The 72,089-nt window shown below is 41.5% G+C and overlaps 1 protein-coding gene, 1 long non-coding RNA gene and 1 pseudogene across 3 annotated transcripts in view; all 3 read right to left on the reverse strand.

Moving 5' to 3' along the window:
• The window catches only part of hdac4 (histone deacetylase 4), a 144,781-nt gene extending 127,296 nt beyond the window's left edge, over nt 1-17,485 (reverse strand). For both annotated transcript variants that reach the window (XM_048238391.1, XM_048238390.1), the window contains exons 1-2: nt 17,388-17,485; nt 5,232-5,575 (exon numbers count right to left, since the gene is read on the reverse strand). In XM_048238391.1, coding sequence (XP_048094348.1) covers nt 5,232-5,253 — 22 coding nt within the window. In that variant the 5' untranslated portion in view covers nt 5,254-5,575; nt 17,388-17,485. The remainder of the gene's footprint in view (nt 1-5,231; nt 5,576-17,387) is intronic.
• A 25,387-nt stretch (nt 17,486-42,872) lies between these two features.
• Nucleotides 42,873-52,301, reverse strand: LOC125292363. The gene is made up of 4 exons (XR_007193165.1): nt 52,266-52,301; nt 45,355-45,384; nt 45,177-45,264; nt 42,873-43,009 (listed from the first exon to the last, which is right to left on the reverse strand). It is a non-coding gene; the product is annotated as an uncharacterized LOC125292363 (long non-coding RNA).
• A 6,194-nt stretch (nt 52,302-58,495) lies between these two features.
• LOC125291636 overlaps nt 58,496-72,089 on the reverse strand; it is an 18,972-nt pseudogene continuing 5,378 nt past the window's right edge.

The raw sequence follows: 72,089 nt of genomic DNA on the forward strand, positions 1-72,089 counted from the left end.
GGCCAGCACACAAATTTGATAAATTCCAGGTATTTTGCAAGTTTCCTGTAAATAAATATATGTGTGGACAGTGTGTTATGACCAAACAAATCAATCAAGATAAATCAAAATAACAAAATAATTTAACCCAGTACTACCCCCTCCCCTGGCTGCATCTTGGAAAGTATTGATCTTACATAAAAGTAATTTTACAGTGCGTCTCCTGGGTGACATAGGTAAACCTGGTAATTTTTTCAGAATTTTTTGAAACCTAAGTGTGTGGGCCCTAGTTAAATTGACATTGAATGACCCAGATACCACATCCCACATCTGCACTGTGTGTGGCTCTGCATAACAAGTGTGTGTGCGTAGTTGTGTGTAACTACAGGAGGCATATCAAGAAGGGGCCTGTGACATTGTGGTGGCACTAGTACATCCCTCCAGCATCTGCAGCTGGGTTTAGTTGTGTTAACACCAACTGCCAACCAGGCTCCTAAACTGACCTCTACCCTCAGGCCACAGCATAATCAATACCAACCATGTGGGCAAGTACAACCTTTAAATTCTTGGTCCTTACAGTCAGGGCACCTCCCATGCTCTGTCCAGAGGCTACGCACCCAAGACACTGGCCCCGGTCACTCACCAGGCAAGCACCATCTGGGGGCCAGGCCACAGGCCAGAGAGACTGGGGCTAGAGGAGGAGCCTTAGGGTTGTAAAGCTGTACCTTGATGCTTTTAGCCAGGTTGCAGTCTTCTTAACTAAAGTTTAAAGAATTGGTTACATGCTAACAAAAGAAAAATGTCATGCCCAATACAACTGCCGATCTTGAGTCAAGACAAGGACTCAACCAATTGACCAAGGACTCTAGCACAAACAAGATTACAGTTACGTGCAAGTCAAGTGTAAATGTCTATGTACTTGTGATGTGCACTGGACCCTACATTCTAGTTAAGCATTAGTTTTGGTGAACATTTACGAGCCACATAGTGCCAGGAGGCTGTACTGATATTATGATGGATTCTAGGTTGGGTTATGGAAATGGAAAACTTGCTAGGGGCCTAGCAACTCAAACGCATGCATGAGGGAAAGCCAATAGCTGCCTATCAAACTCAGGTGAATTAGCAGGCTTAAATTAGCACAGAGGCTGTAAAATCCTTCACACTGGACTCAAAGTCTGTGAGAATCAGCGGGTCTGTGTGAAACAAAGACGCCCAGGGTGACCTGCTGCGGCCTCACCGGATAAGAGTGTTTGGCCAACACATAAATAAGGTCATACAAACGTGTGTCAACAGGAACTGACACCAACTGGACAGTACGGTGTGAAAAAGGCACAGAAATGATGGAAAGGACTGGAGGACAGTGGAGAAGAGGGAAAATGCAGGTCACAGGGTGAATTAGAAAACTTGCATTCCTTTAACAGACAGGATCATTGACTCTTGTACAAACACATGACTTGTTGCTTATCTTGGTTGTGCCTACCAAGAGCGGTAACTGAAGGCTGATGATATCCGGAATTCTAGGAAAGCCGTAAACGAGTAGCAAGTGCTAATCTTACTTCAGAGATTAATGGGGTTTAATCTTTAATCTGAATGAGCCTCTATTCAGAAAAAAAAGAACAGCTTCTTAAGAAAGGGAGGAAAGGTTGCATAGCATATGCTAAACAAGAGTAACACCAGCTTCAAAATTCTTTCAGGAAATTGCTTAGCTTGTCGAAACCATTTGAATACTAAATGGTCAGACAACTCTGCAAACTATCGAGAACCTGATTAACAATGGCACGGTTGCCGTCTAATGCTTGAGGTGCAACAAGAAACACAAACACATACAGGCACACAAGCACAGAGGAGAGGCCCCTCAGTCAGAGGAGCACAGAGGTGCTGCCATCTTTTACGGTCCCTGTGGGAGGCGTGGCGTGTGGAGGAATTTCCTGGAGTTTAATGGCACAGTAGGTGGAGGGGGAGTGGAGGGCAGAGAGAGTTGGGGCATTATGAGCTGCAGGTACTGGGGGTTGGTAAAGTCTGACGGCAGGGTCAGGTCAGATGCCTCCGACTCACCGCACATAGCTCAACGACCCAGCCTTGGAGCCAGTGGTGCTGTTGTGGTTGCTGTTATGTCAGCCATGTTTACTTGACATAGCTGACATGCTTGACATGGGGAGGGGGGTTTCAAATATCTCAGCATAGTAGAGGAGGACATCACGTCCCTCAGATTTGCATACCTCTAGTCCCCTCCCCAAAACCACTAATAACTCATTGACAAAAAAAGCAATCACTCAGACTGTGCTAGAAAATATAAACATTGACCATATTACTGTGCAAAACACAGCATGGCACGGAACACTTTTATATCTACCTCTAACTGAGCATGTAGAATTTAGATATTCAGTACTGTTGAATACTTCTTCCAACGTTTTACTACCCAGCTATTTACACACACTAAAATCAGTAATCGCAAGGCCTGGGTGTTTTTTTTTTACTTCTTTATAAATGGGTTTATTATAAATGGGTTCTGATGGGTAAAAGCAGTTATGGTCTTACAATGGCTACTTTTACTGTATGGACTGTATAACAGTATGACCCTGACATTGTACAGATGTATCTTAAGTAGCTAACTCCATTTACTGCTATTTATAGGGGGAATTAGCATAATTTGCTTCTGCATTCAAAAACAACTTCCTGCATCATGTCAGAGTGCATGTTTACACGGCAACATTCATACCCTGGTACCTAGTTACCGACTGATATGACAGTACAGTATAGTCAAAATTCATCCCTTAGGGAAAATTAATATGACGTATACCATACCTTTACAACTTTCTATCCATAGCAAACGCTATGTCTTTTAAGTTTAAAAACAGAAGTGTAGAGCAGACATGTTCAAAGCAACACCAAAGAACTTTTCCTCTGTCGCACGGACTATTTGTTTATCCAGCACTGGCTTTGGAAATAACAATGTCCACAGACAAGGTAGAATATGTTGCATGATTTTATGAAAGTACGATGTAATGCGACATCAGATGCAAGTCACATTTGTAGTTTCTTATGTGTCATTCCATTGAACTACAGATCCGCTACCCGATCTGGCAAACTTACATAGGGCGGTTATAGCCGATAGAGGGGCGCGAAGCGAATGCAGAAGTGCTGTTCAACCTGTTATGAGTTGATGAACCACTGAAACAATTTTGGAAACATTATTTTAAGGTAGAAAAAACTCTTTGGTGTTGCTTTAAATGGGGGCTCCCTACCTGTAACTCTGTCGTGAAGAAAGTAATCCTCATGGTGGTAAAAATGCAATACCAGCTGCTGAACTTAGTACACCATAGACATAACATGAAAGAGGAGTGTTACAGCACTGCCAGTTTCTGCTCGTTTGTCTGCCTCTCTCTGCCTTGTAGGGCTGAGCTAAAACAGGTGCTGTAAGTCACCTGATCACTGTACCTGGGGCTATAGAGGGGTCTACCTGCCTGGGTTTCAGATTTGCATTACATTTGTATATCTTACCATCACACTGAGTGCACATCTTTCAGTATACTAATTAACTTTAATAAATATATTTTGTTAAAACCACGTGTGGGCTCCTGGCGTGAGACTGGCGTGCCTGGGATGTCTGACAAGAGCTTACAGGCCAAGGCCGAGGTGTGATCCTTCATACAATATGGCTAAGCTTGGGTCTGACCTCTGCTGAGGAGACACTCCTAGGCCAGACTGTTGCCTGGGATCTCTCTTAGGAAAACTGCTCTTCAGGATCACCTTCTAAGAAGATTAGTGGGGAGGGAGAGAGCGCACACTGGAGGTCACTGACACCACTGGCCAGGTTTGGCACACGGCTCACACTGAGAAAAACCCATCATGTCATTAGATCAAGCCTGGGATTAGCAGGCATCAAAACGCTACCGGTTCGTGCCACCTGGCTCATGACTAGTGTGACTGGCTAATAGGGCTACCTACAAACATCTCCAGAGACCCAGTGACCGACATACCCGTCTCTGTGAAGAACAGGTCAGGTGTTCTGAGGTCAGTCACTTGAAAAGGAGAAAACATTAAGCATGCGTGTTCAGTTTGTCAACAGAGTAGCAAAGCATTGGTTAAGGATTGAAGAGGGAAAGGTGTCTGTGTGACTGGCCCTTCAGATAAACACATATCCAAAACAACAGCAGTTTCAACATTCACAGGGCCTTCACTGCAGAAGATATTCAGTTTCAATTAATCACTGTGGAGCAGTGAATATTTGAAATTAAAACTTCTCATGTTTCCAATCCACTGTGTTACTATTTTCATCCTCTTCCTCCTCATGTTGGCAGTGAGCATGGAGAGTGAAAGTACTGCTTGCATAGAGAATAAACTCAACTGCAACTCAGACTAAACCTGAGGCCTTTACTGTAAACCAAAACACTTCAAATGGAATCTGGAGAGCCTGTGAAATTTCACCTCGAGCACACATAAATAGAATGAGGAGAGCAATGGCTGTGGTTGAAGAGACTGGGGAGATCAAAGGGCCAAACAAACTTTAAAAACAAAATCCTTAAAGTGACAGCCACAGGATAACCAGTGAAAACAGTCTACTGAAGAATAAGCCATCCAAAATAATGGCCTTCATACGCTCTGCAGAATTCTCGCCAATGAGGAATGACTTGCTTCAGTTCAAGATAATGGACAAAAGGTGAATGTGGTCAGAGGGATCCCAGCTGTTCCAGTAAACAGTAAATCCCACTTTCAATTTCAGAACAGCCTAAAGGGCCTGCAACTACAAAGACAATGTCAAAGGAATCACTGCGGGACAAAGTCTGGTGTGGCCCTTTCTATTTCCTCAACTTGATGCATTTACTTGCTCTGCTTGTTTTGGTTCTGTGGCGAGGCCTCTTTGCGCGGCAGCAGTGTTGGGGATGGCTCACCAAATGAGAATCAAATAGCTGGCTGGCATCTCAAGGCTGCTCTTAACCCCTGAGTACCCATCAAATGCGTCTCCTGATCATACAGCCAGCTGCCAAGAGACGGCTGGCTGGTAAAGACAGAATCTTTGAGAGCCAGACAATAGGCTCAAGCATAGGCCTGTTCCCTGTGTACACCTCAGGATGATGTGAACGCCATGTAGAGTATGACCAAAGACTCTTGATTACTAGCTGTAACTCCGCTTTAACCCTCTCTGGTATGACCCAACAGAAACAAAGAAGGACACAGATATGGCCAGTTGAGGAGCAGAAGGAAAGGAGCAGGGGTGGTTGCACACTAGTCACTGTGGAAGACACACTTACCTGGGTGACTCTGGGAACTCATTGTTGTCGTCTCTTTCACAGATGAAGAGGAGGATGCTGTAGATGGTGGAGGGGAAGAGAGAAGAGAGGAGAGGAGGGGTGCTGAGCGGGCCTCAGTGCTCCTCGGAGGCACACCGAAGGAGCACCATCCACACGGCACTGGTGAGTCGTGAGTCTAGCACTTATTAAGAGGAGGAGGACAAGGAGGAGGAGGCAGAGGAAGAGGAGGATGAAGTCAGGAGAGGCTGCTTTCAGGTGTCAGTAGCACCCAGGCGGGGCTCGGAGCGAGAGTGAGCCAGCTCTGTCGGCTGGGGAATGGGTCCGGCAGTCAGATTAAAATCAACCTGTTGAACACAAAAAAACAAAACAGGTTAATGTCACATTATAGGCAACGATACCCAAAAATAACAAAGGTTCCAAATAGGATAGAAAAAGGAATTTTGGTTCGGTGGCTCATTTGTTTTAATAGGCCTCCACTTCTAGTCATCTGTTCACCTCTGTAAACACGCTAATCTAACTTTGACGACAAAGACCGTTGTACTCAGGGTTACATTTCAAATGACAGATGCAATAAAATGTCAATAATCTGTAACAATATACGGCAAGAGATAAAAAGAAGATCAAGCATCTAATCTTTTCTGTCTGCCCTGGCGACATGCTGTCAATCAAATACGATCACCACCCCACAGGCTTCCCACACAGGTGACACAGCCGGCAAACAGAAGGGGCCCGTGACGCATCCTGATGAGCCAGGTGAGTGCAGGGCCGTGTGACTACCACACCAATCTGCCACTCATGGCAAACTCATGTCGACGCCTACCATGTCATCTGATGCGCAGCAGCTAACAGCAGAACACCCACTTGGGGAAAAAATGGGGTTCGGATTCGGATGAATCCAGTCAAAAACACCTCAGAGGAGACCATGCATCCATGTCCCCTCTCTGACTCATGTACAGCCCCAGTCTGGGCCTGGTTTGGGCTGCAAGGAGCTGGGCGCCTGCCGGCGTGGAGGCTGTCTGTTTCTGACACAACAGCTGGCGCTCAGATGGAGATGCATCTCCACCCCCCACCCCACTCGACTGAGCTGGACACACACACACACACACACACACACACAGAGCCAGCCGTCTCCCAGGGCTTAAAGCCATTACGTAACTGCAAACATCAACTGTTGGTTGGTAGTGGTGGTGTAGGTGTAGGAGGAGGAGGAGGAGGAGGAGGGGGAAGTTTGCATCGCCTCTGAGATATTCCCCCATGCTTAAGAGCTTACCCTGATTTTTTTTTTTTTTTTCCAATAAACAATCTGCCAAGAGAGAGTGCGATAGAAACACAAGGGGCAGGGCAGTAGTAGAGCGCCGAAAGGGAGAGCAGATCGCACGGCTGATGAAACATGCCCTCTACTCCACCCTTTACAGACACAACGTACCCTAGTAACGGCTGCACGCCCCACTGACCGCAAAAAGCAGGTATGCAGCCACAGGGTGCTGCTGTCTGTCAGAGACACACACAACCTGACACACACTGCTGGATGGGTTCACTTATGTCCCGTCCTGTCACCCCCCCTCCCCCCCTTACACACACACGAGGCGTCAGACAACATCGCCGTTTTCGCTGACATCTGCCGCTGTTTGTTTTGATAGCGCTCATCATGTTGCTGGGGCCATGGATGGGGCAATGCTGTGCAGCGCAACCTGAGCCTCGCACTGAGCTCCGACTCTTCCCTGCCTGGGAGAGCATGGCTGCCTCAGCAATGAGCCATACAGGGGGAGCGGGGGACCCATGCCTAGCCCTTCCACAGAGCAGCTGAATAGGTGAGGTGGGGTGAGATAAGGTAGGGTGGGGTGGAGTGGGGTTAGGGTCAGGCCTGCAGGCAGAGCCACAGAACCAGTGTCCTTTTCTACAATCGTGAGGGAGGAGGAGAGACAACAGAGAGGCGCAGTGTGGCCTTTCTGCTTAACACAGGAACGATGGTCCCCCTGACTGAGCTGTATGGTAAATATTTCCAGGAACATCAAAAGAGCCGTTCTTCCACCATGACAGTCTTTTTGTTTTTGATTGTTTTTACAGCACCATGTCCCCCGATGCCCTGCAGCAGTCCTTTAGAATATGGCAACTTGTTAGCAGCACACACTCAGTCACCCCCACCACCCTTGTCGATCAATCCCACAGCTTTGGTGGAAGCTAGAGATGCACCGCCACTAATATAAGAAGAGATCAGCCTTGTTGACTGATATGGTCTATGGGCAAATTTATAAGACATTTACCGTTGGCAGGGGCTGTTTATCTGTCATGTTGCAAGTCTGTACTACCTAACTGTTGTGTCATGCATGGACTGGGGCATTCAGAGATGGTGCTATGAAGGCCTGAAAGACTTGAAAGTGGTTCAGATCATTTTTAATTAATATGTTAGTTTCCACAAAAATTAAGTAAATATGCACATATTGGTGACAAGAAAGGGTCACCAACGCACACTGGTAAATTTGCATGCTTTATTGAACAAATATTGGTTATTGTTGACCAAAATGCCATTTTAAATATTGATATATTAATAGACTTTCACAATTGGTGCCTAGTAACTGAGCTGCAAAAAAATGTGTAGGCTAATGTTTCCATGTTCCATGGAGTTTAATCAAGAACTTAGGTGGGTGGTGTGCCTAGTAATCTCAATCTCCGTTCCATTAATGTTACGAACAAATCTTATTTGGTTAGAACATTGAGAAGCATGGGGTTACGTGTTCTTCATGTTGTTAATCTGGTGGCACTCTAGAACTTCATTAACTTCTGATACCCGATAACAAAAATCACCAGCTGCTTCAGAGCCAAGCTGGCCTTTCGATCACTGATCACAGGAGATTGTACAATCTCATACATCTGACAGCATGTGTGTGTGCATCTATGTGTGTTGTTTCTTCTAAGTAAAGGCCTACTTGTCCACTCCAATAAGTACAAGTTTACTACCAGCAAGTCATGTGTAGACTGCTAAAGCATGCATAGACAAAGTGTAAGGAGGAGAGCAAAAGCAGATCTGAGCTCAGCTTTATTACACCACAAAGGAAATAACAAATGTCTCATTTCATTGCGGATGCCACGAGTGGGTGCGCTTGTGTCCTTCACAGAGAAGGCACTCGGCAGCAGAGACAGCACTCAGATCAGTCGTCTCTCTCATGAAACCATCATCAAACCATCTTCAACAAGTCACAAGGAAAAAGCAGGTCTGCTTTGGCAGACTGGCAAAGATCATATGATCCTTTTTGCTTACCATGTATACTAAAAGCTCATCGAGCACAAACCTGACCAACTAAAGAGGGGTGCAAGTTCTAACTACAAAAACAAAATCAAGTTGAATAGCCTGTATGAATGTCTATGAGCATATTCACTTGCCATTCATGCTACAGCTTTTGGTTCGCTAGCTAAGGTGAAATAGTAAGCTTTACATTTAAAAATTGAACTCACTGTCCGATCAGGTCAAAGTTTTGGAACATTGTTTCACCAAGCATGCTTCGGCACCCACTAGCAGCTGCGGATCACAAGCAATAGTGTGTGTCCAGGTGTTTTACAACAATGATGCATTAGGGCTGAAACGATTACTCGAGTAATTCGAATGATTCGAGTACAAAAGATGATCGAGGAAAATTCTCTGCCTCGAGGCTTCGTTTAATTTCTATCACTTGCGTCACATGGCCTGCTCAGCTCAGGGATTATTGTTTCACACAGACTGTTATTACTGACGCACAACCCCAGAATTAAAGCGATGGTTCGGAGTAATTTCACCCTAGGGTCCTTTGCACCATGACCCCGAGCCAAACACCCTCCCAGAACCTGTTTTCCCTTGGTCGAACCCTGGTCAAGTAGCGCTGTCAGAAGCGAATGAGTTTCTGCAGGCGAATGGAACCAACTTTATCTCGTAGAATTACCCCACTAATAATGCCCTGAATGGTACGAAACTTCTACAGTATGTTCTTTACTCATAAAAGGAGGCATTGAAAAGTTTGTAGGTACACCAGGAGTTTATTTAAATAACACTTGCCTGATGGATGCTACTATCTGCTACTATACCGCTGCGTCGACGTTACTTTCGTGATTTGGGAAAAGCCTGTATTTGCCTTATTACATAATGGCTTTCTATGGGGGAGGTATAAACAGCATGTTTTGCTGATGAATCAGATCTCACCCTCAAGAAAATCAAGGAGCAGAGGGGTTTGTGGAAAGTTTCACTGTGTGTGTGTGTGTGTGTGTGTGTGTGTGTCATCAAGAGCAGGTGGCGCAGATTGCACCGGCTGGCCACAGCTCTCGGCCTCTGTGGCTCCCACAAGCCTTTGCACTCACTGTCACCATAACAGGCCGCTGTGACTACATCGTGACCGCCCACAGGCAAGCAACAAGCCAACAAAGAGCAACAGGAGTGTAAATGTGCCTGAATGCACACGTGCACAGAAACTATTATTTAAAAGGGAGAAAAACTGAGGCATGGGATCAGAGTTCCAAAGTCAAAATGGAATCTGTCCTGGGGTAGCACTGTAGTCTTGACGTTCACACAGCTGTCAACAGGGCTACAGCTTTTCTCAGCACAGGGACAAAGCAGCTAGCTTTACCCAACTTCTAGTATGTCCTCCATGAAAGACTGATTTCCCGCGATCAAGAATAATAAATAGTTTAAAATACCCCGTTACGGCTGCTGTAAGAAAATCCCTGATTAAGCGTAATCAAAGCTTCTCTGTATTTATGTGCAGCCTACAGAAAACTACTACAAACAAGAAGCTGGTATAGTCTAAATACGTAACGCATAGCAATACCACTGCCTTTTTGTCATCTAAGTGTAGAAACAATGTGCTTGCTTTACCCAAGTGCACAATTCTTAAACATCACTAATATGTTCTGTTTTATGTATTGTATTATATCTAACTAAAGTCATCATTTAGTTAGAACAGGCTCAAAAGGGTTAGTGACCTTTATTAACCTTGATGTACATACTACATCAATTGTGACTAGGGCATTCTGCACATTTTCTGTGTGCATCCTGTTTGCATTTGTTTGGCTGTACAAACTGCTTATTCAAACTGTTGTTTTGTATTTTACCCATCAACCCCAGTGAAAAAGAGTATACATCAACCAACTATTTTTTGTATTGGTGTAATCAGATGAGAAGTACCTGTCTTTATTCTGCTAAGTCAATTGAAACAGGAGCAACAATTTCCCCTGCTAACAGAGATATACTAGCCTTAGTTCCAGGTAGAGCAGAATTCTAAAAGTGCATCTGAAATTAGATACTTGCGTCAGGCACCAATATTTATCTGACCTGGTGGCATCACACTTGCCTGGCCCCGCCCACCTAGAGCTTCTTTCAGGGAGATCTAGTCTGGAACACCATAGTTCATAAACGTTTCCCTCAGACAAGAAAAATGGCAATCAGTGACGAGAGGTGAAGACAAAAACAAAAATTATAGTGCTAAAGAGAGGCAGCAACACTTTGCAAACGTCAAAAAAAAATGCAGTTGGAAAAATTAGTTTACAGCAAAGGTAGACCCACATACATTGTTTCCTGACTGCTGATGCTGTTTATTGTCAGTTTGTAACGTTTAGGCGAAGTAAAAAGTAACATTAGGAATCTCTGACCAATGTGATTGATAAGGCTGGACCAATGATTTCAAAGCGTAGCAAGTGTTGCAAACGTTTTCCCATCGAGAGTCACCAGACTCTATTCACTTCGTGAATGAGTTTGGATTTTTCTAGGCTAGCATCACACCGCTCGCCGACATTCTGAACTCCTATTTTGTTTGGAAGGCTACTATGTATTGCAATAAGCTAACAGTGATTCAATTTGTGGCGGTAGCTGACTTGGACAACGTGGGGGTTGGGGTGCAATTCATAACGTTTTCTACATAGTTAAAATAAAGGTTCACGTACTTCTCCTTGGGACAAGCACTTTTGAATTTTAAAAAACGCTTTTCCATTTACATCGGGATTTTGCACACATTCAGTGTCAGAGTCAATAAAATGAGCCCTTCAACGAAATTGACAAGCAGCTGTAAGTAGGCTAAGCATGCTAAATTTGACAACCAAACAGTATTCTAACGTTAGCTTTGAGATACTGATTTCATAACCTAACTTAGTTTAGTCTCTTCAATGTAGCCTACTATGTTGTGATAAGACCTTAGCAGAGTTGACCAAGGCAGCAGTTTAACAAATTTGCACAGCATGGTCACGATGCTAAGCAGATTTAATAGCAATTTAGCCAGACGTCTTCTACAGTATGCAATGCTTCTATGTGGCAACAACAATCCTTTAACAATCGTGAATATTTTGTTAAATGCACATGCAGAGGAGTGGCAGCAGGCTACGAGAGAGAGCGGGGCGGGGCAAGGAAAGGCTGTGTGCGTAAAAAGTGCAGCTCAAAGGCAATGCAAGGATTTGACCTTATATTTAATCTAAATTAAATTAAATTAAATTAAATTAAACATAGAATATTAATTTGTGGCGACCGATTTTTATTTTGTGGCGCCCCGCCACAGATTAGTTAATGTATGGGAAACACTGAGCTACTATAGGCGCATGGCTCCAATCTCACTCTTCAGACCGTGCTGAAATAAAGGTAAATGTGAGCACCACCATGATTTATGTAGTGAGACTATTACAGCTTCTCATTGTGATTGTTTTTTACTAGAGGCGTTCTCTCGGTCATCACTGCATTAAGATCTAATAACTAGCTGACAGTTCAGACATTAAACTTGATTGGCTGAAAAGCCTCGTCAGCATGCTGTTAAATCTAAAGTTCTGCAATCAACAGTTACATTACAAGACTATGGCAATAGGTAGGCCTACACTAATTTATCAATGGAAACATTTGGTGGATGGATGGATGGATGGATGGATGGATGGATAGATAGAGAGATAGAGAGATGGATACTTTATTGATCCCTAGGGGAAATTCAAGAGTATCAAAACTCTGAAATTGTTCCCACCCTAGGTCAGAAGGCTGTCAGTCCCCAGTTCACTCTTCAGCTGAAACCACAACCAGCCTAGACTGCAATAACAGTGACAGAGATAAGGCATGAGGAAACCTAGAACAACAGAAGTCAACGTGACAATCTGACTGAGAAAGGAGACAAGGGTGGGGTGTGCAACTGTGTGTGTGTGTGTGTGTGTGTGTGTGTGTGTTGGGGGCTGTGGACACCATGTTTGATCATGAGGCATGATCCTCCCCCCACACCCCATTTCTCGACCTAGACCTATTTTTGTCAAGCAGTCCATTGGTCACAAATTTAGACTGCACATTATGAGCATGTCAAAACATGTTAACTGTAATGCTTCCTGTGAGGTCAACTGTAGTTTCCGTGAGAGAGCACATGAGACTGTACATGAGTGTGTGTGGATATGCATGCCGAGGTTGTGTGTGTGAAATCTGTGTGAAATTCAGGCACACTGTACAGATTTATGTGGCTGAGAGGAGTTTGAATATTGGTCTGACAGGTGTCGGAAGACTAAAGATTTCAACAGTGTGGGTGTGGAAGCCGTGAGTGCGTCGAACTTGCTCTGTGTGTGTCTGTCTCTACTGGGGGAAGTTAATTGTGTACTGCAGTAGCCTACCTGCAAATCCACCTGAAAATTCTTTAAACCACATGTTCTTTCAATAACATGAAAATCTAATAATTTACTGAACACCTGAGCTTTTTAGAATGCAAAGAAAAAGTCCTTAAACCAGTGTTTCTGGTGACTCTATGGTGCTTACATTCCTGTCAGAAAGTCAGAGGTTATCTTCTCTGAACTGGTATGAACTGTGAACATGTACAAGCCACAGGAGTAATTCCTTGGGCTGTAGAGAGTCCCTTTCCAGAATCCTGAGGAGTGTCAGAATAGAGCATAGTAGCAGACGGAGGTGTAGGTGAGGAGGTGAGGAGTAAACAACAATTAAGCTGCACACAACCCACTGGATTAATCTCTAAAATGGATTTCTCTTGTTAGACAGAAGTCGTCATTCACACCTAATTGCCTATAAATAATTCACTTTGATGCATACATGATTCATTGATTCAAGCAGTAGACGTGGAGAGAGAGAGAGAGAAAAATTCAAAATTATTTTTTTTAAAAACCGAGTAGGGAAATATACTAATTGAAAAGGATGTCGCATAGGCCTAAGATGGAGGTCTGAGATGACAAAGTATGAAGCTACAGGCCACAAAAAATCCCCCAAAAAAGTCGGTCAGGCATCGTCTGGCTTTAATTGTTCCTGCTGGAGAGAGGGCCTGAGTGAGAGGAGGGGAGAGAGGAGGGGTGAGGGCAGGACAAGAGCCGGGAGGGAGGGAAGGAGGGAGTGGAGTCGAGAGGGTGGGGGGGGTTAGGAGGTTCGGGGGGGGCTGGGGTGGGGGTAGGGGTGGCTTCACAAAGCCTAGCTACCATCTTGGTCTTTCATTAGGCGGTCTAAGAGCACGGCTGTCTGAACCCATTGTTACCCAAGGCCAAGACGAGAAATGGCCCGGGAGCGAGAGACTAGGAGCGACAGAAGGGAGCTGGGGGTGGAGGAGAGACAGCCGCGGTGCCAAGGCCAGTGGATGTGCTGATGAGAACTGAGGGGATATGTGGAGAGTGGGCTGAAGGGGAGGTTCCTCTTATTTAGTTTAGCTTCTTTTTTACCCTTATTGTTTCTTTTTGGAACCGCTCATTCATTTAAGGAGACTTTAAGGAATCATCTTAACTGGAAACATGAGAAAACAACCGATAGAATGGCAAGAAATATACTGCATGATGGAAATAATGACACAGAATGTTTAGCATGTTCTGTCTGGACTGCTTCCATCTACCCACATGTCTATGTGAGCTCTGAGGTTTGTCTATGTTCTCAAGCGCTCAGTGTGGGTTGATGCACACGAGTGGCCCTCTGTCACTGACAGACTCCCTGACCTCAACTTCCTACTTAACTTGTAACAATTTCTTACTTCTTGTTCATCTTTTACAGAAAAGTCGAGTGGAGTTAGCAGCGGATGTGACTACGTTCCCACCAAAAAAAGAGAAGAAACCATTAACAGAGCATTTGAGGGCACAACAAAATACTGAGATTCTCACTTACAAGAGTCAAAGATGAAATAACTTCACTTTTCTCCTGAAAAACAACATGGTGTGAGTGTTACTGCCTTTGTACGTATCTGGCGTAAGAAATATTTCCACTGCTTGTCTCAGTTCCAAACACTATTGTGCTTTTGCCAAAATATTCAAGTTCTTGGCCAAATATTTCATTAAGAGTGAAGTAGCGGTTCATTATTCCGAGATTCTGTGGCCTCCCAAACGTCCCAGCTGAAATCTCATGGGCTGCCTTCTGGTAAACCCAGCGAGGAAACAGAGCAGACTGCACTCAACGTTGCGCTGGGTTTAAATTCACCATGTGTCTGTGTTTTTGCACAGTCTAAGTTAAGGCCCTCCTGAACGACAGCCTCGTAAACAATCCTTCAAACACATGTGTCAACACCACCACCAAAGCCACTGCCACACTCCGGCACAAGGCCGCCCGCCATCGGCCACCTCCTGAGAGCGAGTCCCACCGCAGACACGGCCTACACGTCTCTCACACCCAGTTATTTTCAGACCAGCACACAGGCAGAGGGGAAAAAAGGAGCATTTAAAAAAGGGCGCAGGAAATTAGTTCTGTGCCCGCTCTCTTTTATTGCAGCTGCCGCGGCTACTGAGAGCAGTGGACTCGGGAGCGCATCATCCCCACACTCCAGCCATCCTCTAACTCTCTCTCTCGGGCAGCGTCTCGGCCACTCCTGCTCGTATGTGACTACACTCCAATTCTTTGTCCTTCCCATCACTAGAGATCTTGCCCCCACTCTCTCTTCCCATCGCTCATCCCCTGTTGCTTTCGGACAGGACAGGACAGGACTAGGCTGGGGGCTCTGTAATGTTGAGCTATAGAAAGGCACGTGTCCAGGCTGAGGCTGAGACCAGTGAGCTGTGTTTGCCCTGACACACTGTTTTTGTTCACAACCCCAGAGTCGCATCACCTTGACCTCAGGCAAATAAGAAGTCATGGAGATGGGGGATTAGGGAGACAGCACAAACAAACAAGCATCATAATTGCAATCCTGGGGGACATTTTGGTTGCAACTAGCTGCCAAATGAAGGCAGGAAAAGCCAAGTTCTGCTTTGCCAGCACATAATGAAAGGTCCAGTAATTGAAGTGCTACAAAGATGCTGCAATTGTGCAAGGATGGTGCTCCTGTCCAAATGTATTTTGTTCATAAGCGCTATTGAAGCAAGATATCAGGTGCTAGCTTGCAACCCCTCACCCCAGCCTCCAAAACATTAGGAACATCATAATTCTTCACATTGCACTTCTGTAAAGTGTAAACACAGGCCTCACACATGCACTGCACTTAAAGTAAGGAACAAATGCATAAACAGCAACATTATAATGAGCTACCTTGAAATCCAAGGTGGATGTAGCCAGCCTCATCCACAGGACCCCCTACTCACCCACCCCTGCATCCCATTAACAGGCTGCTCCAACGTCAGGTTGGCTCTAACCCAGCCCTCCCCGTCTATGACACATACACACTGGCTCTCTCTCCCCACAGATACAACACAGTGCATAATCTGGCAAGCACAGTGAATCAGTCAGCACTGTTAATTATGCACCCTGAGCAGTAGAACTGATTAGGGAGGGCTTCAAACTGATTTAACTTGGTATTCTCAACTACATTACTGCAGCCCACATATACCACCATTCCATTACATACCCTCGACCACAGTCGTTATTATAGGTTGGTTCACTGTCATGCCTCTGTCAATTTCTACGAAGGCTGGTTGTGACCTTCTCTGTGTGAGGCATGGCCTGGAATTTACAAGGCCCGACTGCTAGTCCTTGGTAACTGGAATGTGCCATGGGCAAGCTTCCAAAGACAGTTTTTTTTTTTTTATGCGGCCGTCCGATCATTCGATGAGTGACCGGGTGGGCCCTACCTCCACCTGTAACTTTACTAAGGCCACTGGGCTCAACATCAGTTCATTGTACATCACACAACCTACAAAGACAGTGAAAGGACATAACTAATGTTATAATATATCCCAACACATATAGGCTAGTCATCAGCCTTTTGCACACCTGGCCACCTTCAACACTGGTTGTAAGTAGATAACGTTACTTCTAGATACTTTTTGGATCCCTTTAGTTATAGATAAACAATAAGGTGGAAATGCTGATAATGATTAACGTTTGAGTTGGGTAAATATCCCAAAGAAAAGTTCGTCACAGAGAAATACGTTTTATACTATATACCATGCTAGATAGCTCAAACAACAATGGTTATCTAGGTTGCATAACGTTAACGTTAACGTTAACTTTAAAAACATTAGCTTCCTATCCTAGCTTATTTTCATTAGCTTCCAAAATCCAACGCCTTGAGTTAAACTTCTAACTTCCGAATTTACAGCGGCGAGAAATCAGCAGATATGGCTGAACACTACGTCCTAACATCACCATTTGAACACAACTTGCCAAACGATTTAAGTTTACAAAAACCTTGGCCAACGCAGCTGCGCTAGGTAGGCTATCATTATTTCGGGGGTGGAGACACCAGATACATAAAAAAAAGCTTCTCTCATTCACAAAAAAACGCGCCAGAGCACCTAGACCCTCTGTAAAAGATAGATCGGTGCACTTAACTAATTGCCTTTGAAGAGACACACATATGACTGACCAAAGCAGTAGCCTCTAACTGTATGATACTGAAAGCTAATGAGAAACGCCCTGCTACGCATCTATCGGGAACAGAAATGTCTTTAAATTGACCAGAGAGGCCAGTCAGTCGTCCACATTGCTCCATTGCCCGAGATGTTGAAGCAAACGTGGGTTATCATACCATTTAAAATATGATGCCGGATTGAGAGATGTGAATATTGAATACATCCACATATATCGTGATAACTAGTCTACTTAGTAAACGAGCTCTAAAGCTAAGTTATCATGCATCTGAAATATTTGGGAAACGAAAGGCGACAGACAACTTAAACCGACTAAACGCTGTTAGCGTTGCAATACAGCATTAACTACCTACAGACACATTGTTTTGATTGTCTCATTTCGAGGCAATTCTTCCCGAGTTTGCCCTACAAATATGGTCGTACAACTGATGGACGAAAACATTCAAATCATATTTTTAGGCTTACCTAAGTGCATCCAGTGGCGGCGATTCCACTCGGAACACCACAACGTACTTAATTCCCGTTTAAGAGTACGCCAGTGAGAGAATCACCCACCGACAGATTCCGCCATACTGGATTTTGGCAAATAGATCACGTGTCGCCGCCCCGCATTTCCTTCAGAGGCGGGGTTAGAGAAACTGATTGTGCATTCCTGGGTAAGATGACTCGTGAATTGGAAAACTTGTCAATATGCATTATTAGTTTTAGTGATATGATATGCATGAATGTGAATATTTTAGGGCAGTAGTTTATGGAGTTACATTTTCTGTTTGACCAGTGGTAGGCATATGGACCATCTAATTGCTGAAAACTCCTGTTATATTCTCATTAGGCCTAGCCTACATAGCCAATGTGTCAGGATTCTGTAGACTGTTTAACATAATTAATGAGGAAATAAACAAGTGGATATTGGTGGGAGCTCAGAATTCATGCAGTGAAGGTGAAGGAGTAGGCCTAGGCTGCTGTTTAGATGAAAGATGACCTAGTACACTGATGGCCTATAATCCACACTTTCAAACAGAGAAAAAGGTTTTGTATGATCATGCCTGTTTTAAGCCCCCTGTGTCTAGTTGTTTACTCATCAATCCTGGCCATTGTTTTCAGTAGGCCTAAGTAGAGCAATTTTGTCTGTCTGTCTCAACACTTGTGAGCACGCCATCACTGAATGTAAAGGCTTTGCTGTTGTGACCTGGATGCATCCAACCTCTCAGCAGGTCAACAAATCATGACCAGATGGACTGCAACAAAAGATGATGTCATCCAATCTCTCCCAGCCTCCCTTCTGTTTTTATGGGATCAGTGACGTAAATCAGAGGGCATTCTTGGGACGAAAGCATCAGCATCTCATATCCACTCATCAAATAACAGAGGAGCAAGGATTAACAGAAAGCACACAAGTTTAAAGCAGATTTGTAATGCGCCCAGAGGATGTCATGATGGCCTTAACTCCACCCCGCCTTTTCATGCACTAGTGGCTTCTGTGGCTTACTGCTGGTTGCGCAGCAAATAGCTGTGGTCAAGCAAAAGTTTGTGCAGTTTCCAGTAATTTAAGGGTGATCATATCTCAACCCAATCACAGTGAAGATATTTCTGCACATTTTTCCCCTTTCCTGTGACATTTGTGAAACTAGTTAAGAGGGAAAAAAGGGTCGTCAAAGGCAAACATGCATTAGGACTAATAGTATTAATGAGTCATAACAGGTTGGTCAATTCGCTTTAATACTCTCCTAGTACTAACCTATAATAAATTGTATATTGTGCATGGCCCTGAAAATGACTCTTATTTGCATGATTATACATAAATGGCCCATAATGTGTTGCACATCTACATTTTGAATAAATCACACTATTACATAATAAGCTTTTTTTCAGGGAAGCTGTGCATATGGAAGGCAATAATTAGCATCACAGTGCTCTCCCACCCATGACTGTATGGGGCTAAAAGCATACAGCAAATCTACTGTGGGAGTCAGTCACGACAGAACTGCCAGAAGCATGGCAGCAGGACGGGGCTGTGTAACCACCTAGGAAAATGGTCCTGCATTATGTTATGTTTTCAGAACAAAATCCTTTGTGCAGTGTTTTTTTTGGTTATTCACTTTTTGATCCATGCTTTTGATTCATCCATTCAGAAAGATCAGGTTTCATAGCATTTACTCCGGTAAGATTTTGGTCCTGAATTCTGCATGAAGTTGTTTTGATGAAGAATTCTATTGTGTGGATGTTATTGTGTTGCTGTTGTCTATGATGAGAGAAATATGATATTTGTTCATTGGTAATTGGTGGTGCTGCAGGGCATACCATAGATAGTGGAGATCTGAAAGGTAGAAAGGTCAGTGATAACATATCATCTGACTCATTTCACCAACTAACTCAACATTTGCTATGTCTGTTTTAACAGCTTTATCCAGAACTTTCAACCAGAAAACAATGACATCTTCATTTGATGTATGATATTGTAGCTGTTGCACACTTATTCAGCATGTTGTGCTCTGAGAGCTTGTGTATACCCTGTAGGCTGATTGAATTACTGTGATGACCTGCTTGATTCTTAGAGTTTCTTTAAATGAATGCAAGCTGAGTTGTCTGCCAGTGATTGATAATTTTTACAATGTATTTTAAAATAATGCATAGGCTAAGACATTTGTAGCCTACTGTTATAAATATGGAGTTCCAGCTGCATTTCATATTAGGCACTGAAGGTATACTGTTTAGCAACAGAGTGCCTAGCGTTAATGGCTTAAGGACATGAGAGATCATATCCCAGCAAAATAAATGACGTTAATTACAGTTAGGGAATTAACCATGTACCACATCAGTGAAAACTGTCCAAGATAATACCATTGGAAGTAAACATCAAAAACATATGATCAAGAAAATGAAAACAAATTCTGAGAAAAGCGGTGTAATTAAAAGTGTAGGAACAAAACAAGTCAAAAAAGAGAGAGGTTCAGTCTTGTTTTCATGCAATGCATTTTTTTTTCTTTTGCCCTGTGAGTTGTTTTTCGTCAGGAGAATTCCATTTGCACTTATCCTCCAAACAAAACATTCTGCAGAGAGCTGATAAAAATGCTAGAGAGAACGAGAGAGAATTCTCCCGTTGATAAAGCCAGACCCTTTCATGATCAAAGAGGGCCAGCAGCAGGCCCACTGAGCCACTGGTGAAGGAGAGGACGGGAGGGAACGGGGAACGTAGCTGTGTGGCCCTCTAATGTACACAACATGACACACATCTCTGATAGATCGCAGTGGTCCACTGCAACTCCTCTTCTCTGTCTGTTCCTGTCCGTGTCTCCGCACATACACCGAAATGGCCCCTCCCTGTACGTTTAAAATAAGATGGTCCAGACGTGATGTCTTTTGCCAATAATTGCACAGTTTTTTTCTTGGATGTCTTTTGTCTATAGCCGCACCATCCAGGTCATTTTTTGCTGATATAGAGCATCAGCTTATCTGCTCAGAACTACACATATACCTGATGGAAGATAAATATTTGTTTTTAAAGATCCACTAGACAACAGTGTGAAGCCTGATTTCCAAACAACTTCATTGGCCTGATTTCCAAACAGTACTTTGAGAAAAGGCATATGCCCAGAAACATTTCAGAACAACAGGCGGCATAATCAGAAAGATATATGTCTTAATATAACAATTGAGCTCAGTTAATGGACAATGAATAAAATGTCAGTATGTCATGGTTGCACCCAGCACAGAAGCAATAAAGAGTTCTGATACTCACAATAAGACTTGTGTCCTTACAATGAACACCCAGAGAAAATACAATGTGGGATATCTTAGATGGGTTGTACATAAATAAAGAGAGAGTAACTGCACACTCCTTTCCCTTTTTTCACTATTTATTCGCAAGCGATGCTTCAAGCAACAGCCTACATGAGGATGGCACAGGCCATGCCCACTGGAAAGAGTGCTGCTCTAAGTGCAGAATCTTTCCGTCAGCATGGAGAGGAAGGCTTCTGTGCAGAATAGCAGGTTGTAATTATATTGCACCCTCAGTAGAATTTGTTTATTTTCCCAAAATAAGGCAGTCATCTTTTTTTTCTCCAGCAGTACAGAATGCTTTTAGGGCCTTGGCGGCAATTTGTCATCATAATTAAGCAGAGTGAGTTTCCTTGCCACACTCCAAGCGCACTGTGGACGCTGTGCTGGTGCAGTGTGTCAGTAGGCAGCGATGCATCTCAAATAATAAGGAATACGTTCTGAACACAAGTGAAGCTGCCTGGTGAGCCAGTGCCCCATTAACTGTCAGCATTAGACCAGGGTGCCTGCAAAGACCTTTCATCAACAGCAATGAAGTCCAATAAGAAACCCTAAGTGTGAGCGCACACACACACACACTGCAGAGTATCCAAATGTTTATCTTAGTGAGCAGAGCTCCCATCACATCTCAGCACCATGACTGAGCCAAAAGTCCTTTTGTGACTGGGAAGGCAATGATACTTTACACACATCTCAAATTCATAGCATAAGAGAAAACTGTCACCAACTTGAGGCTGCATGGACATTAGCTGAGGTGAAAAGATTACATTCCACTGGCAGATGGTGATAATGTTGGTGGCGGGTCTAACTCAACAGCTCTGGACATTTAAAATATTTGGGCAACAGAATAGAAAATAGCACCAATGGGAACGTCATACATGTTACGAGCAAAGCTGACATGACACACGGGGCTCTTAATCTGCCATAACTGGGCATCTGTCTCGGCTCCTAAATGGGCCTTTTCGTCTCTCTAGCTGTGGATTATTTTCCCTTTGAAGAGCCACAGAGACACTGGAGAAGCTGGTCTGGTGTTGCTTTTTTGTCCTCCCAGGTGCCACTCAAAACAGCAGGGGTGCGAGCAGCATTCCACTGCACCTCAGCTCCTGAGAGAGTTTTTTGGGAGCAGCAGCCATCTCCTTCCCTTAACCCCCATGGTGCCAGGGAATTGCTCAAAAGTTTCGGTGGCATATCCCGGAATCAAACTCCGTAGCAGTCTACAGGGTGCCCTCAGCAGCTTCCATGTTTTTGAAGTAAAACACTGGGTCTCTTGCTGACTTTCATGTGGATGCTGTTGTCCCACTGCCATTTGCAGCTGGAGCAAGAGATGGCTCCTTAGGGAGCTTCCCCTGCCAGCTATTTCTGTGCATCGCCGCCGGCAATCTTCACTGTTTGTGTTTTTCCACACATCTGACAGTTTCAGCCTCCATCTCCCACAGGTCGCATTTATATAAGAGAGCCAATTAGCAGAGATGGCCCTATCAGGATGTAAACAGGCCGACCCTAACAACCTGGCAACCAAGCAATAGTCAACCGAGGTCTGACAGAAGATGCAAGGACATCTCTAGTAATGAACGTAGTTACAATTTCCCCTCACAAGACAAGGCATTTGCAGGTGAAAGTGTCAGAGTTGCACAGGCTATTAGGGACATATAATATAATTGCAATTGAGCCACATTTAAGGTTGTGAAAGTTTGTGTGTTATGTCATACACTTTCCAGCAATGGTCCCCTTTAGTAGTGTACATTTTGGTCCAAAGGTGAGTATGAGAGTATAGATTTAAATAGACTTCCAGAAAATGACACAGAAATTTGAGGCTCCAATGCATAATGGGCTATGTTAAGTCAACCACTGACAGTTTCATTCATGATGATATATACCTTAGTTAAAGATGAGGATTTAATTCATTATAATCTGGAAAGTATGATATTGGTTGTTATTTTGCCTTTCATCTAAGTTGATAGAAACTAAATTGAATTGAATCCAAAAGAAGCTGTAACAAATTGTTTGAAGGGTTTAAATCATTAACATAATATTGATAACTGAGCTTAATTTTTATGCATGTCTCCAGGCTCTTTAAATACTGCCATGGTTTGACAACAGCAGGCATGTTTCCTGCCCACTGTGACATTAAAATTACTATGGATATGTGAACACAGATAACACAGTTCCAGTCTCCCAAGAGACCGTGGAGCTACCTTTAACAAGTCAACATTGGCACATTTGTTCACAAAGCAATTCAAACAGGGGAAATGGAAGATGCCACAACGGGCATTGTGTACTCTATTAACAAGTAAAAGCACTGCTCTAGCACTCACACACGAGTGCTTGTGCATACGCGCACGCGCACACACACACACACACACACACACACACACACACACACACACACACACACACACACACACACACACACACCAGCCCTACCATGAAAGAACGCTTATTTTCTTGTAGACATAATCTAATAATCCCCTTTTCCATTATCTTATTTAATTTCAGATTTCAGCCACCCACAGGGAGGGAAGAAAGAAAAGGCACAGGTTCCTGTGCATCTGGCTAACCTGATTATTGCCTTGATTTTTGTTCTGCCATGGAAGTGGGCCCTAATTGGGCCCTGTGACAGTGTGTGGACCGAGCCATTCTGTAATCCTCTGGATGGCATCATTAAAATGAAGCGTCGGGTAGGCAAGGCAGAGAAACACAGACATCTCAGGTTCCTTTTGAATCCACTCGTTTTCGGTTTCTGAGCTCAGAGTTAGCTGTGAGCCGCCTATGGCAGTGGGTTTCCCTTGACTCCACATAAGGAAGGGTTATTCTTCTCAGCAAATGGCCAAACCTAAAGGGGAAGCTTCAGTTAGTAACACGTTAGGGTAGCTCTTCTGTTGTCTCTCTGAACTATATTCTCTCTTGTACAACATAACTCCGGAGCTCTATATTAATGCATCGGCCAGGGCCATTATCCCTTTTCTGTATAACTCCATGAAACCCAGAGGCAACACTGAGCACTACTGGACAATAAGACCACTTCACACATTGTATTCTCCAGAGTTCTGCCTTTTTGGAAAGGTCGGGTGTTACACACTGGAACCGCCTATGTGTGGCTCTGCATTCACTTTTTCCTGGTTCATTTACATATGTGTTTATGTGTGTGTGTGTGTATGTTTTCATGTGTGTGTGTGTGTGTGTGTGTGTGTGTGCGCAAGTGAGTAAGAGAGAGTGTGTGTTAGTGTATAGGTATGTCATTCACACTCTTTTTCGCAGACTAAGAGACACAAGCTCTTAGAGAGATTTTGGCAACGCTTCCTCACTCGGCTCCTCAAGGTGCTTTAACTTGATAAGGAGGGAGCGGGAGATTAATGGAATCTGTCCCCGGACCAGCAGCCAATCCCGTTAAACATGGCGAGGCTCTGCGTGGTGGAGCGCAAGTGATCCTTCAGCCTCTCCAAGTAAGCCATGCGGCCACAAACCCTCCCGGCAGCCTTTCCATGTGGTGTATCGGTCCTCCAGGCATGGGCGGATTATGAACTTACGGGCCCCTGGGCCCAGATGTATTAAGGGCCCCCCACTAATTGTCGCATATGTGAAAAATAAATAAATTTGTTGCATATGTGTCAACTTTCCCCGAAATTTTTTAATTAGTTTGATGTGATTTCCTGTATTCTGGTGCATTTTGGGGATGGCCAATACTTTAATTCAATCAGATTCATAGCCTACATCCTGATGTGATGATATTGAGGCAATGATTCCATGCAATGGCTTGGGCTTCAGGGCCCCCTGACCCCTTGGGCCCCTGGGCCCGGGCCCAGTAGGCCCGTGCAGTAATCCATCCCTGCCTCCAGGGCACGGGCGGCAGAGATGCACGCTCTCTCTCTTCCTCTCCTCTTGCATTCTGCCTACCCGCCCCCCTTCCTCTCATGCTCCTCTTCCCAACTCCACGGATTAGATTTCCACACTGTGTGGTGCTGTAGGAGTGTCAGTTGGACGAAGGTGGACTCACTGACCAGTAGCAGATAAGGAGGTGGTAGAGAGGGGAAACACTTGTCAGAACAAGACTGCCATGTGTTTCAGAGTAAACACAGGTATTGCCTTTTAAAATTCAGGGAATTTGGCCAAAGGTCAAAAGCAAAAACTGAAAGTTATAAAAGATAAAAAAAATTGGTTGTAGAGGAAACATCAACATGCTGAGACTATAAAAGTTGAATCATTTGCCACCAGAACCTTGTTTGTCCATATATACATTTCAAATATTAGGGAGAAGACATCACATGACTTCAACACTTTTTTTTCAATTTCAGAGTGCTGAATCTCAAATGCAACATGCATAGCTGTCCTCAGTCTACATGAGTCAGTTACCCACTGTCTCCCTCAGGCCAGGAACATCGTATGACATCGTATGACATGACTGCCTACTTTAACCCCTTTCTGTCCTCCCCCAAAGGGCCTATTCAAGACAGCCATGGTGCATGAAAACACATGCTATAGCCCATTTCGAGACCCGTGAGGTGTTTCTGGCTGTTTGTTCCATTCATTCCCACGTATTTCCACTGTTCCGACATCCTCTGCACACAATGTTTGTTGTTTTTCCGATGATGCAATATTGCATCTTCCAGTGCTCAAGCTCACTCACCCACTCACACAAAAACACAAATACAGATATTCACACAGCAGCAGCAACAACAATGATGCGCAGTGAGCTGCCTGCAAAAACAGCGGCGCTCGGGGAGCAGTGAAGGGTTGGGTGCCTTACTCAAAGGCACTTCAGCCGTGCCTACTGGTCAGGGTTCGAACCACCAACCCTCTGGTTACAGGTCCGAAGTGCTAACCAGTAGGCCACGGCTGCCCCTACTGTCTTAAACGTTTGGTGCATACATCCCCTCCTTTGAGTTGTGTGACATGCTACTTGAACACCCACTTCCTAATGGCATGGTATTTCTAGTGTTCAGAGTTGCCAATGGTGATTTACTCTGAAATGCAAATGTGTGTACTTCAAACTGGCCAAGTGGTGGAGTGTGATGCGTTGTTTTGTGCCACAGAGCAGCATGTATGGTAAATAGAAACTACTTGTGTCCTGAGGTTAAAAGGAACAATTAGTGTGCACAGAAAATATTTTTTTTCTTGGAAGAGCATCTCTAATGGAATGCTATGTTTGAGTAAATTGCATGATCTGGAATCACTGGTCGCTGTGGCATTCAATGCAATTTCACTGTTCCATATTATTGCCGTCAGTTTGCATTTATGTGTTTGGAGCTAATTAGTATTACACTATTAAGATTAGTCCACGGTGTCTACCTTTTTACTGCTTAGCAGGCAATGAGGATAGACAGTTCTGTCTTCGCAGTATGGTCCTGCCACTCACAGAAATGTGTGCTCAGGGTTTAGATAAGGCTTTCTGCCTCCCTGCTCTGATGAAAAGGTATCGTTATCTGTCAATGTGTTTGTCAAATATGTGGAGGCTTTTCATTAAGATTGGCTTAGCAGCTCATTGCCAGCTGAAGGCAAATATGTGATTTGACAAAGATGTAACACTGTGTGGATTGGCTTCTGCAAACAAAGGGTTTAAGCCCTTGAGAAAATCCCACGATGTGGTTCCATACACCTACGGTGAATCATGCAACCGCAGAGCGACAGGCCAGATCCCCTGCTCTGTTCCATTCGTGTGTCCGTCGCATTGCCACACGATTCGACAGCATCCACAAGCACACTGCCTCTCTCTTCATGCCTATTCCCTCACATTGTTTCAAAGGGAAAGAAGAGCAGCGAGGAGAGCAGGCCGCCATCGCTCCCATGATACTGAGAGAACGCCAGACACACAATAACCCCCGCCACTAATCCACCAACAACACCAACGTACCATGGCTCTGGAGGGATGAGCTTTTGTGAGAGTAACGGCTTAAATTCGTACCTTTCTTGCAGCACAACTGAAGCCAGTTGGGGCCATGGTATCCATAGTAACAGAGGATTATAATGTCTTATGTAACCATGCCTGTGCATTTAAACCCCCTGGATGAACTGTGGTGCATCGATTTTATAACAAGGATGTGTTTTGAAGAAATGATTTTGTCTCAGAAACTGAATGCCTGTAAATATGTATTGTATCTTGACTGACATGTTAAGCTTGTTTAAAGGCCAGTGTCCTTTGTGTTGCAAACCTGAGAACCTGAGAATGAGTTTTTGCTTAAAACAAGACCTTTAAAATAACCATATTTTATCCCTGGAGTAATCCCCAGTCGTCTGTGCTGGCTGGATCCCTACAGAAAACTTGTTTTAATCTTACATTAATCTGCACTCCAACCTGGCATAGGTGCAGACTCTTTTCATGGCCAAGACAGTGTTCCTTTTTCACTGTGTCCCTTGGAGGAACAATTAATTCTGATTAGAGTTGTAAAATGTGTTATGAACTACAGCTATGCTGCAGCTTCTCTCTGCAGGAATAAAACCATCAGTTTAGCTGTGGAGTGAAGTGGCTGAACCTGAAGAATACGGTCACATTTACCACCGAGAATCATTGCAGGCCATTCAGTTACCAACCCGTGCACAACTGAAGGAGTTGGAGCTCTGGTCTGTGGCTTGTGTTCCAAACGACAGAGAACAAAGTACTATTAGTGTAATTGCTGGCCCGAACCGCTCCTCTCGGTGTCCTTATGTAGTGTGATTCTGGGCTCCTTCCAGACTTGCCATCTGTTGGTCTTTGTTAATGACACAGTTCTGCACTGCGTGCATCGTATTGCTGCTAGTCTGTTTAATCACACATTCACTGGAGTGCATCATCTTCATCCTCTGGTCGGGTTAGGGTTCCTGCTTTGCTCTCGTGGGAGAACTCAAGGGCAAGACGGATAATAGGATAATGCATACACACGGACACACACACACACACACACACACAGAGAGAGACCTGATGAGAATGCTTAAATAGTAACGATTACACATTTAAAAGCAAGCCGGTTCCATAAATTGCATCCCACATTAGCCACATCCACAGATCATTATGTAATGTTTGTTTACTGACAGCACAGCCATCTCCACAAAATACGGTGGCAGTTTTCAGAGAGGGGATGGAAGAAAGAAAGTCTTTCACATAACTTCAAAAATATTACACAAACAAGTAAGAATTTCCATTCATCGATCAAGAATTTCCTATTATTTTTTATTTTGCTGTGACAGTATAGAGAAAATTCCATCATTGGTTCTACACAAACCATTAGATGTCTATGGTATCACAAGGACATATGAGGTATACAATGTATTATTTCTGTCTGTTCATTGAAACTCTCTGAAACTGAGTTTACAAATAATACCATTCTGATTAGGCTGGATCTTTGAGGATAAACTGGGTCTCATCTTTTGATCTTTATATCAAACCAAGCAATGCACTCAGTTGAGACTATTCCACAATAGGACATTGTATTGTAATGTTTCCAAAAGTATACTAAAGAAAAAGATGCCATAAACATCTCACTCAGGGGAGAGAGCAAAAAATAAGCATTATTTTACATGCATTAATATTGTTCTGACGAATCCAATTTCTGCCCCTTGTGAGGTGTTGATTGATATCTGGTGTGCAACAAAATTAATACCTACCATAAACTACCAACAATTTACAGGCAATTTGAATCAGCACTTATACAGAAATTGCCTGATGATTTTCCTGGGAAAAATCCATCAGTCTGCAGCAATGTTCCACCAAATTTCTCCCAGAAGAGATGGTTTGTAAAAACAGCTGCAGCCTCACTGTCTGACATTCTAACAATCTTGGATGGATCTAATTTTCTGCACTACAGTTGGTATAACAGCCACAAATCTTTGGTGGCGATTATAGATGTCTGGAATAAGAAAACTTAAATTTGGAAAAAATAAGTGTAAAAAAAAAATGGAACTTTATGTTCAGGAAACAAGGGGGGGAAAAACGGGGGAGGGGGGGAACGTTTTGAACACCACCATTTTCTAAATATTAGCTCTGGAGGAGAGAGTTACTTTTTTGTTAATTACACAACACCCTCTGCAATGTCTGTGTGAGCCTGAAAACCATGAGAGTGTGTTGGGTGGGTGGAAGGTGTTATCTGCTGGGCGAGTTCACAGTAGGTAGGACTGGAGTTGGGGGTGGCAGCTCCAGCCTCTGTGAGTAGTCTGCGTGATTTATGCTGGTTTGCTGAAAAAAACAGAGGCTGGGGGCCCAGGGTCGGGTCAGGCAGGATTGATGCCACCAAAGCTAGTTCACACAAGCCATGTGGACATGGAGAAATGTTTCCGAAGATCACAGCAGTACTGGGTACTGAGTTATTTTTTGCTGCTCGACCAAATGATACTGTCCAGCCAGCTTCTGCCTGCAGAGTAGTAGCTTGATGAGATGTGCAGGTCAGATAAAACATTCCTACAGCAGCAGGTTCAAGAGCAGAGAGAGACTTCTGGCATTTCTGGTATTTTGTAAAATCCCATTGATTTCTGTTGGAAGACTCATTGCTCTTTGATATTACTGCGCTACCGGAAACGGAAAGGGGGTCTGTTTACATTTGGTTGTAGTTTTTCCCCCGCGAGACCTTCTTTTACTGTCTATGCTTCAGACTCAAATATTGAACGGAAGTTTATCCGTGATTAAAGGTTTGATTCAAATCAAACAGGACCCATCGTCAAAATGTCGTTTTTTTGGAGTGACTCCAATATTTATGTCTGCTTAAGTGTGGTGTTAATTGTTTTGTGTGTATTCTTTTAGCTTGGTTGATTTATCAAAACTAGAGAATTAATTCATAACACTGGTAATCATTCACTTAAATGGTTATGTAAACTTTTATTCCACAACTTTATTATTATTATTTTTCTGTCTTCTTTAGTCTTTTTCTAAAACTCCCAAGTTTTAAAGGAAGTGTTTTTTTTTTTTCATCAATTAATCCAAAGTAGGATGACGCCTTATTGCTGTTTTTGCTGATCCTGTTAGTTTCTTATGTAAGTTCTGAGACCTGTACTGTCATTAACAAATCCTGACCTGCTAATGAGTTCACTGAGCTTGAATTGAAGATAGAACATCATCAGGTGTGGCTCTAAAGACAGGCAGTTGACGCATGGATCATGGCCTTCCATTCATGTCAACATGGAAATGACATGTCAAAAAGAGCAAAAAACCAAATCATTAGAGCTCATACGTTCTGTCAACTTGATTTGCACTTGTTTACAGGCCGGATCGCCAGCCTCTGTTAAAATCTATCCCAAGTTATTGCACACACCTGGGCTGTAATTACTTCCAATTGAGCCAATTTCCTATTCAGTATCAAGTAGCCATTAGGGAGCAGCTGTGCAAATTGGCTATGATTATGGAGGAAGCACAGCAACAAAGTTTAATATCTGGAATACTTCACCTTGTGTTATGACTGGAAGAACATGCATGCTTTGTAGTTGTAATGTAGAGAAAATGGATTTATACTCTCGGTCCAAAGAAGGCCTCACAGAGAGCACAGCATTCAATTTTTTTCAATTTTTTAAAAAAGAAGTGTATTCATACCATCAGTAAATGACAATGTCACTCAGTTAAAGGATAATTCCAGTATTTAGCACTTAGTCCCTTTTCTGGTTTGTTTTGGATGAACTAGAGTCGTGGACACCAACATTTTGACGATGGGTCCTGTCTCGACTTTCTTACTCGTTTTGAAACGCCTTTGACTGTTTCAGAGTGGTTGGCTATGGGCATGCACAAACATGTCCTTAAAACAACCCTTACGTTCGTTTTTAAAACTGTGCAACTCACCGAGTGGTTAGTGAACCAGAAAAGGGACTCAAAGTGCTAAATACCGGACTTATCCTTTAAGGTCACAAAGGATGTCAGGAAACAGATTGAGTTCTGGTTATATAATGGTGAAATACAAAACTGATTACTCAACACACTAGTTAGCGTTATGAGGAACTCCTCATAAGTTCTATGTTAAGGGCTGAATTCACATCTAATATACTATAGTAGCCTGACGTAGCCATACTCAATTCTAGTCAGAATATGAGTCTGATACTGCTCCATTGGGACATAATTATGGGGCGTGTTTCAACCGATACAGGGGGGGAATGCCTCTGCACTCAATTGGATAGACCTAACCAATCAGAGCAATGAAATAACTTACCGTGAGATGTAGGAAGAACAAACAAACCATCCTTCTCCACAAATGCCTTAACATTGTTTTCTGGTCTTTTGTAAGTTATTGTGCCGTCAATATCTCCTACAACACTCATTAGCGAAATCTAAGAGATACGTAGTAGGGTAGGCTATTAGGAAAAAACTGATAGCCTATCCCCTCCGTTTTTAAAAAATAATTCTGTTGAACACTGATATGCTACAAACATGTTATAAACAGCTGGGAAAGGCTGTCGCAAATCCCTCGAACAGGTTTCAAACAAACGAGGGAACAACATGTCACAATGCAACACGCTGTTTTCCCTTATGAAAGTCAAACCATGAGTTTTCCCACTTCTCAACACTGGCAAAGTTTTCAGAAATAATCGTTTTCAGTGATAAAACCTCATTGAAATAATATGCATTTTCCATATGGGGCCCATCTATCTTCTTCTAGCCCAGGGATGTCAAAGTCAAATACATTAGAGGGCCAAAAAAACAAATTTGCTACAAGCCGAGGGCCGGACTGGTTCAATGTTTATTAAAACATATTAAAATGACTGCATGTAACCTATTGAACCAAGACGTGTACTGTATTTTATTTAATGATTAAATGAATAATGACTGTGACTAAAGTGCGGGCAAAGTTTGCACAGAAATGTAGGCTACGATTTTTCCCATCCTCACCGACCTTGTCATAAAACTTGTTTAAATGATCATACGATGCCTCCTGCTGCTTTGTCGTCTACATCAGCCTTTCTCAAACTTCTTTGACCTGAGGCCCAGTCAAGGCATACTTTGGGGTCATTTTTTTTGGGGGGGGGGGGGTACCAGAGCAACCAGTTTTACCAGAGACTTTCTAATGAGGAGATACAGCACTCAAAAAATCCTCCATAGTAATTCATGGGGTTAGTCAGTTGTCTATAAATATCACAACCCTTCCGCGGCAAATCGTTGACATGTGAATACATTGAGCCAATCATGTGGTGTGTTGTAAAATACATTGAGCCAATCATGTTGTGTGCTGTGAAGACATCGTGCCAATCATCTGTTGTGATCTCGCTGCTGGAGCAAGATTGGTGTCGTGAAGCCTTACGCACACGCATTTCTGCCGAAATAGATGCACGATAAGTGCCCAAAAAGTGTTGCAATATGGCCGCCGAGTGGAGGTACTTGCCTGATAAGGATGTTGAGAAATGGAGATCTATGTGAAAAATCACCTCCTTTAAGTTCTTTAAGTTTAAGCAGTAGTTGATTTTCAAAGTTAGTTGCACTCATCCTTGGGTCGCTTTGCAGTGAACAGTAATCCAGCACAACTGAAAAGCCCCTCACAGGCAGCTGAGGCAGGCAGGCCAATGTTGACAGAGAGTTTTTTTTATATTTGGAAACGAGCAGAAGGTTTAGCAGATTAAAGGGCGTCGAACTAGGGGGGAAAGTGGGAAGTATAGGGCAATGGAGGAGAGGGCCCTTGAAAAGTGGAATACGGGGGGTGCAACATTTTCACCAGGCATTAGTAATAACTCAGATAATCCACACATAAAAAATCCAAACAACTCCATAAGTAGAGTAATGTGTAATGAAGTGGAATAACACAGGGAAAAAGTATTGAACAAGCTAAGAAAAAGCACGAAGGCAAGGAAAGGGAAGGAACGAGCTGGAATCTGTAAGTAGTTAGAGTAGTTATCCTTTCTATCTGCAAATTAATATAAGCTTGGTTAGTATATTGATGGGCTATAAAAAGGTTTTTAATCACCAAGGTGTCACACAAGAAACATTTCATGATGGATTAAAGCAAAAAGCTCTCCCAAGACCTTTGCAACCTTATTGTGGCAAAACATATCAATGAAACTGGTTACAGATGCATTTCAAAACTTCAGAATCTTCAGTAAGCAGCATGGGAGCCATTATCTGCAAGTGGAAGAAACATCACTGCCATGCAGGATCTCCTCGCAATATTTCTGACCAGGGAGTCAGGATAGTCAATTCCAAGAGCCAAGGACCACTCGGAGAAAGCTCCAGAAAGACTTGAAGGCAGCCAATTCAATTAAACAGTTCTGGAAGTAACTAAAGATCAGGATCAGGATAAAGAGGGACCCCTGGAATCTGTTTAGAACAATGGGCCAAAATCACACCTGATACTGTGACTAATACGTTTTGTCATACAGGAAATGTCTTGAAGCTGTCTTTACAAACAAAGGCTTGAAGAAATTTCAGTAGGCACGTTCAATACTTTTTTCCTGTGTCATTCCACTTTAATACACATAACTCTTATGTTTGGATTTTTTATATGTGTGTTAATATAATGTGTGGTGAAAAATTCGAATAGAGCACTGGAAGTTTAAGCTAATTTGGAAGAAATATATATATATATATATATATATATATATATATATATATATATATATATATATATATATATATATATATATATATGTCCACCATATATTTATTTTACCTGAATATTTTAACTTCATAAATGTCAAAATGAATGTCAGACGAAATTTAAAGTTTGACTGACTAGATTTTGTATACAAAACATAGTGAAAACTGTCTAAGGTCACTCTCACTCTCCCTTGCTAAAGAGCTAAATGGTTTAGTCCGCCTGCACGATTCATAAGGTAGTCTATCTTTTGTTTAGTTAGTTGAGCATCGCTAGTAGTGGACCGCTAATTGTTGTGCTGCTGGTGCAATGTCTTTCTCCAAGAAAGCCAAGTCAGGTTACTAAAAAGAGAGACATCAAAATGAGGGGAAACAACTGCTAAAAAACTTCTTTCCAAAGAAAGGTGAGCACAAACGTCAAAACACGAAATCCCATGGTGTTTGCTTGAATATCTCCGCTATCATTAGTGCCATTAGAACTGAGACAACCCATTGAAATAGCGAAAAATACACGTTCATGGGTTAGGCTACACATGTAATCTGATGCATCTCGTGATCCAGCTCCATCTCCATCACTTTCAGAAAGACTGCATGGCGCCAGCTTGATTCATGTCCTGTTGTAGGCTACATGCTGATCATTATCACTAGGCTAGTGGTTTAGGGCGCGATTTCTTTTCTCTCCCTTTCTGTTTTCTTTAGTCTTAACTTTTTTTTTTTACTCAAGTAACGGATGGGATTTTTTATGTAGCGAAGTACAATACTTCACTCAAAATGTAATCAAGTAAAATTTAAAATACCGATTTTATAAACTACTTAAAAAATACAAAATACACAGAAAAACTACTCAATACAGTAACGTGAGTAAATGTATTTTGTTACTTTCCACCTCTGCTAATTGCAGAAATGTTTGTTTTCTTTTTCTGTCCGCCGGCTCCTTGATCAATTGTGCAGCAAATTATCAGACGATAGCCCGGGATTAATTTCACTCTGCAGACCATTGTCCACATTGCGCACCGCGGCCCATAGTTTGACAAATGGCGACCTGCATGCTGCCATAAGGCCTTTTTCCGGTGTGTTTTAGCCGGGTAAATAATTCAGTGGAAATGCATGGATTCCTGTTTCTTCCAGTAGCAGCAACTGGAATCCATGCATTTCCACTGAATTATTTTTGGAATCTGATCCCTTATCATACCTGTTCATTCTTACTCGTTGCTCGACTTATCATGACTAAATTCAAGATGGCTGCAAACGCTAAACTTCGTGAAGATACTGTCTTTATAAATCGTCTTGTAAGTAAACTACCAGGGCTTTTTCAAAGTTCTCAATGTCTCGTTTTAAATGTCAGGGCCCTCGGAAGTCTACCAATGAAGTGTGGAGATACATTGAGCCTCGTAAATGGGTGTAAAACAGTGATTTATTTGCATGGCTAGCCCGATGCGAAGCACCACTATTGAAAAAAAGCTGTTGGTAGCATCGGCTAACTAGCGCCAGATTTTGGAGTGCAGGGGACAAGCCGAGATGGGCTATGAGACATACGTTCACACTCGGTATCATGTTTCAATACACTTTAGGTCAATATCACACTGGAATTCTCCTTTAAACTGAAAGAGCGTGCCCTTCACCAGAATGAAAGAGTTCACAGTAACGTTCATCCGACAGTAGTAATACAGTACGTTCAGTTCACGTTCGCTCAAAATATGAACGAGTTCATGAACTTTCGTTCAATGAACGCGTTCAGGCACAACACTGGGGAGGGGGGTAGCTGAAAGTTGACATCTGCCCAGACTGAATACTGATGAATAATGAAGCTGAGTCCCACTTGCGGCGCCGCAGTAAGTTCGTGGGCTACCGTTGCATTGTGGGGAATGGAGTATTGGTAAGTGCAAAACAGCAGCCGGCGGCTGTGGCTTGCAGCCGGTTCTAATACTAATCAAATATCATCCTGGGGCCATAGATAATTCATTAGCGGGCCTTGACTTTGACATGTCTGTTCTAGCCACAGTATTTTTGTTGCAAACATATTCAACCTAAGCATGCTCAGATGACGTGATAGATGAGGCGCTGTTGCTCACCTGTCCATCATCCTAAAGCCCGATTTGATTGGTCCGCCAGATTTTGGGCGAGCATAGTTGCTCCACAACGGAGCAATAGACCTCTCCAGAATAAGTCCCGCCTCCGTAACTTCCGTATCCATCCAACTTCCGGGCGTCGATTGTCTAAAGTATATATACTCTTTTGATCCCGTGAGGGAAATTTGGTCTCTGCTTTTAACCCAATCCGTGAATTAGTGAAACACACACAGTGAACACACAGTGAGGTGAAGCACACACTAATCCCGGCGCAGTGAGCTGCCTGCAACCACAGCGGCGCTCGGAGAGCAGTGAGGGGTTAGGTGCCTTCTGGTCGGGGCTCGAACCGGCAACCCTCCGGTTACAAGTCCAGAGTGCTAACCAGTGGCCCATGGCTGCCTCTATGAGAAATAACATGGCGTTTCGAAATATCATACCGGTAAAACATCTGTAGGTAGCGAAGTAGAAAAAGCTGGTGGGCAGATTGGCCTACACACTTCTGCCATCTAGTTTCCACTGGATTTTTTGATTGTCGGTGCCGTTTAAGTAGTATACTATAGACTATACTACTTAAACGTGTAGGCCAATCTGCCCAGCAGCTTTTTCTACTTTGTCACCTACAGAGTTTGACAGGTACGATCTTTCAAAACGCCATGTTATTTCCCATAGACATTTGACGACCGAAGGTTGGATGGATACGGAAGTTAGGAGGCGGGACTTATTCTGGAGAGGTCTATGGCAGACCGAACTTCCTGACCTCAAATGTTGTGGGCAGGACTAAGTTTGGCTGGCACCCAGGCTAAATCAGAAGGGCACTCAAGGTAAAGCTAGAAGCTAAAGCTAAAGCTAAAGCTAGAAGGTTCAACAAGCTAAATCTCCGGGTAGTGTGGTCAGTTTCTTATGAGTGTAATGTTAGCTACACCAGGCACGTAACTGAAGCATTCCGTTCGCGTTATGTACTGCAACAATTAGCTTCCAATAGGCCTAATCAATGGAAGTAGATACACCTGGCGTGTTAGTGGCCTGTAGGCTACGTTCGGGAAAATAGACCATTCCTCTAATGGATTTTACCAGAGCCCTTCCTAGACATTCTCTGATTTTACACGTCGCGAACAGAACACTTCAGTTACGTGCCTGGTATAGCTTCCTGTAATATAGGCTAGCCTAAGCCTAGCTTGTACCCTTTTCATGCATGCTAACGTGAAGAATATGAACATGCTATTTTGTAACAGACGTTAGGTGGAAAAGTTTGTTTGTACTTACAGCCTGTGAGCTGGTGATCGATCGTCATGACGGTACAGAACCAGGTTTTCAGAACATCGATGCAAAACCACTTTCTAACTGTAGGCAGTGAGTGTGGTCGAAATGATTGGAACACAGAACTAATGTTGCACTACTTTGGTGGTGGTGTTCCAACGATAAATCCGAACCATTTCTTCCTCAACTCTTGTTTCTAAGGCAAGACATGCAACATTGATGTGTTATTGCCACAAATAACACAGGCACGATGTTTTTCCTCCATGTTAGCAACTTGCTGTTAGCTCCTACTAGCTGCAGAGACAATCCCCTAGCCGCAAAATCTTCCAGTCTTCCTGTAGGCGGTCACAAGCCAAGGTGGGCGAGGCCATGAATAGTCAGTTTCCCTTCGGTGTCATTGGGAAGGGCTCTTTCTGATTCGCTTGTTTTTCCGTGTATTTTCTTTCATTGGCTAATGCGGGCAATGGGGGTAGAAGATCATTTTCACGTGCAGCATGCATATGCAACTTGGAGTGAGCTATAGTATTTCGAAAGTAACAAGTATTTAACGGTTTCTCAGTGAATGAGACCTTTAAAGTTGGAATTTTTGTGTAAACCCACTGAATAGTTACCATATGGTCAATGAATTATGTATTCCTCATAAATCAAATTTTGTTGTTTGTTTAAAATAATTTATAACTGACCACTAGCCTATTCTCTGCTATCAAAGCATAATTTGTCATGTGACCAACATCCATTTACACATCTCTGCCAGTTAGGAAAATGAGACCAACATCCTTGGTTAGGTTAATTGCAGATGTGATAATGATGCAGCAGGGCTGGTAAGTACAGTATGCGGGAGTGCCACAGGTTTCCTCCAGAGCTCTTCACCTCACAGCTTAAACTCTCTGTGCAGATGTTCACCTCTCAGCAGCAGCAGGCTGCAGTGGAGTTTGACAGGCCGTCAGCACATGCTGCTTTCAAAACAACCGATCAGGTTTCCCTCCCGATCGACTTTGACACGACGCATACATGATTCATCTCAATTGTGACAATCATGTTGGAATGCTGACTTCTCCCTCTGACAGTTAAATTACAACGTGGCAAAAGCGGGCTGAATGCGCTTCATCTGACATCTGTCTTTGCCCAGCCGCAGCTCAGTTTGCTATGGCAAGGGAATAGAATAACGGGCTGTGTTACTACAGAGCCGTTAATAAAGAAGTGGCTATGGCGGGGGATGAACAAGCCCAGCAGTGGGCGGGGGGACAAAAACAAAACAAAAGTAGAGCAGGGAAGAGCCATTTTTTAGCGCAGCAGCCCCTAATTACGGAAGAAGCTAGCTGCAAGGTGTGAAGCCTAGACTGCTTCAGAGTGATTTTTAGGATATTCCCTAGACACAGATTTCACGGAGGCACAAAAATAGAGATTGGGGTACTATTTTAGCTCTGTCTGAAGGTGAAGATAAGACAGAAACACAAAACAGGCTGTTTAAAAGAAGTGCTCCAAGCAAAAGTAAACAAACCAGTCAATAGCAACAGCTCAATTTGACTTTAAAACATCACAGAAGCTGAGTTCAGGCTTATCGGGAGGTTAAATGATTTGAGGGCTTAGCTGGCTCTGAGAGAGGGATGGTATGGTATGGGATGTGCAGGCTCAGGCTTTTGCTGCAGACGCTTCATGGGGGCAGGTTAGGTTGCTTACACACACTGTGGTGTCAGGTTCCTGAGAGAGCGGTGGGTTGAAATCAGAAGCCACGCGCCCGGCCCCTCCGAGGCCCAGGGGATGGACAGAGTGGCTGGGAGAGCTCTGCTACCAGAGACCTAGCTCTCCCGCCCAAGGACAGCAACACACACACACACACACGCACACACACACATACACACTCACACACGCACACACATACACCAGACACCGCTGACACATACCGTGCAGACTGCAATTCCTCTCCTTAATGGCTTCTTTCCAGATCCAATTTGCTGGCAGACACAGATAATAAGATGATGCTGGTTTCCAATACTCACCTACAATTTCGCATAGAACTGTGAATATTATGCCTGAGATTGTTTTGGGTTGGCTGCAAAACTATATGCTGAGGCACAGCATATCTAAAGAAAACTTCATGTATGGAAACTCCATAGATTATTAAATATCTTTATGCAGAAGTCTGCATATCCATTATGTAAATTGAAGTTATTATTATTGAAGTTATTATTATTAAATATATGTTTGCAGCAGAAGACTTTGCATATCCATCATGTAAATTGTCTTAATGAAATCTCTGTCCCCATGAGGCCTATGACCATTTATGAACCAATTCTTAAAGAGACAGAGACCCTTATGAATGACTGAGGTTAAGAAGCTCAACCAGTTTGGGCTTAGTCTCTGAACACATTTTGACATTAATTGAAATAGCAGGATATTTATTATGTGCAAGATACACCACAAGAAATCTATTCTTGTGACATGGCCTCCGGTTAAACCTCCGCAGATTAATTTTTAAAAGAGCAGGACTCTCATAATACTTCCATTCTTATTTGTTTTCTCCCTGAGCTGTCTCAGATATGAGAAAATTTGTCACACCTCGGGTATTTCATATTCATCAAGAGTGTTATATAACACACTGAAACTCTCCATAAAATCTGAACAAGGAGCAAATGTTAATCTATTTGAGTCGCTCTTTTACAAATTTGCCAATTAAAAGAGAATGATCCTATTTACATATTTAGCAGTAGTAGCGCGGGAAAATCTCCTCGACTATAAATTCAGCACATCATTACACTAAAGCGCATTTCTGCATGACTCACTTTCTTTTCTCATAGAGGGTCAACCAAATGGAGCCCTTACAGTAGGCCTTCATGAGTCAATAAATATAGCTATCCTGCTAATTACAGGAGAACATTATCCTCCATTTGGAATATTAACATCCAACTCTTCATCACAAAACACCTCTTTAAGACACTTTTAAATCCTCTACTTTTAAATCCTCTAAAACTTTCACTAAGTTCAAAACTGTCTCTGTACAAACTCTAGTTTTAGAGATATGATGAGTGTCATAGACAGCAATGTAGTGTGTACAGGTTTGAGAAACTTGTGCGTCATTTATACAGACTACTGTTTAATCCATGAAATAACACTCCATGTCTTCTATATGGCTTTCACCTGCCTTGAGCAGATCTATAGCCTCTAGCAACATGTGACATGGGGAAAGATTCTCTGTCAGAGAAGGGGCATATCATTGTCTTTGACACAAACTTTAATGTCAGGATGTCGCTGAAAGCTTTCACAGATAGGCCAGGAATCTGCCTGTCTCCTCAGAGGGTGATAACTGGGCAATGTGTCCATGGTTGTCTTCAAGGATACCGACATAGGCATCTACAGGTGGGGACTTGCAAGATATCCACCAGGCAAGGGACAAGAGGAGGAGAATTTCAACCAGACGACAACAAAGAGATTCCAAAAATAAACCTGTCGAGTGGGTTTTTCTGCCATGCCGTGTGCATTCTCTCTCTCTCTCTCTCTCTCTCTCTCTCTCTCTCTCAGCCAGTGCTTTACAGTTTTTTTCAGTCGCTAACAAGCGTTTGTCTAACCAGTTGTTACATTTTCAAAACTCTAAACACAATTAGCACAGCATTGGTCGTTTGTGGCCATACCATTCACACATTTCATGTCGTTTTCACACAATATGCAGTCAGTGAACACATTTCCACAATGCTTACATTTTCTTAACAAACAAGCTATACCTCCCAACAAAATGATGGATTGTTTTTGCAGTATTTACGAATGTTCACACACAACATCCCACAATAGCAAAAACAATATTCCAAACCTTAGATACAGTATAAAAACTTCTGCTTCTGCTACCAAGTGGTTTTATCCCATCGCCTTGGATACTGTAATATCAGATGCGATGTTTATGAAAACATGTGGCCTAACCCTGAAGATCGCAGAGATTATATACAGTGATTTTGTGCTTGTTTTATTTATTTTTATTTTTTTATCTGGGCTTTTTGCTGTTGTATTTTTGTTCAGAATGCTCTTGTGTGTTTCATGGATATTTTGTTCACTGTAAGCAATACTGTAAACTTTTTCTGTTCTATTATACTGTAAACAATATTTTTACTGAACCTCCTATAGTAAACAGTAAAGGGAAAAATTATTTGCTTTTTACTGGAATGCTTTGAACATTGCATGTGGACATACAGTTCCCAACCAAGAAATTTAGTGTAAAAACGGCGGATTAGATGTTTTGCATGCAAATACCTGTAAAACTGAAACTTAAAAGTCTATGCAGTTTTTGTAATGTCAACAATAGCCAGTATTTTGAAACCTGGTGTACTTTGATTGACTGCACGTCCCTTGTGAAGTGAAAACAAGTGTTATTCTTTCAGATTTCCAGTGTTTTGGTAAAGTTAGTGTGTGCAGAGAAAGATGTGTTAGTATACATTTAACAAAATGTCTTTTTGAGAAGAAAATGATCCATTTGGCCAATTGTGTTTTGTAGGTGTGAGTCTGTGTTAAGAGTTTAGAAAAAGTATCCGAAGTATGGGTAAGCGCTTGTTAGCGATTGAAAAAAACTGTAAGCTCAAAAGATTTCAAATGAAATCCTCTCCAACACAGCATCGCACAAACGGCGCATTCACAGGCGGTGAAGCTTAATTTCACATCATGTACTCAAAAAATAAGTTGTTTGTAAGACACAAGCTAATTATCAATTTGATGTGACTGTGAAAGCAGTGGGAATGACACATATAGCAGGCTCTTTGTGTTTTCCCTCCTCTGGGTCAGGCTTGTTTATTTCTCCTCCTCTCTCACTAAATCACAGAGTGCATTTCCTCTTCGAGTGATGTGTTCCTTCTAATTGCACCAATCACATGAGTGCAATGAGGAGACTGAGGCATCAGGCCTGCTCTCATTGTAACAGAAGAAGCCATGTGTATAAATAGCCCTTTATCACATCCTCATATATTCATTGCTAAGTGAAATCAAAGCAGAAAAATTGAGCAGTAGCTTAGATGGAATAATTTGATATGCTACCATTTCTCCCATCTTACCGAGATCAATTTTCTCCTAATCAAATCACTTCAATTACAGAGGAAAGCCTCAGGTTTAACCACTGCAGTTTCAGCAAAATAGATAAATAAATAAATTCCGCTTCAACCAGAGTGAGGCCAATTACGAGCTCAAAGAAGTGCTTAAAGAGCACAGTCTCATGCATAGAGGGATAAACATCCATGTATAATCTAACACGTTTCGATAGCTCATCTTTCCACTTCATGCATCCTTGAAGCAAGACGAACATTCTACATGGTTCAGTGATGTTCAATTGGTCTCAAAACAGCAGTTTAACTTTTCAGACAATGTTTTATGGATGTACCAATGGCAGGCAACTGAAGAATTGTGTTGTTGCTGAATAAGATTGGTGAAAAAAAACCTATGGTCTGGTGCCAACTAAACTAACTAAAAAGAACAACACCAATACTCCTGGTACGCCTTACAGCATGAAACACTCTCAGTAAGGTATTCCTATAACATATGGAAGGTTGAGGTAGCTGTGTCAAGTGTTACAGTGACAGAACAGCAACTCAACATTAAAGGATCTATTACAAAGATCAGCCAGCAGGTGTCATGATTCTTCTTTTTATGTATCTGTAATGAAATCTGTCTGTTTTAATGTGACTACGCCATACACCATGATCTATTAAGCATGACATTGTTCTGTTATTACGTATGTTATGTATTATGTTATGGCATTGTATCCCTTAAGTGTGTAGTGACAGTGATACTGTACATAAACATGATTTCTAATTGTTTCTGCCCTCTTCTTATCCTTGTTCTTCTTCCTCTCTCCATGCTAGTGTGGCTTTCTCGTGGTGTTACACCTGCCTTGTCTAGACTACACATCAATGTGAAATAAGCTGAATCTGGCACCTCCACTGTTGACAAGCTGGGTTTTGACAGTTTAGTTTCTTCTAGATAACATTCATTTCTACTTTCTATCTATTCTCTGTTGGAGTGGCTGCTTGTCAATGGCTCAGTGTAAATGTATAGATTGGTCAAGGGAGCGTAAGAAATGTTCCTTATTTGGATAGACTTTTTGCGACTTCGCTGATAAGAATAAAATAGGCTTACTTGAGGGTTTGGGAAAAGGTCCTCTTTTAGGGCAGCCGTGGCCTACTGGTTAGCGCTTCGGACTTGTAACCGGAGGGTTGCCGGTTCGAACCCCGACCAGTGGGCCGCGGCTGAAGTGCCCTTGAGCAAGGCACCTAACCCCTCACTGCTCCCCGAGCGCCACTGTTGTTGCAGGCGGCTCACTGCACCGGGATTAGTGTGTGCTTCACCTCACTGTGTGTTCACTGTGTGCTGAGTGTGTTTCACAGATTGGGATAAATGTAGAGACCAAATTTCCCTCACGGAATCAAAAGAGTGTATATACTTACTTACTTATACTTATGGTTAGGGTTTGAGCTGGTGCCATCATTTGTTTTTGCCAAGTTGGGTGCAGTTGTCATGTAGTTGACAGGTTGTGGAGTGTCTGTAATAGGCTAGGCAAGAAATTTGGTCAGGAAATGTATAAGAAATGGGCTGTCTAATACAGCAATAAAGAAAGAAAATAGGACTGAATCTGTCTTCATATAATTGCTCTGTCATAACACATTTTAGGTTTAAGCACACATTACCTGCCAATGCAAATAGAGATAAACATTCCTCCACAGTGAAGCTATGGATGAAGCAAGCAGCTCTAACTGGTGTTGTTTTAGTGGGTAAGGGCAGATGCCAGCAGAAATCAGTCATGAAGAGGCAAAACAGCACCATTTGGAAGGTTGTGCTCTTGAAATACCAGCCCCTCTAATTTCAGCATGACTGTCATTTTAAGCCAACTGACTGTTCCAAAGTTTAAGGTTATTTAAGGTAAGCCTACCATTCTCCCCCAGTTGTATTCTTTTTCTACAGACAGAAAACCTGATAATGGTGTGTCATGCACTTTGAAAATGCAATTGGTCTGATTAATATTAAGGAGAGGATGTGTTCAGCTCTGAAGGTTATGGCTATTTTCTCCTCAGATAACAGGGATCAATCAGAACTGTAACCATTTCCCCAGGAGCAATCAGTCAAATTTGTAAATTAACCTTGTCAAAAATAGACTTGCTTTTTTTTCATGTCCACACATACAAGGTGAACTGATGACACTCCCTGTGTGTATGCCAGCTTTTCTGCCGGTGTCACTTTTCATTTCCCTGATCACTAAAGGGAATTTAGGTCAGAGTAAGAACACTGGACAGATGCCTATTCATCAGTGCAACAGATAAACAGGTCTGCACTCATGACAGTGAACTGTACAGTAACATGGGCCACCTCAGAGACAGGCCATCCTTTGATATCGATTGAAAGGAAAATATCCATACCTCCTTTGGCAACATGCCCCCAAGGCCTATGGATTTATAAATCAAATGTTTGATAAATGAAATTGTGCTTTTGCAGGCAAGCTATGACTGATCTGAAGACAGATCAGTCACCCGTTAGATCCCCTCTGCCAAGAGCAGTGCCAACTGGCAAGCGGCAATAAATTCTCCCAAAATAGTCAGGCATGATATGAACCAGGAAATACAAATCCAAAGGCAGGTATTCATTCTCACACACACTGGAGTTACTTGCACTAGCTGAAGACAGTGAGTGCTTTTGTTTTGTTTCCTGTAGGACACTAGATCAATGGTTACTTCAGACCCCACTGCATGTATTACCCATATTACCCCACTGCATGTATTACCCATGATGACAGATCTAGCGGATCAAAGACCCATACACAGACAGTGTTCAAAGAGGCTGTTGCTGTAAAATGTTGCTGTCAGATCTGTACATTGTTAAATGTGTGTTATTATGTGTAATGTTGAATATTTCCACAATATAAAAATGTCTGAACAATACATTTGTCACAGAGAACTTTATATCAACTTACATTACTATTTGACAGTGCAGCATTATTACTGAATAAAGGACATTGAATTTGGATCCCCACAGTTTTTCAATTATTGCATCTACTGATGTGTGAGGTTGCCCTTCTGTAGTGCTCTGAAAAATGGCAGCAAGCCCACTAATGAGATTGTAAAACTTTAAAACTCCATGGAAAACAACCAGGGTTCCCACATCCGTAGTCACCATGGACACCAGACACAACAATGCCCCCACTAACATTTACAAGTCTAATACTCAACAGCTGCCTCAGGATGAGAAAACACCAAGATTTCCGGTGACTCTCCTCTCAGCTAAACAGATTTAGCATGATTTAAGTTCACTGTGGTTCTTCTCAAGATGCTAGGATCCAATTTGTCCTATAATGGGACTAGCATTTTACAATGCAATGTGTTTTTGGCAATATAATTGCCATTGGCATTATACTGCTGTGGCAGATTTCCTTACATATCTGTAGAGCATGCCATTCCAGATCACATATAGATAAGCCTGGACCGGGGAATGACAAGTTTGTATCTGCCCTTCACATGAAGGCTAGCATCAGTAGAGAGATGATACCAAAAACTAGTTGTTGGAGATGATACCAAAAATAGGTGTTGGTTAAAATTACCTAAAAATAAAAACTAGCAAATGGCTGCATATCCTATAGAGTTGCTTTAAAACAAGCGCACCAGCAAGTCTTATGTATTAAACACAGCAGTTGAAAGTACGCCTGTGGGAGAATGGAAGGTTATTTGTCACCTGAGTTTTTGGACAAAGGTAGGTGGGTATGCAGGACCGCTGGGATGGTTGTCCTTGGGCCCCAGGTCAAGAACCGTTACTAAAAATACTGTAATAATTAGATAATAGTGAAATTGTGAAAATGTTATACAGAATTTCCAAGCCATATAAATGCTTCATACTTTACCTCACACATTACCTTACTATTATTGATGGTCGCTGCTGCCATCTTGTGAGGGGAAAGAGAGTCTATTAATGGTTTAAAAGTGCAGTCAGCTATCGTACACACATTTTTGTCACAATCTGCGAACACCTCCTCACAATCCGCTAGCTGCCCATCCTATACTGTAAAAAAATAAAAATAAAAAGGCAGCCTGTCCCCCAAACCAAAATGAAACACTGTGTGGAGTTTCTCTGGGAATACTAAAGCTACCTCTCTGGTGTGTTTTGTTTGGTCCTTGGTTAAAATATAATGGATGTTGTTTTAGACAAAAACTGCTAAGACATTTAAACTGTCATTCGATTAAAAATTTAATTGAATTAATTATATACTCTAATTTTTGGTGTGAAAGTATTTTAAATATTTAAATTGAAATGAATCATTGAATAATCAGCATTAGTGACATTAAAGTTCAAAAACTATTTTATTATTATTTTCACTGTTCAAATAATGGCCATAATAATCTATGATATGACCTAATATGCTGAGGAAATAAATTAAAAAGTGCTTCGGGAAGAAGATTTTTTTTCTTCACATTTCAGGCCACAGATATAACCTAGGGGACACAATGAAAATAAATTAACACTACCCTCAATATCAACACTATTTCTTTGCATTGATGTGCGACTTTAGAGTTGACGAACTCCGGTGATATGCAAATTCCTTGCTGCACACATTGCAGAGGACTATATTTTAGTCAACACTTTATTGTTATCAACACCATCAGGCCGTTTTTTAAAAGTAAATATTCCAATCAAAGATTTAGGCAGCACATTTTCTTCTTTCTCCTTCATTTTACAGTCTAATGGTTACTGACTAACGGCTCGGGGTCAAAGATCATACGGAATTGATTAATTTGCGCTATTTTTTTTTAATCAGTTTTTTTTCTCAAATTAATTAATCAAAATTAATCAGTTATTTTGACAGCCCTAATTTAAACATAAACAAACACAATATCATGTGAAATCACTGACTGCACGTTTAAAAGTTATTAATTTATACAGTAAATGCATATCCTCAAAACTGCATGTCGTTTTGGTTATAAACAACAGTTTAGACTTGTTGTCATCTACAGATAGATAGATAGATAGATAGATAGATACTTTATTGATCCTCAAGGGGAAATTCAAGGTCTCAGTAGCATACATACAGTACATCACACACAACATGCACTTACAGCAGAAAAAGTAATATAAGTATACTTATATTACTTATATTTATATTTATATGAATATAAAAAAAACACCACTGAACAACAAAGACGTAGAAGATAAAAAAAAATGCTAAATATACTAAATAAAACTAAATCAAATATCCACATAGTGTACTTAAGGATGATATGAGGCACTTGCAGTGACAGGGCAAGGACTGAGCCTGTGATTCTCCAAACTTCTCCTTTAACTCTAATGTCAAGTCCAGCTATATTGGTATAGGTCTATCACATCTGGAGTTTAGTATTTGAACAAGAAAAGGTTTGTAGCCTACAGGCGAAGATAATTCATTCATCAAATCAGTCATTGACCATTCTGGTCAATAAAATTAGGCATGGCAAATTATGGGCATAAAGCATAATAGGCTATCATGCATAAAGTTACATTTCAAAGACTGACGGTGGTGAGCGAAAAAACATAGTGGATTTTTAACAGCAATAAATGTGATCTCTACCAAAGACGCTGCTCTATGCACATTATGACGTCATCAGCAGTGAGACCATAGATATACAGTATGAATAAGACTAGATCGATAGTTCTGGATGGAGATCATTACACGTGCAATCAAAACCCAGTATTCCTACTTCAGTGCGCATTGTCCTCATTACAATTCAAGAAAGTTAAGGACAAACAGAAAGCACCATGGAGGCAAAATCCAGCAGTTAAACTTCTAAAAAGAGAGTGTAGGAAGACTGAAAGAAAATGGCGTAAATACAAACTTCAGATCCACTATGAAATCCATAAACAGATGCTCCGCACATATAACTCTGAAATATGCAAAGCAAGACAGCCTTTCTTTTCTAACATTATCAATAGAAGTTCAAATAACACTCGTATTCTATTTTCAACTGTTGATAAGTTAACAAATCCCCCCTCACAATTAGCGCCTGAACTTCTCTCAACTAATAAATGCAATGAGTTTTCATCTTTTTTTAAAGGTAAAATTGACAAAATCAGACTCAAACATATCTGCTCAATTACTAATTCAACAAGCTGAACTTCCAGCAACAAACAGAGGGAAACTTAACTTGATGTCAGAGTTCAGCTTGATAGACTACGCAACACTTGAAAAAACGATACAGAATCTCAGCTCTTCCACATGTGTCTTAGACACTCTGCCTACCAATTTCTTCAAAACTGTTTTTCACCTCATAGCGGCGGATGTCCTTCAAATTGTAAATGTATCACTGCTGTCTGGCACTTTTCCTAAGTCACTGAAAATAGCTGTTGTAAAGCCACTTCTCAAGAAGAATAACTTGGATGCCTCCATGCTAAACAATTACAGGCCCATATCCAATCTACCTTTTATTGGCAAAATTATTGAAAAAGTAGTCTTTAATCAATTAACCACCTTCCTAACATCAAATGGGTATTTTGATTACTTTCAGTTTGGTTTTCGGGCAAATCACAGCACTGAAACAGCTCTCATTAAAGTTTCCAATGACATACGCCTCAACACAGATTCAGGTAAAACATCAGTCCTAGTACTACTGGACCTTAGTGCAGCATTTGACACTGTTGATCACAATATTTTAATACACAGACTAGAACACTGGGTTGGATTTACAGGCATAGTTATCAGCTGGCTAAAATCATATCTACAAGAAAGGAGCTTCTTTGTTGCCATCGGAAACTGTACCTCAACACCAACGTCCTTTACCTGTGGTTTTCCCCAGGGGTCGATTTTAGGGCCACTATTATTCAACCTCTATATGCTTCCACTTGGACAAAAATAATTTTATTTCATATCATAGCTATGCAGATGACACACACATTTACTTAGCTCTGTCAGCAAATGACTATGGTCCTCTTGAATCTATGTGTCAGTGTATAGAACAAATCAACACCTGGATGTCTCAAAATTTTCTTCAGCTTAACAAAGAAAAAACTGAAGTAATTATATTTGGTAAAAAGGAGGAAAGACTTAAGGTTGCCACTCCTTGACACAAAAGGGTTGAAGGCAAAGGATACTGTTAAAAATCTTGGTGTATTAATTGACAGTGATCTAAATTTCAACAGCCACATGAAAGCGATAACTAAATCAGCTTTTTACCACCAAAAATATTGCCAAACTCAGAGGGTTGATGTCAAAACATGACTTAGAAAAACTCATTCATGCATTTATCTCCAGCAGGGTTGATTACTGCAATGGACTGTTCACAGCCCTTCCTAAAAAGACTATTAAACAGCTTCAGGTGATACAAAATGGATTCTAACAAAAACTAAAAGAACTGACCACATTACTCCAATTCTTAAGTCTTTGCACTGGCTTCCAGTAAGTCACAGAATTGACTTTAAAGCACTATTGCTTGTTTATAAATCAGTAAATGGAGCAGGACCTAAATACCTATCAGACATGCTTCAGCAGTACACACCTTCTCATCCTCTCAGGTCCCAGGTGAAAAACCTGTTAGTAAAACCTACTGTTAGAACTAAACATGGTGAAGCAGCTTTTAGCTGCTATGCAGCTCAGCTCTGGAACCAACTTTCGGATGACATCAAAAAGGCCCCAACTGTAGCCAGTTTTAAATCTAGACTTAAGACCAAACTGTTCTCAGATGCTTTCTGCTAGCTGCACCGAGTTACAAATTCTGAATCTGCCTTGATAATTATTCTACCTTGTCTTTTATTACTTTTTTACTACTTTTGCCTTTGCGTCCTAATTATTCTTTAGTTTTAAATAATTTTACCTTGTGTTTTAGGTTTTCTTTTTATTATGATCTTTACCTTTTGAACTATTCTTTGACTATATTGCCCTTTAATGCTTTTATTTGTTTTATTACCGCAGCTTCGGTCATATTAACGTTTTTCATGTGACGTATTCTAGGTTCTATAGCTTTGTTTACATCCAGCTGGTAGGCAAGGGACAAGTTGAACCCATTGAACATCGTTGTCTGCAGCTGCCTCTCAGTAGGCTACATCTCTGTATTTCAGCAATGTCAACATTTCAGGCATCAATAAAGGTGATGATGAAACGTTATCCCATTGTTCAATATTTGATAGCCTGTCACAGGAACGTTGTTTCGCTAAAATCGCCCTGATTTGGTGCATTGATCTGTATCGGAGAACCTGCATGTAGCCTAATGGTAGCCTAACTTTTTTTCTCTGTTCAAAACTCGGTTTACACGAAGACGATAGCCTTTCTTAGACGATAGCCTTTCTTAGAAGCTGTGAAATTTGACCAGAAAGGAACATGTCTTCCTTCTGAAAGCTGACACAAAATCAAACAATATTTGATCATTTAACTTCAACTGAACAGCGACAGGATTTGGTAGGCAGTAGACTCAGCAGACTTTAAAACGGTAGCCTAGAAGCTACTGTTATAGCCAGCGTCAGTCAGCATCATAACATTAATGGCGTTAGTCATGAATCCTGTAACATATTATATCATATAACAGCGATGGCTTATTCCAAGACGATCTGCATGGATATATAACCACCCAGAAAAACTCAGAATGTGAGTGATAAAGTTCATTAATTGTGTGAAACTTTTTATTAGTTATCCATTGCAGCATCGCCTATATTAGGCTGTTATGCTAGCTCAGCCTTTAAATATGTTGTTATTTTTTGTCTATTCTTTGACTATATTGCCCTTTAATGCTTTTATTTGTTTTATTACCGCAGCTTCGGTCATATAGGTTTAGTCAGATTTTTATTTTTATTTTTTTTCGCATGTCCAAATTTCCGTCAAGGATTCCCGGGACACTGTAAGACCGGGGTACATTTAAACTTGGTGGGCATGTAACCCCACATGGATAGCATGGAACCTCCTGTTTTCGTTTTGATCTGTAGCCCCCCCGCTGGGCTGGACCCCCGAAAGGAGGGTAGGGCAAACACAGTTTTCTGTGAATATCTGGAGAACCGTAGGGTTTAGGAGGACCATTGTTTTTGTATGTTGATCTCAAAGGGCCATGTCAACCCATTCCATAACCACTCATTTCATGTATAGCGCCACCTAGTTAAACACAAAAAAGTAAAAATGAGGTGTTGTAATCGCAGGTATCTGTGACCTAACATAGTCAAAACTGCACGAAATTGGAAGTGTAGGATCATTATGACACTCTCTGAATGCACGCCAAGTTTCGTGGAATTCCGTTAATGGGGGGGCCACACAATAAACTAGACTGCATTTCCGGCGGGAACTGCGAAAGTGTGCTTGCCCTGGTCCGGTCAGCAACGTGAGCAGACAGTGGCATACGCTATGCTGAACCTGGCTTGATCCAGGCATTGTAACGGTGCCTTTCAGTGTTGGAGCAGTGGCAATATCCCAAAAGCTCTAGGAGAGGGCTATTCAACTATTGGCTTGCGGGTTGAATGTGATTCGTTGGATTTTACCTTTGGCCTGCCTTCGAATTTAGCTTCTATGACTGAGATCAAATCAGTAAAATAAAATGACAGCAGTGATTGGCTGCAAAAATAAATAATGTCACGTGTCTTGCGCCTCTCAAACTGGGCTATCAGGTAACCTACAGAGGAATTGAAATTATGAAATATGACCAAGGCATTAAAAAGCTACTTGTTTGTCAGGATACTTTTCACTGATTTATTTAAAAAATATGAGCTATGAGTGTGAATGTTATTTATTCCATCCCACAAATTATGTTTTACTGGTTTATTTGACAAATAATCTATATGGATTTGCTCTATAAAGACCGTATGTCTGTTTGGGATTGTTTTGTGAGCCTGGGGTTGTTTTGAGAGCCTATTGATGTAGCCTATCTCAGAATAAAGGAATACTTCATATTACTCTAAACCACCGTCTGTAAATCAACTGTATACTACTGTCTACATTGCACTATATTTCTTGACCTGTCTCTGTATGTTTCATCACCTTTCTATACTTTGCCTCACATTGCAACACAGCTCAGATCTTTGGTTGCTATGAAGGCCAGTCGTTCTAAATGGATGGTTGCTATGGCCAAAGGCCAGTTCTATCTCTGCCGTTGTCAAGCGGGCATATCGTGAGAAATTCTGATTAACCTTATCTTATTTAAAACATCTCTATTTTACTTATCCCACTTCCATACAGTGGGTCCCATTAAGAAGTGGCCACTTCATCGCTGGCTTACCGTGATTCACACAGCAGCATTAATAAATTAATCTGTCACCATATGCCTATGCTTACGTTTGCAAAGAAAACATTTTAATTTGATCCACATGAAGCGTTACATTTCATGTACATGTTGACAATGAGTAGGCTAGTTTTGGTTGTTGGTGGTGTTATTGCATCCCTTAGTTATGTCTACAATGCAAGTTCCTCGCGATTGGAAGCTCCTGTAGACAATAGTAGACGATTTCAAAACATCGGCGTCGAGTCCTTGCCACTTCTTTTAAGCCGTCACAGGCGTAGGTGCTACTTTTAGGGCTAAAGTGCTTCGTGAATTACTGTTAGTAAAAAAAAAATAGCAGTCCTAAAGTTACCGCGTGGACGGTTACGAAAGTGCAAGCATCTCATATCAAATGGCCATGGCATTACGCTTAAACAACACAAATCCCAATTAGCAACATAGCACTACATCTCCTCCTCCCTATAGCTAGCCACACAAGAAATTAATGATACTAAATATCTGCTTAGCATGCTTCTCCGCTTAGCATTCTAATAACAGAAGGGGCACATTTATGTTGACCACTACAACATGACTCATTATGTCTGTAACGTTAACTGTATAAAACACTTACTTTCATAAAGGGCCGACACCATCCAGCACATGGAAACCCGATATTTTAGGTTCTTGGCCACAAACTCAAAACGTGTCTCTCTGACGCCCTGTTCTAGAATCTTTGCTCTGAAGGCTGTGTTGCTAAGGCAACATCAAATAAACTAAAATGATAGTCTTTCAGTATTAAATGTAATCGTGTGATTCGAATGGATGTGTGTGGTTTGCAATTAGAATAAACAAGAAATAACATTTCCAATAATTTCCCATGATAAATTACATAATATTTGCACCTTCCTTACTTGGGAATCTCACAATCGTATTTCAAGTAGGCTACACTAGTGAAATGTAATACAACGTTGCCACCTAGCGTTCAGATAGTTCTAGGCTATTTAACATTAACGTGACATTGCTTGTTTATTCTTTCGTCAACTCCATGCTTTTAGGAAAACAATCTTTTTATCATAGTACCCTCTTCAATGAGCGATTACCAGCTCGTTTTTGTAACAGAGATAGCTGTTTATTATCCCTAGGTTTACAGAAACACCTATTCATATTAATACGTAGCCTATGGAGTGCTGCCGACCACTGTTCATTACGGCCCAGAATGCCTTGCATGTCTTTACAACAAAACAACACAGTAAAACCTAAATGCCCGTAAACATATGCATTTGCATACTTGTAACATTTTTAATAATACTCTCCCATCATGATATGTAACAATAATGAAAAATGTAATTTGAATACCGTCAATGTGAAAACAACTCTATTATGTAAGCTATATATATCTACTGTTCTCCTTGCTATTTTAGTTCGTAAGTCCATACTATCCCATGGCAGAGCAAGGAATTTATGATGGGTAAGGTTGCCTGGAGACACTGTGTCTGCTCTGAGACATTGTGCATACATGGAATGCATTGTGATAGAAGGTGAATGGTGTGAGTTACGAAATACCCGTGGGTGATTTGCCAAATGATGGAAACTTTTGGAATATTTCTTTTTTTTTTTTTTTTTTGCCTATGCACCCTCACACTGGAGTCACCAGTTCATATACAAAATTTGGTATCGATATGTGACAGTGTTCCTGAGATATGGACGACTTCCTGTTTCGAGCTTAGCCGCCCGATTTCGCGTTTGGCTGTGACGGCAAACGCGAAAATCAAAAATCCTTCGCTAACATTTGTGAGGCTTGGTCCAAGAATAATGTACGTCAAGTTTCGTGGCGTTCGGACCAAATTTGTGACCTGTGAAAATTTAGTTTCGCTTTCTGTTCAATCCAATATGGCGGACGAACGGCACGCCCACCTGACGTCATCTTCGCGACCAACTTACACCGGTACTGACCGGACGTTTTAAAGTTGGAACGGTGTCTCTGTCTCAAAGGGCCTAGGCGCTAGGGCTGACAAAAAAGAGAGACGGGAAAAATAATAATAAAACTTAAGAAGAACAATAAGTGTGCTGCTTTGCAAGCACACTTAATTAATTTATGTTACTATACACCAACTGGCCTGTAGGTGGCCGGAGACAGTTTTCTGTGAATATCTCGAGAACCGTAGGGCCTAGGAGGTCCACCTTTTTTTTGTATGTTAATCTTAAGGGGGCATGTCAACCTATCCCATTACCACTTATTTCATGTATAGCGCCACCTAGTTAAAAATTAAAAAGCAAAACATTAGGTGTTTTCATCACAATATCTCTGGCTGACATGGTCAAAACTGCACGAAAGTGTAGGATCATTATGACACCCTCCGAATGCATGCCAAGTTTCGTGGACTTTCGTTCATGGGGGGCCTTACAATAAAATAATTTATGTGTACATTTAGTGACCGTACACCAACAAGGATTCCCGGGACACTGAAAGACCGTGGTACACGAAACTTGGTGGGCATGTAACCCCACATGGATAGCATGGAACCATCGCTTTTCGTTTTGATCTGTAGCCCCCCCGCTGGACTGGACCCCCCGAAAGGAGGGTAGGGCAGACACAGTTTTCTGTGAATATCTTGAGAACCGTAGGGCCTAGGATGACCAATTTTTTGCGTATGTTTGCCTCCAGGGGTCATGTAAACCCATTCCATATGCACACATGTGCATAAACAGATACACACGCACACACATACATTCACAGTAATCCTACGTATGACACATACTCACACAGTAGACATATATACATGCATGCACATGCACACACACAGGCACATAAACAGGCAAACACACACATGCACGCACACACACCCACACACACATAAACATAAACATGTACACGCACACATGCACACAATTCAAGAATTTCTCAGAATTATGAACAGGCAAGATGGGGGTGGGGTTGTATAAAATGTATATTACATCAAATCTATGAACTAATCATGTTTTGGTACTTGTTGTCTAGCAGATACCAGTGAGAATTGAGTGTGCATAATGCAATTCAGTGAGACAGTTAGAATCATATATGCCTTTCAGCGTGACTTATTTTTGTGGAAAACATGTGCTTGACTGGGCGGCGGTCATATTTTGTAGCGCTCTGCGGTACATCTAGTTATTGTTTGGTTTTGTTTATGTAAAGCACATTGAATGACCTCTGTGTATGAAATGCGCTATATAAATAAACTTGACTTGACTTGTAAGTGTGCAGGTTGACTGAGATTTGAAAGTTCATGTTTATGAGTTGATGTCTTGTACAATAAGTTTGTATTTTGATGTACACGGTGAGTGGCCATTGCTAGGGACCATGGGGCGAATTAGCTATTTCAGGTAAAGGTGTAAGCTATGTGATAACGACAGTGCTGCAGGGTAGCCTGTTAATGTTTGTCTTTAGTATTGCCACTGATGTGCAGTTCTCTGATGAGATACTTGTCCTGTAACTTTGTCACCCTTGTTTAATTGTTGGTTTCAGAATCAGATCATAGCCTAGCCTACTCAGAGGTTTAAAATTTAACAAGATCTTTTGAGCTTTATCTTGTTTTGGATTTGTTTTGTGTCTAGCTGCTGTTTGGTGTAATCAACCTTAAGCTAGGCGACCTGGCTTGGAAATGTTTCTAACATCCTGAAGACATAGACTTTGCGGTAACTTTGATATCATTGGTCCAGCCTAACCAATCATATTGATCAGTGTCTCCTAACGTTACTTTCTACTTTGCCTAATCTTTACAAACTGACAATAAACGTAGGCCTAATCGGTAATCAGGAAACAATGCATATAGGCCTATATTGCTGTAAATAAATGTACACATTATTCCGGCTGCAATTGTTTCGATGTTTGCAGGCGTTGCTTCTACCATTTACCATAGCCACTTTCGATTTCAAAATTGGCCCTGTCTGATGGAAACGTTAGTGAATTATGGTGTTCTAGTAGCCTAGATCTAGATGGGCGTGCCAGGCTATATTAGCATAAAATCTGGTAAAGTAAACTGAATTGAGTTGTCAAAGACATCATCAACTGAAACTGAACACTGAGTCTACATCCATTAAATTATGAGGATTACAAGAAATGAAATAAATATGTGGAAGCTGGAAGGGCCACTACACCTAGTGACAAAAAACGATTCAGGAATGTGTTGCAAAGATCTTCTAGTTGGACGTGTTAAGGTGAAGGCTTTGTGTAGCTGAATACAACTGTATACAGCTACCCCTCAAAACTAGACCTGAAAAAAAAAAAAACGTTGTAGTTATACAATTATAGTAAAACCGAATCCTTTCCACGTGCCATTAAAAGAATCCTAGTTTTTTTTTTAAAGCCAATAAGCTGTCTTTTTCACCAGGCCTGTCCAGCTGGAAGCATTCTTCTAGTATCATATTCAGTGTAGAAGTGAAAATACTCACCCCTCCGTCTGGGTCTCTGATTCCCTGTCCCACCCCACTTCATTCCTGTGCAAAAATGTTTTCGTGCTCTTGTGTTTCCAGTGGGAATGCTTTAGGCACTTTCCTGTAAGAGGAGTGGAGTAGACACCCAACTCTTCAAAGGTGGGAAAGAAAGTCTGGCACTTTTGGGGTACTGTATATTTCATGTTATATTGTGTAATGTAATTGATGAATTTGTTTGTTTAATTGTTATAAGCAAACCAGTGACTGACACAGTTCCAAAAAAGGGTGGGAGACAAATGTTTCATTTAGGCTAGACAAGTCTAGTGCTTTGCGAAATAATTTACCCAAATGGTGATATCAAAGACATGTCACTAATGTTGTCCTTCAATATGAAAATGAAGAAGTTGGTGAGAATGGAGGCACCATTTCTCTTGTTTCCATATCAAATGTGCTCCATCTTTCAATTGACACTGCTGGAACCAGTGATTGTTTTTTTACCACATGTTAAGTTACACTTCTAGCATGTCCTTTGTTGTAGTTCTGAATGTTCATTAATACAGCCCCGTTAGTATGGTGAAACAGAGACGGCAGCTACAGCACACGAGGACAAGAGTGTCAAGTCTCTTGATATGTTACACAGCAAGGATCTGATTGAATTGACTGGGGAAGAGGTACTCGAACCCTTGGATGTGAGCTCATAGAAGAAATGGGAGCACAACACATAAGCCTGCCTCCTTGATTGATCTGCATGATGGAGTCCAGAGAGTGCTGGTGGATAGAGTCTTTAATGGAGTCATTCTTAAGCCGTGATTTACTTGTTCTGTTTTTAGGCCTCACCCAGTGTTGTGTAACATATGATCACTATACACCAACCTTTGGTAATATTTATGGCTAGAATATACTTGTTGAGTGGGATAATGTAGCCTCTAACTATAACTGAGCCATTGGTCTATATGCAAGCCATCAGGATGTACAGGATGTAAACTGAGCAAATGTTTTTTTTTTTCATTCTCTTCAAATATCAACTTTCAAAATGTTAACTCAACATATGGTAAGGCTCAGGTTAATTCAAGAAAGGCATTTTTTTGCATGAAACACAAGCAGCAACAGCCACAAGCTTTAAAGTTAAGAGAAAACATTGTTTCGCAGAATATCTCAACCTTTCCGTTTTTTTTTTTTTTCAGCCTCAAGATTACACACAGAACATGACATTTACTAAATAAAACAGGCAATAAACCCAGGCATTATTTACAATATTTACAAACAAAATGTAGAAGAAACATCCATTCAAAAATATATTGTTTTCTGATGCAAAAATATATTGATTTCTGATTCTGATGATCTAAATAAGATTGTGCCAAGTATCTAGACTTCACCATATTGAGATAATATTAACAGAAGATAAATGGTGTGTTATTGACAGGCCACTCTGGAGGGTGGATGTGAATTAATTTTGAAGAACCACCTGTGGATAATTGAAGTGAACATCCTCTTTAAAGTACTGTTGCCATGGAGACCAGCGTCAGTGCCTCAGGGTGGAGCTCAGAGAGCACCAAGTCTGTTGAAAGGCGAGCACGAGTTCCACATGGCTGCATGAACTGCCTCACTAAACCTCTTGCTAGCACACAAGTCTGCCTATTATTAGTTGTTCAGATTTACGGTATGAAGATTCCACTAATACTGTACATCAGTGCATAAAAACGCTTCTAATGATGGCTACAATTCTAGTGTGAGCTAATGCATTTACATTTATCCTGGGTTGCCTGTCTGTTTGTGAAGCAGTACTGCAGGAGTGGTGGATTCCACAGAGGACCACACAAGACTGATTAAGTTTGAGCTGAAATGTGATCCATGTTGTTGAGAAGAGTAAATCCCATAGAAACGTCCAAACAATTATCACAATTTTCCAAACAATTATCACAACTGAACTCCAAGCAGTTCAGCCTACAGTTTTTTGGAGAATTAAAGCCTGTGGTTTAAATAGAATGGATCTCTCAGCTGACATCATCAAAGACATCATCAAAGTACATGTTGATAACCTGCCATGCTATATATATATATATATATATATATATATATATAAAGCTTGTTTTTATATATAAAAAAGTATAATAAGTTGTACTTAGAAACAAAACATAATTTTCAATGTCTTATGATCAAATGGAATCTTTCTGTAATTTACTGTCTGTATAGGAATTAATCAGTCAATCAATCCACTGCTTTGTGCTTTAGCCTAGGTCTGTGTATCTTGTGTTTCAGTTTTGCTCAAGAAAATACAAATACAAACTGTGATCTCATTTAAAGTTACGCCTCCATAGAGAAGTGTAGAGTTGTCTTATACTGCCACCTAAAGGATAGTTTATAGAAGAGCACTGACTATGTCACCAGTTTAATGATTGCTTAACATTTGTGTAGTCAGATTACTGTTTTTGATATAAGATGGAAGAAAAACTAAAGGGCGCTTGTGTTCTCATACACGCCTTCATCGGCAGGTTGTTTTGACTTCTTAGTGGCACCGAAACACTGATAGGTCATGATTGCTGCACCTAAAACACCAAGAATGGAGAAGGCGAAAAGAACATTTAGAGCCCTCGTAGCATCAGGAGGTGACACCTCCATACCCAGAAATTTGACCGCTGCTGGCTTCACTGGAATGGCGGTGGTGGTAGGAGAGGACGTCCCTGTGAAAGTAGACAGGCGTGTCAACATCAAACAATTGGTTTATGGCTATATATGATTACTAATTGTGTTTTACTGGTTTCAGAGATCACCGAACTCTTACCTTGCGGCTCAGGATTGAGGCACTCATGAGGACCCTGAGAGGGATCGGGGAATCCATTGCAGCGGACGATGCTGCTGTAGCGCTTGGTGGACTCCTTTGGTACACGTGGAAGGTTGGGATCAGAGCGGTTAACATAGAAGAGGCCAAACCGTTCCTCATAGCCCATAGCCCACTCATAGTTGTCCATCAGAGACCAGGCTGTGTAGCCACGCATGTCCACACCATCGATCAGGTAAGCTGAAAATGCATTTGAGCCCAGAATTGTGACTACTGTAGGAAGTTACAGATGTCAATATTCTATTAGAGTTGAAGGAGATCCTTTTTGTGTTACATTTGTAAATAGCTTGTTTATTTGAATAAACAGTACCTTTCAAGGCCTCATTGATGTAACTTTCATAGTAGTGGCTTCTGTGTATATCATTGAGATCTACAGGGCCATTTTCTGAGATACCGTTCTCTGTGACATATACGGGAGGGTTCCCATACTCATCCTTGATGAATCTCAGGAGGTTTCTGAAGCCGTGAGGAGTTATCCTCAACCAGGCAGAGCCAGATTCTATCCAGGTCCAATCAGAGATGGCAGCCGTCCCTCTGGACAAATGCAAAGTTAATATGTAGGCACATCTAAACTGTTTTAATGGGGATTTTTTTCATTTGTGATTTATTGCATACCTGTCAGCGTCATAGTTCTGCTGATCTCCAAAATCTACCATGAAGGACAAGACAGATGTATAGTGGTTTAGTCCAAAATAGTCATGGGTGCCATTGATCCTTTGTACTTCTGCGGGTGTAAACTCTGGAAGTCTTGGAGAGAACCAGATGAGGGCGTTACATGAATATGATATTGTTTTATGTCATATACTGTTTCATGTTCTCCACGATATCCCAAATATACACTTACCTACCCATCAAACCAATCAATCAATGTTAAGCCAACAAGAACATCACTCAATTAGCCACTTGTCACAATATATCATCTATTGACCTCACCTTGACTTGGTTAAGCCCCCTAAGAGGCTCCTCTCTTTAACAGCTTCCTTCATCAGCTCACTGTAGTCGCCTTTGAAAATTGGGTGAGCAAACCATCCCAGGAAGAACTATTATAAGATGAATGGGGAAAAACAATTACGTTGTCAGTAAGACAGTTAGAAAGTCCATACTTGTCTATTCTATAACATGAATGAACATGCAATCAAATGCACTCTTGTGATGACAAGGCTGCACCTTATCATCCCCCCTAAATAAAAGTTGGGTTTTCTTACTTGGACGTAACGATTGGCTGCATATACATCTTCTTGCTTGGCTGGGTTTCGAGGGTATGCCCAGTCAGAATTGAGTGTTATGGAGATTACGCCCCCTTGCTTGGCCCGATAGTTATCATTGTACAGATGCCAGGCCTCAGCATGGGCCTTGATTAAGTTATGAGCAACATTGTAAGGCCCTACGTCTGGTCTGTTAACACCTACGGAAAAAGGTTATGTAAAAAGCTGACTAGTTTATTCAGGTCCATTTAATATATATAAACAGCATCACCACCCTAAGGAACTAATATACTTGTAAGGAAGGAATGCAAATGTACCTGGTGCAAAGTTACCATATCCATATCCTAAATTAGCCACAATGTATGGCTCATTAAAGGTGATCCAGAATTTCACTTTGTCTCCAATGCTATTAAACATGAAATCTGCGTAGTCCTTGAACCACTGAACGCTCTGAGCATTCTCCCAACCGCCCATGTCCTGCAGAGCCTGGGGAAGATCCCAGTGGTACAGGGTCACCTGAAAAACAAATGAGAAGTAAAATAAACCACCAGCGTAACATTTATTTAGGAAAATGGATTCAAAATGGATTTAAAATGAATTAACCATTTCATTGGTGGGTGATGGTTGTGCCAACAATTCAGTCCATAGATTTGAAAGGGGTACATTTTTTCAATATCTGATTGTTTAGTGTATGCATTCTAAAATTGTAAATGTTTGTTTGACACAGGATTTAGGTCAAAAAGTCCCAACCTGAGGCTTGATATTAGCAGCCAGCAGGGCATCAATCAGACGATGGTAAAAGTTGAGCCCAGCCTGGTTAATGGTTTTAGTGGTGCCATCGGGCAGGACCCTGGCCCAGGATATGGAGAGGCGATAATGACCCACGTTTAAACTCTTGAGCATGGATATATCCTCCATGTATTTGTTGTAGCTGTCGCAAGCAATGTCTCCATTGTCATCATTTTTATCTTTCCAGGAAGATGAGAAAACTTGTCCCATATGCTGAGACCTTTTCCACCTGATCTCCAGGCCCCTTCAGTCTGACAAGAAATTTAATAGATTTCAGCTGGAAAGTGTAATAATGAAATGTAACAACATAAAAAATTTGCAGAAGACATATAATGCCTCCATGAAGAATTGTAAAATGTATTCCACTCCCTTATGACAATTTGAATAACATTAACAGGTCAAAATAGTCAAAATGCATAAATTTATTATGCATATTTGTAAAATAGCAGATAATTTTATCCAAAAATGAAATAACAAGAAGGTTGAGGGCTAATTCAGGACAGGACTATTAAAATCACTAAAGGCCACCATTTATGTATCCACATGAACAGGCGATGGATCTTTGCATAATTTGGTTTCATATCAAACAACAACACAGTTCTTGACCAAATTGTCTAGTGATTAATGTTCAAGCATGACATTTATATGCAAACTAATGAACATTTTAGGTCATATTTGAAATAATTTAAATATTTTTCAGTGAATGTTATAACATTTGTATATAACATGTAAAATAACATTTGTAGTACAGGAGAAACTTGCATCCCTAGTTTGTGCATTTTAGTGAACCCTTGTGTGCATATGCATATTAGTGCACCTTCTTATTTGCATGCCTACATGTCATATGTCCCAATGAGATGTTACAATGAATGTGAATGCTTTCTTATTTCTTATAGGAGGTGTTTCTTTCTCTGAATCTATAATTATCAGGTGAAAGTAAAACAATCTTTAAAGTGTAAAAATAATATTTACAGAATTGTTTTGTTAATCACCTGATAGGCAGCTGTTGATGAGCTCCAGGCAAAACCATCTGGGAAATGGCCATAGATCAGTTTGTGCACCATTGTTTTAGGGAATCCATTTTCTGTAATTATTTTGTGGTATAAGTCAGCTGATTGTTTTGGTGTTCTGGGGACGGAGGGGGTTTGTGAAGGAAACGGGATGAAGCCCAAATCCCAGGTCATAGCCACTGAGCCACTCAAATTGGTCCATTAGGGAATACAATGTGTAGCCCTTCACCTTTACCCCATCCAGATTTTGAGCTTAAGGGGAAATATAACAGATGTAACCTGATGTCAAGTGTTATAAACAATTGGCAAACACTTATATACAATGATATTATGTATATATATATATATATATATATATCTTTACCTTTCAGAGCCTCATCAATGTGCATTTTGAAAAGAATGTTCTATCAGTATCTTCCACAGTTATTCCAGGAACGAAGCCATTCCATTTTCTGTGATGTATATATCTGGATCTCCATATTCTTCTTTGATCCAGTTGAGAAGTCTTCTGAGGCCCCATGACACAGCCCTTTGCCCATGGATAACAGTGGTTGGAGAATCAGGCTCATCCTCTTTCCCAAGATCTTGATCAGTGTCATAAGATGGAGGGGTAAGTGCTGTAGTCACATATCGCACAACCTTTGTTGTGTAGGAGTTAATGCAAAAGACATCAGCAGTCCCTTGTATATATGCTTTCTCCTGGTCAGTGAATGTTGGTAGTCGGGACACTTCTAGTCCCTGAAGTTCACTCTTGTTGCCAACTTGCCACTTCATGGCATCAGGGTAGTCGCCATTTTTGAAGATGGGATGGGCAAACCAGCCCAGCTGGAACTGGAGGGCTCGGTCAGCAGCAGTTACCTGTCGAGGGTCGTTGGGGTCTTTTGGCTCAACCCAATCTGCATTGAGGCTGATGGACACTAGTCCTCCTTGAGTTGATCTGTAGTTATCATCATAGGTGTGATATGCTTTTGCATGAGCGTTAAGGAGATTGCGTGCAATTCTGTAAGGGGCGTTTCCTGGATCTTTAGAATTGGGAGGATACAGACCCAGTCCATAACCAAACCAAGCAATTGTATAAGGTTGGTTGAATGTGATCCAGAACTTGACTCTATCACCAAAGGTGGAAAAGCAGAAGTCGCAAAAGTCATTGAAGATGTCAGTCATGTTGGCATTGTCCCACCCACCAGTGTCCTGTAGAGCCTGAGGAAGGTTCCAGTGGTAGAGAGTCACCATTGGGGTGATGTTTTGGGCAAGGAGACCATTGATCAGTTTATTATAATAGTCTACTCCCTTCTGATTCATAGAAGGTCTTTGGCCATCTGGAAATATTCTTGACCAGGACAAGGAAAATCTGTAGGACTTCACTCCTAGAGCTCTTAGCATGTAGAGATCCTCTTCCACCTTATTGTAACTGTCACATGCCACATTGCCAGTTTCACTGGTTGGGATGTTCCCAGGCTTCTGAGTGAATGTGTCCCACACACTTGGTTTTTTTCCATCTGTGTTCCACGCACCTTCAATCTGATAGGCTGAGGAGGAGACACCCCACTGGAATCCTTCAGGGAATGTTCCATAGTGATAAAGCTTCCTCTGAAAGTTGGTCTGATGTGAAAACTTCTCCCAAACAACTTTGGATTTAGATGGAACTTCAGATGGTGGTAAAGGAATCTTACTAGTTTGGGGTTGTTGGAAAGTAACCTGATTTGTATGTCTTGCTATCGCACTTGTGAAGCCATTATTTTGTATTACTTCAGAGTAGAAGTAGGCGGATTCCTTTGGGGTTCTAGGTCGATTTAGGTCTTCAAAAGTTACATAGTATAACCCATATCTCTCACTGTAGCCTTGAGGACCTTCAAATCCATCCATTAATGATTGAACAGTAAATTTTTGTATGTTAAGTCCATCTTCAGTTATAGCTGTTATGTAATGAAAAATAACCCATTATTTCTTCAGATAATAAAATAATAATAAATAATAATATGTTTTATTTTTATTAAGCCACAAATAATGATTAAAAACAAATTACCTTTCAGTGCCTGACAGTGTGATGTAGCCTCAAGAGAAATTGTAAGTAGTGTAACCAATTATTGATTTTGTTTCAAAAAATTGATAAAAACAAATTGGCATCCCAGTTCCAGTGATGTGAATTGGCACCTTGGTGACTGATGTGTACTGTGCTGAGATGTAGTTGAGCAGACGGCGAAGTCCCCAAGGTACTATTTGAACCGAGCTAGACCCTGTACTTGGCCAGCTGGGGTCAACATGAGACTGGAAGTCTCCAACACCATGAGGTCCTGGAACACACTGTCCGCGACTCCCATTTATAAGACGGGTGGTGTAGTGGTTCAGCCCAAAGAAATCTGCTGTTCCTTTGATCCGCTGTTTCTCAGCTTCTGTGAACACAGGAAGTCTTGCTACCTCAACGGGCTGACATTCTTGCTTCTTCTGTTCAATCTGAGTCTTGAACTTTGGTGAATAGTCTCCATCCACGAATATGGGGTGCGCAAACCAGCCCAGCATTAAGTCCAGATAGCGTCCAGCTGCCTCAATGTCCTGAGGACTTGTAGCGTTCAGAGGCTCAGCCCAGTCTGAGTTCAGAGCTATGCCCACTCTCCCACCCTGCGGTTTCCTGTAGTTATCGTTGTAGACATGCCAGGCCTCAGCATGGGACTTCAGTATGTTATGGGTCACCTGAGAAGTCGAGAGTCAATATTAATGCTTTGTTATTGTTTTGGTGTGCGACTAAAATAGTTGAAAGAACTGGAAACAGTCAAAGATCAAATTATATATATAGTATAAGTATGTATATATATATATATATATTTATATTTATTCCACTGCTTTGTTGACTCCTCCATTGTCCTGCGTAATTTAGAACGTATGTTATTTGCACACCTATGAAGTAGATCCAATTTATCACACTTGTATATTAATTCGCCAAACTCGTTAAGTTTAAATGAACTGTCACGTTGCATCCAAGCTGTAAAATACCGATGTTCAGAACATAGTAACATTGTAGCATATGACGCACGTGGATTTTAGTTAGTTGGATGTGATGTAGGCTAAGTAAAATAGCAATGTTTCAAAGCGATCAGAATCCTGCGATGTCGTTAGATTGAAGTAACGACTGGCCTTTGGCCATAGCAACCATCCATTTAGAACTAGTAACGGCAGTTTGTGCTGCAAGCTGAGAAATGTGTTGATATGTGCCGGAAAGAAGTAGTTCTACAAACAATACAGATCTCTGGCGTTGGGATGCAGATGTGACCGCGCGTTCAACCTGGACGCATTCTTGTGGGCACCTATGTGAGCGGCGTGTGAGCGCACGTGAGCCAATCACTTCTACTGACACGCACACACACGCACGCACGTCCATCTGCACCCAACCTCTTAGTATGTTTATTTTTCGGATAATCTAATTGAGTGAAGTCCATTATCCCGCTTATTCTACTGCTTGATTCAGTTTCCCATTGTAGCGGTCGACTATTGTGAAATTTTCGCGTTTCGGGCCATTTTACCATCTAGAACATGTATTAGCTTAGTCTAGTCGAACGGTGTGTCGTCCATTATCCCTTACAAGTATATATACTCTTTTGAATCCGTGACGGAAATTTGGTCTCTGCAAATCCCAATCCGTGAATTAGTGAAACACACTCAGAACACAGTGAACACACAGTGAGGTGAAGCACACACTAATCCTGACGCAGTGAGCTGCCTGCTACAGCAGTGCTCGGGGAGCAGTGAGGGGTTAGGTGCTTTGCTCAAGGGCACTTCAGCTGTTCCTAGGTCGGGGTTTGAACCGACAACCCTCCGGTTACAAGTCCATAGCGCTAACCAGTAGGCCACGGCTGCCCCAAATTATGCCATATCACTACTTACATGCACACAACATAATTTAATCATATATGGACATGTTCCTCTGTGTCTTGCAAGAAGCAATGGCTGTTAAATGTTGACTGTTTGAAGTTTTACCTGATAGGATGATATTACTGGGTCCTTGACTCCCGGTGCATGCTCACCAGTGCCATAACCAGAGTGGCTCACGACCCACGGACTGCTGAAGGTGTTCCAGGTCTTCACTCTGTCTCCATATCTGGAGAAGCAGAAGTCTGCAAAGTCTTTAAAAGCCTCCACAACAGTGAGATTCGTCCAGCCTCCATTGTCTTGTAAGGCCTGAGGAAGGTCCCAGTGATAAAGGGTGACAACGGGCTCTATGTTTGACTGAAGGAGCGTGTTGATGAGGTTGTCATAATAAAGGGCTCCTTTCTCTGACAGGCTCCCCCTGTGGCCAGTAGGGAAGATTCGGGCCCAAGATATGGAAAACTGAAAGGTGTCAGTGAGCAGACCTCTGAGCAGGTACACATCATAGTCCACCTTGTTGTAGCTGTCACAAGCCAGGTCAGCAGTCTGGTTATCAAACACATGACCCTGGTGTCAAAAACGGTCCCATATTGTTTCCCCCTTGCCATCTTCAGACCAGCCACCCTCCACTTTGAAAGACTCACTGGAGACGGCCCACTGAAAGCCCTCAGGAAATGATCGAATCAGGAAGTCATCACGCTCAGATGGGGACTGAGAGCTAAAACTCCGCCAGACGTTCTCATAAGGAGACATTGATGCCTTTTTTATCTCTGAATGTGCACTCTGAGATTCTGTAGAACTACGGATAGAAGTATAGAACCATAAGTTTGGTTAAAAAATAATTAAACAAAACAATAAATTAAGTTTATATATATATATAATATATATATATATGTGTGTGTATGTGTGGTTGTGTGCATATACTACAATAAACAACAATAAACATTACCAAGAGTAGATATTGCCTATGCGCCCCAAAAAATCTTTAATATCACATCCCAGCATTTGAAGGTCTTCGTTTTCCAGTGCTGTAAAGAATGTTTTTTTTTGTGAATACAAAACTCTGCTGCACAATGATTCAATCATAAACTGTTACTACTTTTATTTTCCTGGATACCTTTGAGCACTGTTGAAATGGACTGGAAATGGTTTTCATGGTTGTAGGCACAGTTCTTCACTTTCATATCGTAGACGAGAATTGGTAGTTTATTTGTTGCTTTCTGAAACATGGAATGGTTGACCACAAAAGTATTGTAGAAAAGGCATTAAATATGATCCTTATCATGCAAATATATCAAAATGAAATGCACATACTCTGCACATTTATCTTACGGTACACACAAATTGGAATAGAAGGAATAGAACACTGAACGTCCCTCATGTACAATATGTGTGTATGTCTATTTACAGTTGGTATGATATTATATTATTATTTCATTAATTATTACAGAGGAAGAGTGAATGAGTGAATGTATATATATATATATATATATATATATATATATATATATATATATATATATGCCATGGTGGAAAGTAAACAAGTAAGCAAAATTTTAAGAAACTGTACTTGGGTATTTCCATTTTATTTTATCAGACTTCCTGTGCAAGGTCCTAAACAATAACAGCAAAAAACACTGAAAATGACCTAGTAGAAGAGATCAGGCAGAAAAGATAAACCATTTAGACAAAGCGAAGTAGGAGAATTAATAGGGAGGCTACCTACACAGAGCATCTGCTGCAACAATTAGCTTCCACTTTAATCAGTTAAACTGGCAACTCCAGACTCGATAGCGTACGGTCAAAAAGATTAGACCAGTCTTCTTCAGTCTAGACTTTTGACTGGCAATGTATATTTAAAGCAGTACTAAAGAAGATTTGCTCTTGGGGTCCCCCTACAGTTGAGAAGCACAATAATAAACAAACTAAATATGCATCTTTTGCAACAAAGTATGAACATAACTCCGATATAATATTGTAATGATCTGAGCCTAGCTGTTCATGACTGTGCTCCTATGATGCTGTGCAGTGTGTGTATGTGTGTAATGTTCATGTTCTAAACCATGTGGGTTGAAAACGTTGTATGTCCTGACTGTTGTGTTTAGGTTTGCAGCTGGTTACAGTGTTCATAACTAGGGTTGATTGGTGTGTGTTTTAGATACAGCCTCATATAGATGTTTAGTGCTGGAGCATAAGGGCCAGGTCTGGCCCGGAATTAGGCTATGTGTTTGTGTGAGACAACTGAGCAGTTTGTTACAATATAGAGGAAATGCACCGACAGCAGTCTGTAGAAAGATATCTCTGAATTCCTGTAGAATAGCAGCTCTTTTCCATTTTAATTTCGGAGGGGGGCAGTGTTCCTACCTGAACACCAAAGGAAGCTAAGGCTGTTTTACAAGCAATAAGAGCTGCTCAGATTGCGGCAGAGGTGCCGTTTGCCCTGATATAGGGCTGCAGCAGCAATCGATTCTTTTTGGAATCGAGTATTCATTTCATGGATTAATCAAGTAATCAGATAAAAATTATTTTTGCGTTATTAAGTGCAATTTATTAATGTGCAATTTATTAGTATGCACAACAAATGTCATGCTGTAAACTAGCCCTACTCACTTCAAAGTAAATTAACATATCTGTTTTATGTAATTTGTGCATCTGCAGCATTTACAATTACTACCAAATAACCTATAATAATTATGTCTGGGGTAGTTCTATTTGGTGAGGTAACCGTGTGTGTGTGTGTGCGTGTGTGCGTGTGTGTGTACACACGAGAGAGAGAGAGAGACGAGACGAATGTGTGTGTGATAAGGAGTTTTTTGCCGTATTGCTCACTAGCAATTTAACATGAATAAGTTTTCTACTTAAAGTATCCACCATCCACATCCACATCATATCGACTCACTACATTACAGCCGTTACATATACTGTGTGCTCTAACAAGCACTAGTACAACAGCTTTAAAAAAAGATCTGGCCCTGGCCGTGGCCCGAGTGCTGGGGCACCTGCACTATAAGCCGGCGCCCCGGGTTCGATTCCCGCCCCATGGTCCCTTCCCGTTACCACCCCGACTCTCACTCGCTTCCTGTCATTCTCCACTGCTCTGCCATTAAAGGCATAAATAGGCCAAAAATATACTTAAAAAAAGACCTGAAAACATATATGAGAGCTTTTAGTTAACTGACTTTTATCTTGTAGCCTTGTAGCTTATGTTGTACATAATGAATATCAATCATGGACCAAATCAAATAATTTTTTTATCTCAATACAATATTTGGCTGCTAATAATCTTCATTATATGCTTTACTTCTCTACATACTGTTACTTTTACTTGTGGTGGAATCATTTCACATTGCTGTGCTGTGAATACTTTCACCTTGATTAATTGTTCGAGATTGATGACAGAAATGTACAATAACAATATGCCTACCTACCTACCATTTACTTGACTTTTTGTGTAATGCAATGAGAGAAATAGGTTACGGTTTGTTGCATGTAAGGCCAACATTCGCTACTGTTTTTTCAGTAGGCTAGTCAAGAAATACCTCTATGTCTTGAACGTGTCTCAGTTCCTCTTCCAGACTTCTTTGCAAAGAGCAGTCATATTCAGTGAGCACCGTCACAAAGTCCATCTTTCTCTGTCACAAAAATAAATATAGAGAGGATTATTTTATTGAGGGGATATTTTAGGGAATGGTTAACTCTGGTTTTGCATATTTGTGGTTATATAATATGCCACTATGCATGTGTGAATATAACAACTAAAGGACAGTGACCTTACCATGTGTATGCTTCTACTGTGATAAAATTTTGCTATTGCTCCAAAAGACAGCTGGCCACCTATGAAGATAAGAAATCTGTTATCACAAACATAGTATGTACCTCACTCTTGTGACTGTAAGTGTGTTGGTGCTCATGGCTCTCTTGATAATTTTTCAAGTTAATTCTACAAATATGATGCAATTGTCAAATATATAGCCCACAGTTCAAAAAGTAATATTTACAAAATATGTGCATTTTCATCAATAACTTTCTACTTCTACTGGAGATGATTTTTGAAATTACAAATAAATGCAATGATATGAATATAAGGTCCTCTGTGCATTCTTATCACAACTGCATGAATGCCATGTCTTTTGTAATGTACCCTGAGAAAAATTAGACAACCCATAGAAGGTGGTAGTACCGTCATTTTGTATGGTTTGATTAGCATTTTTACACGTTCCGGTTCTGAGAGAATGAATCGGGAAATTATAAAAACAACGCCCCGACAATTAATTAACTGCTTGGGAATTCCCGCATTTGTTTCCTTTCAATAAAATCAGTGTGTATGTTGTCTCCGTGTAGACTTTAAACTCGTTATATTGTTAACCCATTATATAGTCTGTTGCTACGCCTCTAATCATAGTTAGCTTTACTGAGGGAGGATAACAAGTTTTCTCACAATAATAGCATAGTTAACATATCGATTACAGAGGGGTTTGGCAGCCATAATCAGTGGATCGTATAAATCAGATGTTTTAGGCATTATGCAAAGTTACTTAAGAAGTCGAGGGGAGTGAGTAAAGAGTTATCTGTAACAAGGGATACCTCTCAACCGTCCTGCTTGCTGCACCAGGCAAGCGATGTGCTGTAGTCCGCTTAATTTCTGCTGTAACATTTTGATAGCAGCCATTTGTGACAAAATACTGAATAATAAATAGCCTACATTTAACTCGCCAGACCTAATGCCTAGGTTGTTGCCTAGCTGTTGTTTCGCTCACACCTTATTTGAGCCGTATTTGAAAAAACTCCATTCATTTTTCCATAGAGAAACCAGGACCAGGAATCGTTCAAATGTTAGCACTAAACACTACTTCCGGGTGGCTACCACACTCTATATGTTGAATATATTATGTCAATGCATGTTTAAAACCTTAGTGAACCCTAATTATCAATGATAAGGTCTTACCTTTTACAGAGACCATACGATGATAGAGTTGATACACTCTATCATGGGCATGGAGGGCACCTTGCAGGGCAGACGCAGAAAGGGCCTTATCTTCATCACTACTCAGCTCATCTAGATGGCTGAATGTGATCCAGTACTTGACTGAGTCTCCGAACTCTGCAAACACAAATTCTGCATAACGCTCAAAGGCCTCTGGCAGTTCAGGACTGTCCCAGTCCCCAAGTGTGGCCCTGAGTCCCTCTGGAACAGCTGAGCGGTGTAAGACCACCAGGGGCTGCAGGCCTGATTCAGTCAGCTGCTCCAGAAGGGTCCTGTAGCACCTCACTGTGTCCCGATTGGGCCGACTGGAGTCTCCTGTGGGGAGGATGTGGGACCAGGAGAGGGGCACCTTGTAGTGCGTCACCCCCCGACTCTGCAGATACTGGAAGTGGTCTCTAAGCTTTGAGGGCAGTGCATGGCTACAGTCAAAGACATCATGAGTCTCCTCAGATGGGAATGTCTGGCTTGCAGAGGGAATTAAGGTCAAGTCTTTTACTAAACTGTGGGTCAAAGGGCCAGCAAGAAGCATGAACTCCTGTGGGATATCCCCTTTCCCATGGCAACCCTGAAGGCTCAGCAGCCACAGAGAGAGCAGAAACGTTGTCACCATCATCACTGCAGGTACTCAACTAAGAACTTTCTCTGAATTTATAGCAATGCAGGAGGCCACTGTTTCATAACATGGCTTTACACCAGGCACAGTTTATTGTGGTTCTGCTGATAATGCCCTTTGCATATAAACACTGATAGTGGTATTGTTCACCATTGGCATTCTCCCCATAAAACACAAATGTCTGTCTAGAGGTCACAAAAGCTATTAAGAGTAGAACACAATCATCCAACACATTTGCCTCATACATTTGTCACCCATCCCTCATGATTTTAGTTGATACCATGACAACTTAACAACAGCATTGCTCCTCAGTTTTTAAAGAATTGAAACTGACATTTGATTGTTACTTAAAGGTCACATTCACTGAGAAACCGTTTAATACTTGTTACTTTTGAAATACTATAGCTCACTCCAAGTTGCATATGCATGCTGCACGTGAAAATGATCTTCTACCCCCATTGCCCGCATTAGCCAATGAAAGAAAATGCGGAAAAACAAAGCGAATCAGAAAGAGCCCTTCCCAATGACACGAAGGGAAACTGACTATTCATGGCCTCGCCCACCTTGGCTTGTGACCGCCTACAGGAAGACTGGAAGATTTTTTGCGGCTAGGGGATTGTCTCTCTGCAGCTAGTAGGAGCTAACAGCAAGTTGCCAACATGGCGGAAAAAAAATCGTGCCTGTTTTATTGTTTTGGCAATAACACATCAATGTTGCATGTCTTGCCTTAGAAACATGAGTTGA

Source organism: Alosa alosa, chromosome 3 (assembly GCF_017589495.1).
Source record: "Alosa alosa isolate M-15738 ecotype Scorff River chromosome 3, AALO_Geno_1.1, whole genome shotgun sequence".
Classification (NCBI taxonomy): Eukaryota; Metazoa; Chordata; class Actinopteri; order Clupeiformes; family Clupeidae; genus Alosa; species Alosa alosa.